The sequence below is a fragment of the Pinus tabuliformis genome, chromosome J (assembly GCF_031772625.1).
Source record: "Pinus tabuliformis cultivar Carrire ecotype Pingquan chromosome J, CPIR1, whole genome shotgun sequence".
In the NCBI taxonomy this organism is placed as follows: domain Eukaryota; kingdom Viridiplantae; phylum Streptophyta; class Pinopsida; order Pinales; family Pinaceae; genus Pinus; species Pinus tabuliformis.
The window spans coordinates 763,339,556-763,411,644 of record NC_142295.1 but is presented as its reverse complement, the minus strand read 5'-3'; the positions used below and the strand labels follow the sequence as shown (position 1 = coordinate 763,411,644).

At 37.4% G+C, this 72,089-nt stretch overlaps 2 protein-coding genes and 1 pseudogene across 5 annotated transcripts; 2 read left to right on the top strand and 1 right to left on the bottom strand.

Moving 5' to 3' along the window:
- Nucleotides 1-47,676: 47,676 nt before the first annotated feature.
- LOC149228959 (putative nucleoredoxin 1) lies at nt 47,677-49,228 on the top strand. 3 transcript variants are annotated; one of them, XM_089378431.1, is made up of 5 exons: nt 47,677-47,824; nt 47,910-48,389; nt 48,666-48,722; nt 48,869-48,914; nt 49,000-49,228. In XM_089378431.1, exons 1-4 carry the CDS (start codon nt 47,732-47,734, stop codon nt 48,884-48,886), a joined length of 648 nt encoding a protein of 215 aa, XP_089234557.1. In that variant the 5' UTR covers nt 47,677-47,731; the 3' UTR covers nt 48,887-48,914; nt 49,000-49,228. The 3 variants fall into 3 exon arrangements, 1 of the variants encoding a protein (XP_089234557.1); XR_016247911.1 differs by having other exon boundaries at nt 48,663-48,914; nt 49,000-49,186; XR_016247912.1 differs by lacking the exon at nt 49,000-49,228 and having other exon boundaries at nt 48,663-48,722.
- Nucleotides 49,229-49,340: 112 nt separating this feature from the next.
- On the top strand, nt 49,341-55,868 carry LOC149228958 (NADP-dependent malic enzyme-like). Of its 2 annotated transcripts, none has more exons than XM_089378434.1 (8): nt 49,341-49,479; nt 51,736-51,856; nt 52,067-52,141; nt 53,153-53,236; nt 53,338-53,382; nt 54,173-54,226; nt 55,277-55,422; nt 55,529-55,868. In XM_089378434.1, the coding sequence occupies exons 1-7, from the start codon at nt 49,442-49,444 to the stop codon at nt 55,328-55,330; spliced, it is 471 nt and encodes a 156-aa protein (XP_089234560.1). In that variant the 5' UTR covers nt 49,341-49,441; the 3' UTR covers nt 55,331-55,422; nt 55,529-55,868. The 2 variants fall into 2 exon arrangements, with proteins under 2 accessions (XP_089234560.1, XP_089234559.1); XM_089378433.1 differs by having other exon boundaries at nt 53,338-53,436; nt 54,128-54,226; nt 55,529-55,866.
- A 1,601-nt stretch (nt 55,869-57,469) lies between these two features.
- LOC149228957 (putative sugar phosphate/phosphate translocator At2g25520 pseudogene) lies at nt 57,470-59,214 on the bottom strand (annotated as a pseudogene).
- Between the last annotated feature and the right edge of the window lie 12,875 nt (nt 59,215-72,089).

The window sequence follows — 72,089 nt, the reverse complement described above, 5'->3', positions numbered from 1 at the left end:
AAGGACGATGAATTTGCTCTCTGGCTTAGCAAATGCAACAGCTTCTACCTTTTTTTCGATGGAGCTTCAAGATCAAATCCTGGCATAGCAGGCGCAGGGGGTCACATATGCAATGCTAATGGAGAATCCATCTTGCATTACGAATGGGGGCTGGGTGAACTTTCTAACAACAGGGCTGAGGGACTGGCCTTGTTCCAAGGTCTCACCCAGCTGATCAAGCTGGGAATTAAGAAGGCGATTGTCTTGGGCGACTCTGCAATCATAATTCGGCTCATGGTGCAAAGGCAGAGATCACCAAATATCCTACTGCAACAAATCAACAGCAGAAACCAGGCACTAAATGACATGTTGGAGGAAGCCCGTTATTATCATATCCTACGGGGACTCAACAAAGATGCAGATAAATATGCCAACAAGGCCTGTGATCTGCCCAAAGGCCAACTCAGCTGCAATGGTAACTTGACCACCCAACCATTACCATGAGAAATGCGCAAATAGTCACCACTTGGGGCACTGTATCCAATAAAATCTGCAACAGCAGGCAAACCAGTAGAGCACAGGACGGAATAGACAAGGTCGAAAGGAATAGCATCAGAAATCCGAGCAGTCAATCCGATCAAAGCACGGGAATCAGGATTTACAAAGATGTAAATCGTCCTCGCCATCAAGCACAAGATTTTGGTCAGGATATGTCTTGGAAAGCGCAGAAAAACAGTGGGACGCGTTGTCTCCTCTCCCATCACTACATTCAGAAAAATTCTTTATATATTCCGGGTATACAGCCTCAACATTTCACAGTTGGAGCTTATTGTCGAAGACTCCAGAGCGGAATCCCAGCCGAGCTTCATCAAGTTTTCTGTGTTACTCTCTGTTATTTCGAGAATATACACCCTATCTCTCTTAGCTCCCCTGAGAACGGTGCTGCGCTCACTGACAGCAAGACAAATCCGCAGAGACGCGGAGATCAGCAAAGGCGTAGTCCCAACAATCACTCAAAGGGCACAATGGAAGAGCAATGTTTTCATTGCAGGGATCTGCAAGCCGAATTTGAAGAAGTTCGGGCTCAACAGAGAGCGTTGGAGGATCAAGTGCGCAGCTTAGAAACCAGGCTTGAAGACCAGTGTAAAATCCTCCACGACAAATACAGAGCGGAGATGGCACTCTTCCTACACAGGGTACACTCACTTCATGAACAGTTCAATGACTTGAGCAACAGATGTAGTCATGCAGAAGAAAGAATCTCCATTCTCAAATACATGATGGAAAAGAAAGATGTGACATCTTCCTCCAGCGCAAAGCCGATAGCAACTGATCAGGATCCAGAAGGATCAACAACGAGGAAAATAAGCCATATTGAAATTGATTAGTAATGTGTAGCAGATGTAAATTTTGGTGCCATCAGTTTATAAAAGTCTATAGTAGTATAAGTAGCACTAGGAGCAGTCAAACTAGAGTCAGAATCAAGGAAGGAACCTGTTTTGTGACTGCTTGGATTCAAAATGCTCTTGAAGCATCTAATGTATGGCAGTCTGCCTTCTTTTTTCAGAGTTAATATATAGCACCCGATCTTTGTCTAAAAAAAACTATTAAATATACACATCAAATATTATTCATAATACTATTATGAAATTTTATATACCTAAAGAAATTATTCAATATCTACGTTGCATGAGTTTCTGGAACGTGGGAAAGTTGGGAACTTGGGTACAGGTTTTGGGAAAGTTGGGAACTTGGGTACAGGTTTTGGGAACGGCTAGAGGTTTCCACAAAATTTACAAGAAATGACAAATAAGGAATGGTGATATTATATAATAAAAAAATTAAAAATATAAAGATAAAAAATATTTTTTTAATTATATAATTTATATAATAATCAAAATTAATATTGAATCAAAATATTCAAATATTAAAATCAATTTAAATATATAAATAATAAATATATATTCTCTCTTATATATAAATATATTTTTTGGGTGTCTCTCTCCCCGAGTCTCTCCCTTATATATATATATAAAATATTAAAATGTCAAGTTCATTATGACACATATATTTTTTGGGTGTCTCTCTCCCTGAGTCTCTCCCTTATATATATATATAAAATATTAAAATGTCAAGTTCATTATGACACATGACAAGTCTTCAAAACAATCCGGCTTAAAAATACAAAGGAACAGTGTTACATGTCTCTAGTTATTCTTGAGAGAAAAAGTAAAGCAACTCTAATTTTTAAGCATTGACTGCCACATACAATATGCACACACAATCTTCTGCAATAAATATACATAAACAACAAAAGAAATACTCATCAGCATGACATCCCAGATATCCCCTTACATCAAGGTGCCACACACTTCCTTAACCCATCAAGAGATTGCTCTAGTTTCTCAATTAAAGATATCGGTGTTAAGGATGTCTTTGACCTTTCATCCTGTGAAGGTTTCAACATAAGCTCATGTTTTGTGGGTAGTTCAGCATATTTCTCTACAGGTTTTGTATTCCCCAACCCCAAGAAACCCGAGAACTCCAAAAAAAACAGTCTTCAAAACTCCCAAAACTTTCCCAAACTCCCATTATAGCTCCTGCTGAAAAATGAACATTCTTATATAATTCCAAAACTCCCGGGAGTGCGGGAACCATTGGAACGGGTTTACCCACTCTTGAAATCAGTTGCCGTGTAAACGTGTTCAATATCTCATGGATGGTGACTAACTTTGTTTCAATAAAATATGTGCTGCCATAAATCTGAGAAATACCTTACACGAGTCCATTAAGAGATAGCTTTATTTAACCGGTTAGTTTTAACGTTGTTGTTTAATGGAACGAATGACTTGGGTTAATAACTAAAATTGTTCCTCGACTGCAGCCACTAGTGGTCAATTGATGTAGTTACACGTAGCCTCAATGATATCATCTTATGTGTCCGTTTGACTTGCGGGCATTTAGGTTACAACATCCCAGTTTATGGGTAATTGATTTTTTTGTTTTATTTTTAAGGACATGTGCCTCATCTCACAAGTGGTAAGTTGACTCCAATGTTAATTTGGCCACTTCAATCTTTCCAAACATGGTCATTCTTTCTCCACGGTAGTGTTAGTATTATGCTCAGTGAACTCATTATAATTAAGTTGGATTTTTATGCACCTGGCAAAGAATGGAAGAAGTCAGTTCCCAATTGAATCTATATCGATTATATTCTGACAGATAGGTATTGTTGCTCGAACGAGGAATTTTTGGACTACTATAGTAATTATATATCATTTGTAATTATAATTTTTTTTTGGCAAGAATACATTATGACATACATTATTTTAGGTATACTCTATGAGAACAATGATACCTACGATGTTACTGGCTATCAGAACAATTGTAGTGGATTTACCTTTGCGGAGCATAGTGGGAATCGATCAATTCTTGTTACAACTACAGGTGACTGTCAGTGAAAATTCAGTAAAATGTAACAAGTACCACAACATTCTCTAGCAGGCCTAGTTGACAAAAATAATCAGGTAATAGACTAGTAGTACCGCTTATATGATTTGCGTCATAGTTGTTTAGATTTATTTCCGACTCAAATCAAAATAAAAACAGAGTTATTCAACTCTATTAATTATATATATATATATATATATATATATATATATATATAACCCATCCCAAGAATAAGATTTGTTTCAATATATTATCTTTATAAGACTTCAGCCACACAAATTGTTTCATAACAATTTTTCCCAATTATCTTGGCTGTATTGAAAATAATATGGGAGTATAAAAATAACAATATGGATTTAAGTAATCAAGGCAGCCATGTAGGGCTGCTGTATCAGTACCTTTGGCCAAGTTGGAGTAGTACAACACAAGCAACAATTGAAGCATTGTTGCAGCAAGGCGTGAATTCGATGTTGCAGCAAGGTGCGAACTCGGCATTGCAACTACTGAAACTGTATTACAAGATTGAGGATTGCATGTGGACTTTGACACTTTCTTGTTGAGTTGATTATTATGAGGCCACATGGTGATTGGTGATTGGGTTCCTCCATCAACGGTTTATTGGTATTATGTTGTGTTGCAACACAGTCTAGTGTAGCAGCAACAGTGCTATGTTGTAGCAACCGTCATTGTAACAATAACAATGTGTTGCAACAATAGAAGGGGTGTTGCATCAACTTGGGAACTTGAGACTGAACAAGAAAGACGCTAAAATAATGTGAAAAAAGCATCAGAGAGATAAAATTTTATTTATATATACTATTACTATTTTTAGGATGGAGATTTTTCTTGTCGGAAAATCTCCATCATTGGCTCATCAGTTATGGATATTCATTAAAAATGCATTTTTGGATAGTTGTTTCTTGTATAGTAAGAGTTTGCGCCAATTATAAGATAATGGAGTTTTGGATTCATCCATGTTTGTAGTTTTATGGTATCATTGCTATATATATAGTATTAATTTCATAGACGCATAGCCATTTCTTACAAAATTTCTCTTTGAAGTCTTTGAATTTGAATCAAACAACAAAGTCCAATCCCCAACAAAGAATTGTTTATTATTTATGAACTTGTCATGCCATCTTGCTTTTTGTTGTTGAATGACATTTGTACAGTGCAAGGTGGCTTGACGAAGTTCATCAAAATCACTGATTTGGTGGATTCATTGGATTTGTGCTTCATTTAAGTTCATACCCAATTGTAGTGTAGTTATTAGTCCCTATATGCAAGATAGCTTGCATTCTATAGGAAAACTCATATGGAGTGCATCCTATAGTGTTTCACCTAACTGGGCATTTATCTGCCCAATCCATGAGATGTAGCCAAGGAAAATTTTAAGGATGGAAAAATTTCTTGAAGTTTTAAAACATTGGCGAAACTCACTAATCCCTAATATGCAAATTATAAAATGTTTATTGATATATTTGTAAAATTATTCAAATTTATAATGATTTTATATATAGTCTCTATATAATGTTGGCAATTTTTAAGGTAAGATAATTTTATATTCTAAAATTTGGGCAAATCGACTTTTACAAAATTGGAAATTGGCAAATCTTTTTTGTGGAAAAATCATGGAAAAGTAGCCCACTGGGCAAACAATAGCCCCTAAAATTTTCCATGGATGAAGCTAAACATTCTTTGTTAAGATGGTCTGAAGTATTTCATTCATCCCTTCCACTTGTCCATTGGTTTGTGGGTTATATGGCATAGTTATCATGTACTTCGTTTGGTAGAACTTTGTAATGGTTTTTATTTGTTTGGAATTGAATTGAGTCCCCCTATCCATGACAATTTCATTGGGCATTTCTAATATAAGAAAGATTTCTCTATGGAGAAATTGTATGATTACCTATTCTATAGCTATTGAGAGTGCTTTTGCTTCCATCTAATTTGTAACATAGTTTGTGCAAACTAGGATGTAGGAGTTCAATTGATATGGATGGTTTATAGGCCCTAGGAAATCAAGGTCCCACTTCTCAAAGGGATCCACCACTAGCCAAGTTTGTAAAGGAATTTCATTTAACTAAATCAGGCATCTCATCCTTTGGCAACTATCACATCTCTTTACATACTCTTTGGCATCTCAAAATATAGTGGGCCAATAGTACCCTTGGTGAAATATTTTATATTTTGTCTTTTTCTCTAAAAAATGTTCTCCACAGGGTCCATCATGACATGCCTTTAATATGTCATAAATCTAAACTTCCCTCACACATCATTGGACTATGTGGTTCCATCTTGTGTAGAAAAGGCATCCTTCAATCTAGGAATATCTACCACCATCCAAGATGATTCTCTTGTGCTCCTTTGGACATAGATATGATGGGACTTTTTTGCAACCAAGTAGTTATCAACATCTACAAACCACGATGTGTTAGTTGATACTACAAAAAAATACTCATCAAGAAAGGAATCCTCAACTCATGGTGCATTCCCATCATTGAATAGCAAAAAAGGAACACAACAATGATGTTCTACTTCCCGTGTGTATCCTTGATGGAAAAATATCAAATTCTCGTAACAACAATAACTACGTGGTTAGTTTTATTCATCAAATATTTCATGGAAATATGATCATTGTAATAATTATAAAATACCAAGTTATATAGTGTCAAAAATTGTTTACAACATGAACAACATCAATGAACTCTTTTTCCATGATGGTGTAATTTAGCTTAGCAGGTGTAAGATTCATATTCATAAAGTTTATTGAATATGGATTAGGTTGTCCTTCTTGTCCGAGCACAACTCCAATGGTGGCGTTTGATGCATCCATGGATATACGGAAGGGTATGGACCAATTTGGTCCCTTTAGGACATGTGCAATTCTCATATTTTTCTTTTAATGATTTGGACTCGATCAATCCAATTGAATTTAGCATCCTTAATAAGTAACAAGAATAGTGGACATGCAATCTTTGTAAAGTCTTCAATAAAGCATTTCTAATAACCAACCTTTCCTAAAAATCTTCTTACCTCTTTCTTTGCTTTTGGAGGAGGAAGTTTGAGTATTACCTTTATTTTTTATGGATCAACCTATCTCTCTTCAAGAGAGATATTATGTCCCAAGACAATTCCTTCTACTAGCATCATGGTTCACTTTTCATTGTTGAGAGAAACATTATCCTCTATGCATATTCTGAGCACTTTCTCCGAGTGAGTGAGAGCTTGTGTGAAAGTGTCATCATATTTTGTGAGTTCATTCGTATATACTTCCACACAATTGTGGATGATATCAAATAATATTCCAAGACCTTCTCTTTGGAAGGTAGTTGAAGCATTGTAGAGTCAAAATTTAAGTATTTGGTATTCAAATGTTCCCCATGGGCAGGTGAAGGTAGTCTTCATTTAGGAGTGAAATGGATTTTGTTTTACCCACTAAATCAATCAAGGAAAGAGAATTACATATTCCTTTATAATTTTTCCATTATTTCATTGATAAAAGGTAGGAGAAGATGATCCTTATGGAAACTTTGTTTAATTCCTTGTAGTAAAAAAAGATTCTTCATTTTCCATTAGTTTTTTGCATAATGACAAAAGGAGAGACCCATTTGTTGTCATAGCTAGGATATATAAAATTTGTAGAAAGTAACTTTTGGAGTTCTTCCTTAAGTATATCTTTAGTTTCATATTCATTCTCAATTGTGACTGGTGAATGGATCTAAACTCTTCCTTGATGTATGTATGGTGTGTACAAAATCTGGGTGAATTCCCTTCATGTTTATGTAGTTCCAAGTAAGAGCATCATTGTTCCTCCTTAGATTACCTCAATAATTTTCTTCTTTTGTTACTTGGAAAAGGTTGCAATTGATGTTTAAATTTTTTCTTGGGATAATCTCTACAAGTTTAGTGAGGGAATGAATACATTCTACAATGAGTGTCTACTATGATGTTTATGGTACATCCATAATGGTGAGGTTTTCTTGAACATGTATACTCAATATATGTTTAAGGCATTGTTGGGAAGATGTTAAGGTAGAGGCTATGAAGTCATTGATTTTCTCATCTTCCATCTTTTTTACGATGACAAGATATTGGTCTAGAAAAAATATTTTTGGGAAACTTTTTTATCATCACTCTCCCCATCCCCTATCTAAATAGGTTTTTCCCACTCTATTCTAGGCTTGGATAGATGGTACAAAGTGAGTTGCTTGAGTTTCCATTAGAAATGGTCATGTTCTTTAATATGTAACTAATGTAGTCATCGACAACTATTAGCCATGGTCATCCTAGAATTAAGGGGTATCCTCCCAAAGATGATTTGGACTATAGGTTCATGCAATTAGCTAGTATTCCCAAGAATATATGGAGATTACCATGTCCACCAAGATTCCTTCTAGTTTTGTCGTGGAACGATTCATAAGTTGTAACATTATAGGAGTTTATTTAATGTCTATCATTGTGAATGTTTCCATGGTTTCTCGAGTCATGATGTTGATGCCAGCCCGTAAGTTAATTGATGTGTTGGGAATAATAGTTCCACTAATTTTAACATTGACAATGGGGCTTCTTCGGTTTGAGTACTTTGAAGTGGAAATCCCATCAAGAATTAAGTGTGCTAGTTGTCCTATCACATGCACTGTTTGGGGATGTTTTTTATTTCTACCCGGTCATAAGCATAGTTCCTTAATAGCATTTGAGTATATTGAAATATCTTTGATGGCTTGGAAAAAAGGTGTTGGAACACATACATTTTTAACTTTCCCTAGAAAATTAAATTTTGGTTGAGTAGGAGATTTTATTATGTGTAATATTTTTGGGATAAGTGGACCTTTTCCATCATTCTTATTTTGATCTTGCTTCAAAGGAGAAGCAGGGTGTTGTTCTATTTAAGGACCTTCAATTGAAGCTTCTTCATGATAGTCTTCTACGATTATTAGATATGATTTTTGGCTTATGGTCTTCCCATATCTTAAGTGTATATCTTGGAATCCAATGCAGAGATAGAGTAGGTAGGATAAAATGGGATCGAAGCAACATATGCTTGTTGGTTCTTTATTACCAAGGTTAGAAATTGGTTTTGTAGGGAGTTGAGGTTGAGGAGGAGTGGCATTTTTATTGGAGTTTCATTTGTGGTTATGTTGTTGTAGGCTATTGGGGTAATGAATATTGAGGTCCTCCAAAAGGTAGTTTCCTCCATCCCCATTGCCATGGATTTGTTGGAAGTAATGGAGGCATCCATTGTGGATTACAAGGATTGGGTTGATACTATTCTTGAAGAGGGAACTAAATATAAATGTTAGCATAAAAAGGATTAAAATATTAAGATTGGTTGGGAGACATACCTTCATGTAGGGGTTTCCATAGCTTCTTTTGTGGGATAAGGCACAACTAATCAATTTCTCCATTTTCTTTTTGATAGATTTCTTTTAAGACAAAAAAGAGGGACACTGACCAATGTAGTGTTTTTCTTCATAGATCCCATAGACTTCCATCTTATTAAGAGGGCACTCCTTTAATGGGTGCCTCTTTCTTAATTTTGGGTATACAATGGCTATAGCTAATTCTGGCTCCTCCCATTTCTATTTCAATTTCATTTTATCCAATTGGTAGCTTAGGGAACTAAGTATATCTATGTTGAAATCCTCTAGTAAATTCATGACTTCAACTTGAGTGATTCCTCCACTAGATATCTTATTAGTTCTTGAAAATATATTTCTTATCCCTTTTCCTTGCCATGAAATTCCTCTAGAAATATATCTGGTACAAGCTACAAATGACATCATATTCATGTAGGTATATATCTCCTCAACTCATCATAGTAATAATGTTAATGCAAAATTTATGATTCCTCACAACAATAAAATTTGTAAAGCGTCTCCTCCCAGCTAGCCCTATCATGACCTCTATACATTGTACTTGAAGTGCTCTACATAATCTTCCAAACTCTCATCTTCTTTTTCCACCATCTTGAAGATTTCATCTTTCTATTCTTTATCTTTCGAGTAGTCTTTGTACTTTGAGAAGAATTATCCTTTCATTTGAGCCCATGTGGTGATACAATTCCCACCAAGCCCGATAAACCATCAAAGAGAAACATGTTATAAAGTGGTAGGAAAGAGATTTAATTTATGGGCGTCAGAGACATAATCACATCTCCTATAGAGGTGTCAAATTCAAACAAAAATGTGTTTGAATCCTTGGTAGCTAATCCATGAAATTTTGGTAGAGTGAAATGCATAATATTATTCATTTGAGTAACCCTATTTGTCTCCCTAATTTTTAAATCCATAAGTGACAAATTCCTCTTTCACCTCAATAATAACTCCCTTTTCCATTTCTTCTTTACTCTATAGGTTGTTTTCCTCTTGTTGTCCAAAGCAATAGAAGCATAATTTCTTGGTGGTTCGTTCACCTATGAATCCCTAAGAAACAATATGTCTTCCTACATTAAGGATTCAACTCTTGTGGGTTTGAATGAATGGTTTGATTTTTCAAAAGGGTGTTCTAGATTTGTTTTGGCTAGAGAGTTTGCTCTTGCTGTCTGATAACTAGGGTGCCTGGATCATTCTCCTTGTGCTAATTTCCCTACAACATTTGTTTATGGGGGTATTTTCCCAGAGATTTTAAATTAAACTTTTGGGTCTTCGTTCCTTTTCATGAGATTTAAAAAATAATCCTAACTAAAAAAAATATAAAAAGAAAATAAAAATACCAACTAAACATAAACAAAGAAAACCATTTTAAAATATATTACCAAAGACAAGAAAGAGTAAATTGTTTTCCTTATTGATAGTTCCCTCGAAATTATGCCAAAAATGATAAACCGTCTATTTATATTTTAATTATTCAAAAAATAACTTTGATTCGTTCATTTATTGTCAAGCAATGGATTTGTATGGTACTTGTGAACTTTCATGCAGTATTTATGCCTGAAAAATATTGTTTGTCTATTTTTTATCTATGAAGTTACAATAAACACACACACATAAAGGTCAAGGATCTCAATATATCTTGTAAAAATACACCAATGCTAAAGAAAATTGAAGATAAATTTTCTACAAACAAGGTAAGCTACTCTAATTGGGCATGGAAGTAGAGAATTTGTGACCCCCATCTGAACCAGAAGAATAAAAACTAATCCTATCTATGTTCAACAAAACTAGAAGAAGATAAGTTGTGACCCAAGTTGACGAGGACAAAAAACAATGACTAACTAACCTAGCTTCAACTATCTTGGAAGAAAATATGTTGTGACCCCAATTGACAAAAAACATAACTTAATTGAAATTCAATTCAATTGTGATGCAGTAAAGAAATTCTAATTAGTGATTGTATCAAATAATATCCCTTCCACACTTAATATTGCATTGAACAAATGGAGATCTTATATCTCATTCAACACGCCTATAATAAACCAAATCATATGAGAAACAAAACATATATGTATTATTTAGTAGAGTTTTAGTGTTGCAATAATAAAGGAAACAATAATCAAACGCATAAGAGTTGGACTGAAATAGAGTGTTAGATCTATATTGTAGGAATAAAGAATCAAGAAATTAACAAATTGAATTAGAAACCAAACTTAAATTGATATGCCACAATACTCACCTAAGGAGAGTCCCTAGCTCGCTATATGGAGTACTAGGATATAACTTTAAATAAAGAGTTGAAATCAAACCTTCATTTATGTAAGCAAAGTGTCATAGGAAAGAAAACAATGTATTTTTACAATGTTGTTGTTTGACTAATCTTTAAACAAATTGAATCTCCACTAATCGAGTTGAGTACTAGTATTTATACAAAATAAATCATTTATTCTAAGAAATTAAGAGTTTGGGATGACCATGAGGATCTAACATTCTCACATTTTTCCTCATTGTTTTCCTAATAGATGGACTAAGATGGGAAGGAGTATAAATCCACCCTTTGGCATTTACTCAAATTCATCTTCATGCAGATAGTGGTAGTTATCAGTAGATGAGCTATATCATTGCATTATTATCTTATCATGTTTTCCACTATACCACTTGATTTGTATTTTTGGTGCATTCATCAGTGTTCAAGCTAGTGTAAGGCCTCAAAATGGCCATAAAAAATTTTTAACCCCAATTTTCCATGGGACCACTCATAAATTAAACGTGCAAGTTGATTCCTAGATTTTGTTATCACTATGAGCGCATCGAGATAGATGAAAATAATATGATTATCCAATTCATATAATACCCTCTATTCTAGGAATATTTTCATTCCAAAAATGTTTACTCAATGAGGTTAGGAAAATTTTCCTCTACCTTATCCTTGGGGTACCATTTATCCTTGCTTTGAAGTTTTCCTTTCAACCCAATCTACCAATGGTGATGTTTCCCCTATCTTGTAGTTTTGGACCACTTATGAAAAACTATATCATATATCAACTTTGTTTGAGCCTATTTTTAAGCCCTCAATGCAAAATGGGACATGCTCCTCTTCTTGATCTAACATGGAAGGGTCATAGAGTTTGATATTTCCCACATTCACGATTGAGTAAATGTGATTGTATTAGGGTATATTGAGTCTATGGGAATTATTGCCCACCTTTTTAGGTATCTCAAAAGGACCATATCATAGAGCCTTCACTTTATCACTAGAACCATATACCATCCCCTTGTTCAAGTGTAGTCATACTTTTCCTCCCACTCTAAATGACTTATTTGTTCTATGTTGATAATCCTAGTCTTGTGTTTTCATGCAACTTATTTAACATTTGCTATACTTACAAATTGATCTTCTAAGTAATATCAATTTTTTTTTTGCTCTTAATGCATTCCCTGTGAGACCCACCTAATTTCTATCTATAGTAAGTTCAGGACCAAAAAAGGTTGTTATTTAAGGCCTCAAATGACTCTAGAATTTTTTCACCCCTAGTTTTCCATAATGGTACCACTGGTAAAATTGACCCCGCATGTTAATTCCTCTAATTTTTTTACTCTAAGAGCATCAACATAGATGAAAAATAATGTAATGATCCAATCCATATCATACCTCCAATTTTAGGAGGATTTTGGTCCCCAAAAACTTCACTAACCGAGGTGAGGAAAATTTTCCTCTACCTTCTCCATGGACTTCCATCTATCCTTGCCAAAAATCTATCCTTTCGACCAAATATGCCAATGGTCATGTTGCCCCTATCTTGTGGTTCTAGACCTATTTTGCAAAATTGTATCCTTTGTTAACTATACCTAAGCATATGGTTTTAAGTCCTTGATAGAATGTAGGACTTGCTCCTGTTTTTTATCCAATATGGAAGGATCATATAGTTTGATATTTTCCACATTCACCACTAATTAAATTTTCACATATGTGGGTACAATGAGTCTGTAGGAATTATATCCTACCTTTTATAGTATCTTTAAAGGATTGTATCATAGAGCCTTGATTTTATTATTAGGAAAATATAGCCTCTCCTTTTTAAATAATAACCATACTTTGTCTCCCAATTTGAATGACTTCTACTTTTGTTTTTTATCATGCACAACTTCTTTTTTGTAGTGACTTCTTCCACATCTTCTGAAATCGCTAATGGATCTACCTAATATTCTCAACATTTTTTTATACTTTTAATGCATCCCTTGTGAGATCCTTCTTCACTCCTCATTTTTGACCATATTAATTCTAATATGAAAAAAAATTGTCATTTAATGCCTCAAATGGATTTATAACTTTTTCACCACCAATTTTCCAAATTGGGTGAATTGATAGAATTGAACTTGCAATTTGATTCCTCCAATTTTTTTCACTATGAGAGCATTAATATATATTAAAAACAATATAATGATCCTATCCAAATAACATCTCCCCACTTTGGTAGGATTTTGATCCCCAAATTATTTATCAAGTGATATGAGGAATTTTCTCCACCTTCTCCCTATAGTACTATTTAGTCTTGCCTAGAAGTTGTCCCTTCAACCCAATTTTTCAAAGGTCTCGTTGCCCATATCTTGTAGTTTTGGACCTCTTATGAAAATTTGTAGCCTCTATCAACACTTCTTGAACAAGTGGTGCCATGTCCTTTATGAAAGGTAGGATCTATTCCTCTTCCTAATCCAAAATGGAGGGCTCATAGAGTTTCATGTTTCTTACATTCACTACTGAGTAAACATGCATGTATGGGGGTAAAATGAGTTTGTAGGCATCATCTCCCATATTTTCTATTTTCTTGAAAGGAACACATCATAGAGCCTTTATTTTCTTACCAAGACCCTGTAGCATCTCCTTTTTCAATTTTAATTGTACACTATCTCCCACTCTAAATGAATTATGTGTTCTATGTTGATCATGCCTAGCCTTGTGTTTTCCTATGATTTCTTCAATATATCCTTTACTTGAAAATGGATTTTCATAATTTTCTCAACAACTTTTCTATTCTCATTTCATCCCTAGAAAATCATCCCTCACTTCTCCTTGTTATCCATAGTAACTTTAGGACCATAAAAAAAATGTTTTTTAAGGCCTCAAAAAGGCTCTAGAGTTGTTAAAATTGGCGTTGCATGCGTATTCCTTCATTTTTTCACTTTGAGTGCATGGAGATAAATTAAAAATAATATAATGACCCAATATAGGTCATATATCCCTATTTTGGGAGACATTTGGTCCGCGAAATATTTACTAAATGAGGTGAGGAAACTTTTCTTCTACCTTCTCATTTTCCTTTCAACCCAATCTTCCAAATATCATATTTCCCCTATCTTGTACATTTGTAACTCTTTTGCAAGGATGTATCCTTTGTCAACTATACATGAGAATATAGTGCTAAGTCCTCTATGGACTTTCTCCTCTTCTTGATTCAATATAGTAGGGTCATAGAGTTTGATATTTTCCACATTCACCACTAAGTAAATGTGCATGTATGGGGGTATCCTGAGTTTATAGGAATTAACTCCCACCCTTTATAGTATCTTAAAAGGACCATATCAAAGAGCCTTCATTTTCTTACCAACTCCATGTAGTATTTCCTTGTTCAACTGGAACCATGCTTTGTGTCTCACTCTTAATGAATTCTCTATTCTACATTGATCATGCCTAGTGTTTTCCTATGACTCCTTTGACATCCCCTTTAAGTGTAAATGAATCCATCTAACTTTCTCAAAAAAAACGTTTTTATTTCATCCCTTGTGATAGTTTTGTTCACTTCCTCTTGTTTCCTCTTATTGTCCATAGTAAGTCTGGGACTACAAAAAATTGCCATTTAAGCCTCAAATTTACTCTATAATTTTTTCACCCACAATTTATCAAATTGGAACCACCGGTAAAATTGACCCTACAAGTTGATTCCTTCAATTTTTTCATTCTCATAGCATCAATATGGAGGAAAAATAATATAATGATCCAACATATATCATACCTATCAATTTTGGTAGGGTTTTGGTCCCAAAAATCTATTGTAAATGACGAGATTCAATGTTTCCTCTACCTCTCCTTGGAGCATATTTATCTGATGCCTAGAATTTGTGCTTTCAAACCAATTTTCCAAACGTTATGTTTCCCCTATTGTAAAATTGTATCCTTTGTCATCTCTTCCTAAGTATCTGGTGCTAAGTCTTGTATGGATGGTAGGACCTACTCCTCTTCCTAATCCAAAATGGGAGGCTCATAGAGTTTAACATTTTCCACATTCACTATAGAGTAAATGTGAGTTTATGCAGTTACACTAAGTCTATATGAAAGGACCATATCATAGTGCCTTATTTTTATTATCAAAAACTTTTAGCCTCTCATTGTTCAACTTCAACCATACTCTATCTCCCACTTTCAATATTTGTTTGTTTTGTGTAGATCATGACTAGTTGTGTGTTTTCCTATGACTTCTTAAACATCTCCTATACTTGTAAATGGATCTACTAAATCTTCTCAACTAATTTTCCCTGTGCAATCCGCCCTCACTCTTCCTTCCTATCCATAGTAATTTTGAGATAGAGTATTGTTGTAGTTGAATAAGGAGAGGCTACAAGGTCCTAGTAAGAAAATCAAGGCTATGTGATATGGTCCTTTCAAGACACTAAAAAAGGTGGGAGATAATGCCTACAAACTTAGTACACCCCCATAGGTGCACATCTACTCAATGATGAAATGTAAATAATATCAAACATGAGCCTTCCATATCATATCAAGAAGACAAGTTGGTCCTACCTTCAATAGAGAACTTAACAACATATTATTTGGCAATGTTGATAGAGGATATAATTGTGTACACAAGGTCTAGAAATAGAAGATAGGGAGAACATGATCTTTGGATAATTGGGTTGAAAGGACAACTTCTAAGATAGGATAAGCGATACTTTAGGGAGAAGGTAGAGGAAAAATGTTTTCAGCTCATTTAGTAAATATTTTATAGATAAAAAGCTTCCCAAAAAGGGGAGGTATGATCTTGGTTGAATCATTATATTATTTTTCATCTATTCAACAAAGATCATACCTCCCCTTTTTGGGAGGCTTTTTATCTATATAAAAAGCCTCCCTTACTCCTCCTTAATATCCGTGGTAAGTATAGGACCAAAAACAGTTGTCATTTAAGGCCTCAAAATAGCTCTAGAAGGTTTTCACCCTTAATTTTACAAATTCAGACTGCCGGAAAAATTGACCCGACAAGATGATTCCTCTAATTTTTTTTTTTAATACAATTGCATCAAGATAGACAAAAATTAATGTAATGGTATAATATGGATCACAAATCCCCATTTTTTTAGGCTTTTGGTCCCAAAAATATTTACTAGATGAGGTGAAAAATATTTTCCTCTATTTTCTACATAGAGTACCATTTAGGTTTGCCTAGAAGTTGTCCTTTTAACCCAATCTAAAAAAAAAAATTGTTTTTCCCTTATCTAGTAGTTTTAGACATCTTCTTCAAAATTGTTTCCTTCGTCAAATCTACCTCAACATATGGTCCCAAGACATATATGGTAGGTAGGACCTTTCCCTCTTCCTGATCCAACAACGAAGGCTCATAGAGTTTGATATGTTTCATATTCAACACTTAGTAAATTTACATATATGGGCATAGACCAAGTTTGTAGGTAGTATCTACAAACTTTTCTAGTACCTTGAAAGGACCATATCATAGTACTTGATTTTCTTAACAAGACCCTATAGCATCTCCTTTATTAAATTAATCATAACTTTCCTCCCACTCTAAATGACTTCTTTGTCCCGTGTTGATCATGCCTAACCTTTTGTTTCCTTGTAACCTCTTTAGCATATCGTATACTTGCAAATTAATTTCCCTAATCATCTCAACCAAATTTTATACTCTTAATGCATCCCGTAATAGATCCTTCCTCACTCGTACTTGTTATCCATAGTAATTTTAGGAACACAAAAGGTTGTCATCTAAGGCCTCAAAATCATTGTATAAGTTTTTCACCACCAATCTTCCAACTTGGGACCATTACTAAAATTGACCCTACAAGTTGATTCCTCTAATTATTTCACTCTAAGAGCGTTGAGATAGATGAAAAATTATATAATGATCCGATTTGGATCATACCTCCCCATTTTGGGAGGCGTTTGGTCCCTAGGATATTTACTAAATGAGGCAGCGAGACTTTTTCTCTACCTTATCTGTGGAGAACCATCTAGCCTTGTTAGAAAGTTGTCCTTTCAACCCAATCTTCCGAAGGTCATGTTTCCCATATCCACTGTCATTCTAGACATCTTCTAGAAAATTATATCCTCTATCAATTCTATATAAGCATCTAGTGTTAAGTCCTTGATATAAGGTACGGCATGCTCCTCTCCTTGATCTAACATTGAAGGCTCATAGTGTTTGATATTTTCCACATTCATCATTGAGTAAATGTGCATTTATGCAAGTAGACTAGGTTTGTAGACATTATCTCACACCTTTCTAGTATCTCAAAAGGACCATATTGTGGAGCCTTAATTTTATTACCATGATTCTATAACCTCTCCTTGTTCAAATAAAACCATGCTCTATCTTCCACTCTGAATGAGTTCTTTATTATGTGTTAACCATGTTTGGATTTGTGTTTTCTTGTGACTTGTTTAGAATCTCCTAAAATTCCTAATGGATCTGCATAATCTTCTTAATTATTTCTTCTTATTGTAATGCATCCATTTCAATCCTCCTTACTATCCATAGTAATTATGGGACCATTTTTTTTTTCATTTAAGGCCTCAAATGGCTTTAGACTTTTTCAACCCAAATTTTCTAAATTAGGTCCATTAGAAAAATTGACCCTACTAGTTGATTCCTCCAATTTTTCACTCCAAGAGAATCAAGATAGATGAAAATTATTATGATCCAATATGGATCATATATCCCTATTTTTGCACTCTTTTTCTCTCCAGAACCTTTACAAAATTAGGTGAGGAAATTTGTCCTCTACCTTCTCCTTGGAGTAATATTTAGCCTTGCCTAGAAGTTCTCCTTTCAACTCAATCTGCCAAAGGTAATGTTTCCCTTATCTTGTAAATTTAGACCTCTTTTACAAAACGGTATCCTCTTCCAACTCTACCTAAGTATCTGGTGCTATGTCCTTTATGCAAGGTGGGATCTAATATAGAAGGCTCATAAAGTTTGAGTAAATGTGCATGCGGGGTAGACTAAGTCTGTAGGAAGTATCCCACACCTTTTGTAATATTTCAAAAGGTGTAGAAAATTTGTTGTAGGTTAACCCGATAATGCAATATAAATCAAAGTAGAATACTATAACCTACTTCTTCTATCAATTTGTGGAAGCTTAAAGATCGAGCTGAACAATATAACCAGAAGAAGAAGAATCAATGCACAATACACATGAAAATACTTTGTGGAAAGCCTCAACTAAAAACCCCACTATCCGTATTATCATACAAGGTGGAAATACATAGGAATTATACAAAGCCTTAGCTCTCACAGCTATCCAGCTCTCAGTACAATCCTCACAGATGCTCACAGGAAATCCTGGCTTCTCTCAAGCCTTCCTCTCTGTCCTCCAAGCTCTTGTTTTCTTGCGTTGTTCCTCTGGGATGATCTCCTTCAACTAAGTGGAAAAACTCGATTTACCAAGTGGATGATCTCTTGATCTCACACATTGTCAGAACTGCACAATCCTCAAGGAATGATTCCTTATGGCATGCATGACTTTTCTTTATAAGAAAACACATGCAATTGATAGTACACTATCCTTGACTTAAATCTCAACTGGGTCTTTCTCAGAATAGACATGCATGAGTTTCTGATGAGGGAATCTTCAGTTAACTGGAGTACACTAGTTGAGTGCATGCATGCATCAACTGACTGTTAACTCACCATTAGTTCCTCAAATAGTTTGGAAATAATTTAACTGGACTTAACTCAGTAAACCGAGTTAACTAATTACAACTCAAATATAACTCAATATTATCTCCTTAATTTAAGGGATAACTCTTGCATGACTTCAGAAATACTTCTAACTTGAATTTCTCCAACTAATTAAGTCAAAATAACTTAATTAATCATTTCCAAGTAGCTATTAAGACTAAATTCAATTTTAATTCACAATTTAATTCAAGGATAAACTAAATTGGAATATTCTTGTTGCCACATTTCAATACTCCCTCTCAACAAGAAAGGGATGACATGCCACCCCGATGTCTCTATGGAAATCAAATTTACACTTTGACAATGTCTTTGTCAAAATGTCAACATTTTGCTTCTCTGTTGAAATATACTGCAGCAACATGATCCTCCCATCATCAGCAACTTTCTTTACCTTATAAAGCCAATGTGAACTCACAACTGACTCATTCTTTGGCCTCATAACCACGTCCCAAACACTGTTACGAACTATGGAGTCATACTCCTCCACCATAGCATCAAACCAAATTGGCTGCCGCACTGCTTCCTCAAAGGAATATGGCTCGGTCTCAACACATTCCCCAGCAAGGGCCATGTGTCCAGTGTACCTCTCAGGTGACCTCCTCTATCTACGCTAAGAAGATGGTGCTCCCACATTCTCTCTCGCATCCTCCAACATCCTGTCAGATTCTCTTGTGTGCTTCCATCCATCTTTGGAAGACTCTACTTGAGTGGATTTCTCCACTCCTAGAACCTCTGCATGCAGCTGCTCCACATCAGTCTGAGGCTCCTCCTCCTCAGGAACCAATAGTTCCTCCACAGCCTGTAGTTGGAGCTCCCTCTCAAGGAAAACTCACATGGCCTTTTGCTCATCAAACTTGAGATCTCTGTGAACCATTGTCCTCCAACTGGTAGGTAAGTACACCTGATAATTGTGAGGTGTATTAGTGTACCCCACAAGTATCCCTAACTCTGTTGTTAGCTCAAGCTTCTTCCATACATCCTTTTTCACGTGGCAGTATACCGATGAGCCAAAGATCTTGAAGTGACCCACATCTGGTCTCTTACCGGAGAAAGCTTCCTCTAGTGTCTTCATCCCAATTATTCAATGCGAACTTCTATTCTCTAAATAGACCACTGTGTTGCATGCCTCAGCCCACAAGTGAAGTGGTAGGCCTTGGTCATGCAACATTTCCCATGCTACCCCTATAATATTTCTATTCTTCCTTTCAGCCACCCCATTCTGATGTGGGTTATGAGGTGCTGTCAACTCTCATTTAATTCCTTCCACTACACAGAAGTCCTTAAACTCTTGAGAGACATATTCTCCACCATTGTCACTTCTCAAGGCCTTGATCTTCTTCCCTGACTCTTTCTCAACCAAAACTTTGAACTCACAAAACTTTGTGAAGGTATGATCCTTCTTCTACATGAAATAAATCCAGCATTTACGAGAATAATCATCAATGAAAATCACATAATACCTTTTCTTCATTGTGGATGCTGTCAAGAATGGTCCACACACATCAGTATGAAGTCGCTCTAAGATAGCCTTTGCTCGGCTATCCCGATCATGAACTTGGTGTACGTCCCCAAGTTACAACCTTTGCATGTGTCAACTTGCTCAAGTTTACCTTTGGGAAGTCTTGTAGATATTTGTTGCATTATCTTCAAAGCCCCATGATGCAAATGGCCCAACCACCTATGCCATAACTCACCAATGTCTTGGCTTTGCACCAATTTTGCTTTCGTACTCAATGCTACACAATCATCTACCTCTAGTTTATAGAGATTCTTCACCCGAATCCCTACACTCTTTATCTGACCCATGGCTATCTATCTTAGGAATGCCTTTCCTTTACTGAAGAAAACATCGTAGCCTTTCTCCTCCAACATCGCAACCGATACCAAATTTTTCTTCAGTCTAGGCACATACTTCACATCTGTCAAGGTGAGAGGAGCTCCATGCTCCCTCTGAAAAGCAACTGTGCCCACTCCTGAAACACTACATCTCTATGCGCATCTTGAGGTATTTCTCCTCCAAGGCACTAAATAAACTTTTATCACCAGTCATGTGGAATGAGACTCCACTGTCAAGATACCAAACACAACCCATCATCGATGACACCATGCATGAGATGAGGTTAAAGTCCATTTCGAATTGAGAGGCTAATGCCTCACCTTTCGATCCTTCCAAGGATCCCTTCTTGGACTTCTTCGATGGGAAATTAGTCGCATAATGTCCCATCTCATGACAATTAAAGCATCTCACTTTAGACTTGTCACCCTTCTTCCCTCCATGAGAAGAATTCGATTTGGAATGGGAAGCCTTCCGCTTCCCTTTCCTTGCCTTACTTGCAAGGGCCAGATTTTCTTCATCATCATCCTTGGATGAAGAACCATCTTTTGTTCTCCTCCTGATCTCCTCCTGCATGAGATCCGACCACAGTCGTTCCCAATCTGGTGATTTCTCCCGTCCATTCACAGAGTCCTGGTAGTTATTCCAACTCTTTAGAAGGCTAAGGAGAGCGAGGCTCACCATATCATCATGGGAAGTAGTTATTCCCACACTACTAATCTCATCTCTGCAGGTGGTGAGCTTGTTCAGATATGTGGAAATAGTATCTCCCTTCTCCATCTTGATTCCTTGAAGCTTATCCTTGAGCACCAATTTCCTCTGGTCGTTATTGTTCTGGTAGAGGTCCTCCAATGTCTTCCACATTGAATATGGAGTATCCTTCCCATGGAGACTCGAGACAATATGGTCTCAAACTCCCTCAAGGATGATTTGTCACGCCTTCGCCACACACTTCTTCCACTCAGCCAACTCTTGTGCATTAGTTGAAGCTGGCTTTTGGATTTCTTGATTAATGAATTCCTTCAAGCCATTTTCTTTTAATACAACCTCCATTCTATCTTTCCATGCTACGTAATTCGAGCTACCTTCCAAGGCATACTCGAGTCTCAAGCCAATGAACGCCATTGGCCAACTTTGAAGTACGATATGAATTTGATTTGCACCTGCAACCTCGAACTTCAAACTTCGAATTCTCTTCTGAGAATACTATTCACAACTCTAATATTCTGTAGAAAAATTCTACAAACCTGGCTCTGATACCATGTAGAAAATTTGTTGTAGGTTAACCTGATGATGCATTATAAATCAAAGCAGAATACTATAACCTACTTCTACTATCAATTTGCGGAAGCTTAAAGATTTAGCTGAACAATATAACCAGAAGAAGAAGAATCAATGCACAATACACATGAAAATACTTTGGGGAAAGCCTCAACTAAAAACCCCACTATATGTATTATCGTACAAGGTGGAAATACATAATAATTATACAAAGCCTTAGCTCTCACAGCTATCCAACTCTCAGTACAATCCTCACAGATGCTCACAGGAAATCCTGGCTTCTCTCAAACCTTCCTATCTACCCTCCAAGCTCCTATTTCCTTGCGTTGTTCCTCTGGGATGATCTCCTTCAACCAAGTGGAAAAACTCGATTTACCAAGTGGATGATCTCCTGATCTCACACGCTATCAGAACTGCGCAATCCTCGAGTAATGATTCCATACTTCATGCATGAGCTTTCTTTATAAGAAAACACATGCAACTGATAGTACATTGTCCTTGACTTTAATCTCAATTAGGTCATTCTCAAAATATACATGCATGAGTTTCTGATGAGGGAATCTTCAGTTAACTGGAGTACACTAGTTGAGTGCATGAATGCATCAACTGACTGTTAACTCACCATTAGTTCCTCAAACAGTTTGGAACTAATTTAACTGGACTTAACTAAGTAAACTGAGTTAACTAATTACAACTTAAATATAACTCAATAGTATCTCCTTAATTTAACGCTTATCTCCTTAATTTAAGGGATAACTCTTGCATGACTTCAGAAAGACTTCTAACTTGAATTTCTCCAACTAATTAAGTCAAAATAACTTAATTAATTATTTCCAAGTAGCTGTTAAGACTAAATTCGATTTTAATTCACAATTTAATTCAAGGACAAATTAAATTGGAATATTCTTTTTGTCACATTTCAAAAAAAGGACCATATCATAGTTCCTTTATTCTGTTACCAAGACCTTGTGGCCTCCCCGTATTCAATTACAACCATACAATATCTCACCCTCTAAATGAATTATTTGTTCTATGTTCGTCATTCCTAGACTTTTGTTTTCATGTGACTTTTTTAACATCTTATGTACCTACAAATGGATCTACCTAATCTTCTTAAAAAAAAATTCTCTTAATGCATCCACTATGAGATCCTCCCTCACTCCTTCTTGTCCATAATTAGTATGGGACCACAAAACGTTTTCATTTAAGGACTTAAAACGGCTCTAGAAGTTTTTCACCCATAATTTTCCCAATTGGGACCAAAATTAAAATTGACCCTACAAGTTGATTCCTCTAATCTCTTCACTCTGAAAGCATTAAGATAGATGAAAAATAATATAATGATCCAATATCGATCATACATCCCCATTTTGGGAGGTGTTTTCTCCCCAAAATATTTATTGAATGAGGTGTGTAAATTTTTACTTTACCTTCTGCTTGGAGTAAGACTTAGCATTTCTCGGAAGTTTTCCTTTCAAACCAATACACCATAGGTCATGTTACCACTATCTTGTAGTTCTATAGCACTTTTGAAAAATTGTATCCTCTATTAACTCTACATGAGCATCTGGTGCTAATTCTTCAATGGAATATAAGACCCACTGATTTTCCATATGTGACATCAAAGGCTCATAGGCATTACCTCCAACCCTTTCTTGTATCTGAAAAGAACCATATCATACAGCCTTGATTTTCTTACAAGGGGATTGTAGCCTTTCCTTGTTCAACTACAACCATACTTTGTCTCCCATTTTAAATGACTTCTCCATTATATGTTGGTCATACCTAGCCTTGTGTTTTCCTATGAGTTGTTCAATGTCTCTTGTACTTGCAAATGGATCCACCTAATGTTCTCAACTATTTTTCTACTCTTAATTCACTCCTTGCAAGATCCTCACTCACTTCTCGTTTTTTTCCATGGTAAGTTTGGGACAACAAAATTTGTCATTTAAGGCCTCAAATTGGTTGTAGATTTTTCCCCACAATTTTCCAAATTGTGACCACTAGTAAAATTGACCCTACAAGCTAATTCCTACCATGTTTTTCACTCAAAGACACCATGCTAGATGAAAAATAATATAATGATCTAATCAATATCATACCTCCCTACTTTTGGAGGATTTTGGTCGGAAAGAGCTTTAAAGACTGCAGTGAGGACACTTTTCCTCTACCTTCTCCTTGATGCACCATTTATCATTTCCTAGAAGTTGTGATTTCAACCCAATCTACATGTTGCCATGCATACAACAACCCCCCATTTGTTTCTAAAATAAATGGGGACCCTATTAAATTTTTTTATTTTTTCCTTGTTTATTTTCCTCTGAAAAGTGTTTATAGCTTAGATTTTAAGTTTTTGTTATGAAAAAAAAAAACTTTGATTTTTTGAAGTTTCATGTTAAATTTTTGAAAATTTAAATTCCTTCCTTGATACTCTACTAATCCAGCATCTACCTTTTTCCTCTGCATGGTGTTCCTTTACTTCCCTCGATGTATAGAAATGTGGATTACCTTTATCATATCGTAGATGAATCAAACTTGCTACCAGTTTGTGTTATACTATATTTTATTTGGATTTTGTTTTGTGTAGATTCCCATCTAGGCTAGTGTTAAGCTTATAATGCTTTACCTACTCTACTCCCTAGATTCCTAGATATATACCCATCTAGGCTTGTCCAGAATGACCGCAAATTTTGTTTAAACTCTAATCATGATTAAGTAACGAGTAATGAAGATCCACCCATCCACTCTCTTATTTTAGTAAGAACAATTTGCATGCCTCACTACCCAGATGACTGAATTTGTTTAAAACTACTTAATCATCATATTAGGCTAATTAGGAAAGAAAATACAATTAATCATGATTTGATATTTTCCCTAATGCTGGAAAAGTAACTTGTTGCATCTTCTAGACCTTGGATGCTTGGATCATATCATTAAAATGTGATTAAAGTTATACAAGGTTAGAAAGTAATTTTAACTGAGACTAAACCCTGATTTTGATCTAAACAACCAAATATGACATCTAGACCAAAGAAACAAATTCAATTAAAATACCTCTCCGGACCCTAGATAGCTGAATTAATGAATTGGTGACCATTTGATGGATGATTTGACATATATTTACCTTTCAAGTAACTTCACAAACTCTTAGCCTAAGTAGCCTCACTAACGATATTTTCATCTTCACTTAACTGTGATATCTTTGCAAGTTGTTATCAATTTTAAAATAAGGTTTTCTCTAGTTTTAAGTTGCTTTGGTCAATATGATAAACATATTTCTTATTTCAAGTAATTTCTTAATATCTTGAGTTCTTACAATTGTTAAATCTGGCTGTGCAAGTAAATGTGAAAAGGGACCAAGCCTAACGTTATAACCCTATTTTCCACTCCATTATAGTGAGAGAAACCCAATATAAACTTACCTCAGTTGTTTGGCTAAAATGCATCCAATTTCACCTTTTCTTTTACTTATGTGACGTGCAGGTAAATGGGAAAAGGGAGCAAGCCTAATGTCATAACCCTATTTTCCACTCCATTATAGTGAGGGAAACCCAATATAAACTTACCTTAGTTGTTTGGCTAAAATGCATCCAGTTTCACCTTTTCTTTTACTTATGTGAGATTTATACCATGATAAAAGGGTGAAATTACATGATTGAGAAATTTTTCATGATTAATTTACCAAAATATTATAATTATTAGATAATAATTATTTCATAATTGAGACAATTGAGAAAAATATCATAATTGTGAAAAAGGTTTCAAGCATTTTCCATTCCCAAGGAGATCAATTTGACCAATTTGTGTATGAGTTGGATAGGGGTCAATTATTGTGGAAGTTCCTAAATTCTCAAGGCCCTATGTATCTAGATACATTCTCCTAGATGATAGAATGAGCTTATATAATCTCACTAAGAGGAAAGGGTTTAAGATCAAGTATCCACACAATAGCGTGAGAGATTTCCTGGGAGAGGAGACCATAATACAAGCTTGAGGAGAGGATCTCCTTTGCGGGAAGGTATATTGATGTAATTTCACTTATATAGTTAATATAAATCTATGTTCCTTCCCCTTATATAATTTTTGTAGTAATTTATATGTGTGACTTCTAGATGTTTTGAGTTCAAGATCTTCTGTAGAAGATCACTTGTCGTCTATGTTTGGTTGTGCTTCTGTGCAGGATTTGGATCAAGAGTGGATGGAAGAGATCACTTTATTGGAGTGCAAGGATTTTGTATCAGGCCCAAAAACCTTCACCAACTTGTGGGGAGGTAAGGTACTTGCTCATACTTTGTAGGAATAAAATTGCATCAAAACTGCATGCATGGAAATTATTGTCTTAGCCATTCTCTTTTATTGCCTGATGATCTCAATTGGGAATGAGATCAAGGAGAAATAAATCCCTGTATAATTCATTGCAACAAAATTGGTTCTTTCAATGAGAGAATTTTTTTTTTGTGTCCACTTTGGCTCTGGTTTCTGTTGATTTCTCTCCTATCCTGGTTTGCTGAGTTTTCTCCAGTTTTTCTTACTCTTTTTGGCTATTGTTAGGAATTATTTTCTAAATATTTTCCTTTTTTCTCAACTTGTGTGTAGGTTTTTTTAGAATTCTTAGTTCATTCCCTAGTTTCTCCCACAAGGAGTCATTCGTGCGACTAGAGAATCCCGGTCACTTGCTTGCAATTAGGAATAGAGTGACAGACCAAATTTAGCCTATCTTGTGCATGCGACCGGGTTTCTAGCCTTGAAAAATCAATTTTTATCCTCATACATTTATGTTTTTATCATTGATCTATCTAAGCTCCTTTCTTATTGGCCAGGTATGGTCCAAATCTATTTTCTTTTGTTTGATTTACTTAGATTTTCTTTCCTTTCTTGGGAGAAGGATTTTATCGTGTCCTAGGCATTGATCTTCTTGTTTTTTTTTTCTGATCTATTGGAGATCTGTAATATCTATTTGTTTTTGTTGTTATTTTTTTATCTTTGTCAGATTTGAGCCATTTATTATTCATTGGTTTTGATATTCCATTGTTTGTGTTCTTCCAGGTTCCCTTGAAGGATTCTTTGTGTGCTTTGGTTGAGGACTAGTTTTCTCATTTCTAGATCTCAATTTCAGATCTGTTTGGTTGCTTTTGGTGACTGCTTGGATCTACTTCATATCTCATTTTCAGATCTTTATGTCATTTGTTCTCTTTTTTTACTTATCTTTGAGTGATCTTTTTCTTGTTTTGGTTATTTTTGTCACAAATGGTGGTGTTGTGATTGGTTGTGTATTCGTCATCTAGGAAAGTTCAGTTGGGTGTGTTTTAATTGTCTTATATTGCTCTCATTTGATCTTGTCTAGGCCTTCTTGCCTCTAGGGTTTGGTGTTGACCTTTGTAGAACATTGGCCTTACTTGAACCATTGTGATATAGCCCTAGCCTATCGGCATTGCCTTCCTTATTCCACTTTTGGCTTTCAGTTTTGATCGCTTTGAGTGTGTTTGTTTTCTTGGCTTTGTTTTCCTAGATTGAACACTTTTGGAGTTCTTTTTGTTCTTTCTTGGGAACTTTTATTTGGTCTCTTCTTGGTTACTTGGTAACAAAAAACAAAAAACAAACAAAAAACAAAAACAAACAAACAAAAACAAAAAACAAAACAAAACAAAACAAAAACAAAAAAAAAAAAAAAAACAAACAAAAACAAACGAACAAACAAACAAAAACAAAAAAAACAAAAACAAAAACAAAAACAAAAAACAAAAACACAAAACACAAAACACAAAAAAAAAACAACAACAACAACAACAAAAAACAAAAAAAAAACAAAATTGGGATGATTATCATATTAGAATTTTGTGAGAGGTGCATCAATAGGCATCAGTGTGTTGTGTGGAAAAAATCTTACCCACTTGTAGTTAGAATTCATCGAACTAAAAGAATAATTTGTGTATAGATGCATCAGGGTTAGTAACAAGAGTCACTCACACCATTAAATTTTCACATTGCAACCCAACTGTGTAAACAACAACCAATTACAATTAATGTTATAATAAAATTAAATAGACTTGTCCCTTTTATTTTATTGGTAGTACACCAACAATAGCTTAGGGTAGGGTTCTTGGAGATAGGTGTGTGAGTTAACTGCTCCAACACTACAAATGACACTTAGAAACTTGCGGTAGGGTGTTAAATCATCTATAGTAGTGCGGTCTGGGAATCCCTTCTAACAAGAGGGTTAAGCACGAAGTTACACTTAGGCTAGGTGAGGTGACATGGCCCATTTCTCTTAGTTTCAGGTGGCGTGATATAGCGAAATTTTCATGCATACAAATGGTGTTATTAGCATTTATTGTAGGACTTGTGGACCACTTGGGAAGAAACTCTCAAGGTGATTTCGATCTTGGCTCTCTGAGTTAAGTGTCTTGCCCTTGCATGTTGATTTGTCCTGCGACTTCCCCCGGGTCGTGTTATTGTCGGCGGTGACCATAGTGCCCTATATTTTAGGGCTCATACATAGGTGTAGGGTTGGGGTCATATTCTCTATACCTCGGGTAGATATTATTTGTACTCTCTCAGTCCTCTCGAAGGGTGCCCACCGCTAATAGGGTCACTTGCACCAAGTTTTCAGCTAAATGGGTTGGGAAGCAAGTCGCTAGTATAATTGTTCCACCGTCAACTTCTTTGTATTATGGTTTGTGTGATCTGAGTCAATAGTTTTGGTCTTAGGGTGTTTGCACTAACATAATTGTGTTAAATTATACTTTTTCACCCTAGATAAATTTATTCTCCACTAGTCACGACGTCTACATAGTTTGCCTCCTGAATGAGGTAGACTTATCACTCTTGCACAGAGAGTGCCTATCGGTGCTCAATACTTAGATCAATGCATAGTTTTGGAGTCTATACTTGTTCCTTCTGGTACTGATTTGATCTCTATTGAGAATTTGGTAGACGATATTATTTCTCCTACCAATCCACCCTTAGATGATCCACTATGACCTGATTTGTTGTGGTTGAACCATGAAGGTTCTACACTTGATTATACTTTCGTACATTTGTCATTTGTCTACCCTATCATGGATTCTGAGACATCGTTACCTTCTCCATTAGTAGTGTCAACTGCCATGTCATAATTTCCTCCTCTTATTGGAGCCATACCTACTCCATCTACACTTCTCACATCTTCTTAGGGAATTCCACCTGTTTCCTCTATAAATCCTATGAATTTCCCTCATGTGTATATGCCTACTCCATCTTCTACGTCAACCATTGGTGTTAATCCTGGTCATTGTTCCACAATATTTTTCACACCTCCCGCACTTCCTTATGACATACACGGAAGTGCCCGAAACATCACCATCATGCAATGTACTCATCCAGACATGCAGCTCAGATCTTCCCTAAAACACTGATGGAAAAATGCCTTAAAGCTTCCCCTAAAGAAAGAGCTCTAAAACCCTAATTTTAGCATCATCACTCCCCTAACATTGGGAACCCATGCTGGTCGCTAGTTGCACTATACTAGCCTTATGATGTCAACGTGCGTTTGGCTTTGATACCTGCAATGATCCCTAAAATGAAATTTTCCCAAAGAGGACAAGAAGCTTCGTGATCTAGAGGCTTCTAAAATCACGAGGTGGAGCTTGTTCAACATGGATGAGGTCGAGTTCTCTCAAATTGGCCCTTTGTTCTTATCCCTATGAGCTACCTCCTTGAGATGAGGGCCTTCTCCTATCTTTGGAGAGATCCTAAATCCCTTTCCTTGCCTATATATTCATATTCTCCCATTCCCAAATGGTTGGTCTTTGGCTATTTGCACCCTTATGCTAAGATTGTGCCTACATGCTACTCATTTGGCTTGGAGAAGGAGTGCTTGGAGAGCTTGAGCTTGGACTTGGACATTCACTCAAGGAGAGTTTATTGACATTAAGGCTTGGTTGTATGCTTCCTCATTTATTCTATTAATATATACAACTGTTGGTTCATTTTCCATAAATGTGTATGTTCATGCATCATTTATCTTAATGCTCCTTGATCTCTTAAGTAGGTTACTTTCAATTATGTTATTTGTACTTGTATGCTTTGTTGTGTCTTGATCTCTTGTGTAGGCATTTAAACATTGTGACAAGTAGGAATGAGCCCGTGGTGCAACCGATTCAAGGTCTTCAATAAGGGAGGGCAGTATAGCATCAAAACGAGGTAGCCCATTGTCCTCTTCTCCTATTTAGATTGTAACTTAGGAAAGTGTATATTAGATTTTCACGTAGGTTGCTAGTACCACTCATTGGGCTAGAGGGATTGTCTCTGTCTACAGAGAGGATTGCCTAGACAACAAAATGTTGACTCCACTGGGGAAGCTATAACCCTTTCCATCATTCCTTCAATCAGATTATCTGATGAGTTTGACCAACCATCAGTTTCTTGGCTTGTTTGCTTCTCTGTAGCTACTTACACTCACTGGTTATTTCTTGAGGACACCCAGTCCGTTATGGTCTTAAATAATTTTTGTTTTTCCATATTTTCTCACCCATCATGTGTTATGATTCAATAGTTGCACTGTCATTTCTGATTTTTTAATTATAGTCGTGCTGATTACCCTTGCATTTCCCTTTTGCCTATAATAGGCGTGCTGATCCCAAAGGATAAAGAAAAATTAGAGTTTCTTCTTGTTTTCAGTGTTTTTGGCTTCTGTCATTGATTTTTCATTGTGTCTATAGTGTATTTGACTTGGTTGTTATGCTTGTATGACTGCAATTGTCTCTATACCTTGTTTATGTGTGTTTGAAGCTTCATTGCCTCCTAACATTTCTAGGGCTTCTAGGTCACCCTCAACTCATTGTTTGGTCTGCTTCTCTGAGATTGATTTCTCCCATTCAAGAGTCTTCATGCAATCATGGCATCTTTGTCAAGTTGCTTTTGGTTCATTGATGTGAAGTTGTTTTCATTAGTTTCAAGTTATATTGATACTTTGAGGATTGCTTTAGTTCCATTGTCAAGCATAGATTACAAATTGTTTGCTTTGTTTGGACTGAAAGAGAGTACTTGTTTTCATCCTTATGTTTCAAAAAGAAAAAGTGAAACGTCTCTTCATTTAAGTATGTTTGAAACATTTTTTCATTAAAAATCATAAAGTGAAAGGAAATTTTCATTGAGTTGAGTTGATTGCACTTTTCTCTTTCTCGTTGCATTAAGTTTTATTTAGGATAGTGAAAAGTGAAAATATTTTTTACTTTTGGCATTGCGTTTGGAAGACAAAAGTGAAAGTTAGTGGAAGGAATTTTGCATGATGCATTTTGTTTGATGCATTATTTATTGAAATTTCTTCCCTTGATTAGTCTAACTTTGATTGAAATGAAAAGTTTTCCTTTTCTCATATAGTTGCATCATAGGTGTTCAAGTGACATCGTTTTGAGCCTTGAAACCAAAACTGAATTGAAGATAAACTTAAAATTTAACTCAATTAACCTAAGGAGCATTTGTCACTTAACACAAATATCTAGAGGTCTAGGCTAGAGACGTGTTTTGACATCTTTAAACATAGTAGTTGCACTAACTTCCTGCAGTGTATCCCGGGGGTGAAATCTGTCCCAGTATGGAAGTATATAGAAGGTTCTCCAGTGCTTTCGGTTATATCGGAGGCACTTCAGTATGATAAGTATATAGGTATGCTCTCATCGAATGGTTCTACATTAGACAACATTATCACGACCTTTTGTTCCCCATACCGTCACATATATATTGGGAGACCCCACTAGGTTTCCATCCTTTAGCCACAAGTAACTGGGTCAGTCGCCTTGTAAACGTGATACACCTAACAAAACATTCGGGGAGATTGGTCATCGTACGTTAAGTCCTTGGTTTTGACTAAGGTGTATATAATGGTTCACAGATACTTGGTAAACCCTTTTGCCTAGATTACCCCTTTTTTATTTATTTTTGTTAAAGTTCTAAAATCATTTAATTAACTACAGAAAACATCCTTCCTATGGGAATAATCCTTAGTAGATCTTGGGTTGATACGAATGGAAACATTTCCTGAGTCTACTAGTCAAGGAAAACCCTCTGACGGGAATCCTAGTCCTTTTCCTTCTTTTGGAAATACTAGTGCTCCTTATATGGCAATGTTGTCCCTTCCTGCATTGACCATTGGTCTACCAATTTGGTTATTTTCAGCCTCGGTGATTCTGAGTGTCCAAACTACTTTTCAACCGAGTTCTCCCCAACCTAAACAACATCAACCTCATGTTGATCCTAAATTTGACCCCTTTCATTCTTTGCCTATTTCTTGACCCCTTTCTTCCTCTTCACCTAGTGAAAGTCTGGATTCTAGTAACCAGGAAGCTAAGGAGAAGAAGAAGAGGACAAAGAAGAAGAAGAAAAATAAGCAAGGGGGCAACCAAACAACTATCATTACTGATGCAAATAATGTAGAAAAATCTTCCAACCAGCCCGAGAAAGTAAAATTCCCTTGCATGTTATGTAAGGGTGAGCACCTTCTTCGAAATTTTCCTGGTATTCCAAAGGTCTTAGAAGTGTGTTCCATAGGTTCACATCGACCTTCGTCATCATCCTATGGCGAACATGCTAGTGGTAAACCTTCAGCTAGTGATAATAAAGCCTATGGGAAAAAGGAAACAGTCAAATTTTCCTGTAAGGTGTGTGAAGGTAATCATCCCATTCACCTTTGTCCTCTTATGGATGAAGCTTCGAAATAGTTTGAAAACCTTACAGCTTCTCAACCTTGTCTTCCGTTTGGGTATCAAAAGTTTTCCCCTGATCCTTCACTAGTTGATCAAGTGATTGATCAAAATTCATCTTTCTTCAACCCCGCTTTCTCTGAAGGTGAGTCTCGTGAGTCCATTCTCGATCAACCATTGGTTGAGAAAATGGTAGACATGGATCCACCTTCAGTTAACCGTACCTTTCTGGTAGAGAGTGAACCTCATACTCCTCAGGTTCTTCTAGTTTCTTCAGTTTCAAATGAACTTGAGGTAAATCCTCCTATTCTCGAGGTCCATGAGAGAATTTTTCCTGTTCCCATCAAGAAAGAGGGAAGCTCTCATGTTCCTATGACACCCCCTTTGAGTAGTTTAGTCACTTCTTTTGATTGGAGTCGACTGGCAAGATATCGTCTTTTGTCTTATGTGCCTTTCTAGATTACAATACAGGCTTACCATATGGCCATACCTAGCACAGTCATAGATGAGGGCGAATCTATTAGTATCTTGTCCTTAACTACTTGGAAAGCTTTAGGTTCTCCTCAGCTTGTTCCCATCACCCAAAATCTATTATCTTTTAACAGAGGAACCAGTCAACCGTTAGGGATATTTCCTAAGTTTCCTATTACTTTGGGAGGAAATACTGTCTATATAGATGTGTTGGTTTTCCAAGGCCCTTTAGATTTTAATCTACTCCTTGGCCATGACTATATTTATGTCACGGGAGCTCTTGTCTCTTACCTCTTTCGAGTGATGTGTTTCCCACATGAAGGAAGCATTTTCATCATTGATTAACTTACATTCATTGGTCGTGAATCAACTCCCACTCAACCATCATCCCTAAATGGTTCTCAAGTGCAAGCCATCTCACCCTCGCCATAGGTTAATTATGTGGCCACCTGTTCCATGCCCACATCTACTGATGATCTAGTAGGTGATGTAGTATACCATGTACTGGGGGCATTGGAGCCCGATTTTTCCATTGGATCTCTTAACATGTATCCCTTCCAGAGTTTTGTTCTCCGATTTAATGAGAACATCTTGGAATCCATGGGCTATTTTGGGTTGTGATAAAGGGTTTGGAGCATAATTCCTTGTCTTGTGTCAAGCTCATTAACAAATGAAAGAAGGGCCTTAAGGATAGTTCTTTTACTATGTAAACCTCATTAAAAAATGAATTAGGTATCCATGAGAAAAGTTCTTTTACTTGTTTCATGTTCGTTAAAAAATGAAACAAGGTGTCATGAGCATGGTTATTTTCCTGTGTCAAACTCGTTAAAAAATGAAACAAATCCCCTTCCAATTTGATTCTTTGATTAGATCTCGTAAAATCCCAGTCAAGTCTTTCACTTGATCTCGTCAGTGAACCTTCATTCTATCCCCATGTTAGTAACCAATAGTATACTTAGGTGAATGATATGAAGCTTGGGAAAAATGTACCTCGTATTGATTCATTATGCTTGGCGCATGAAAACTTATTTTAGGCATAGTTTATCTTTGTTTCAAGCTTGTGTCAAAATGAAACCAAATCCAAGCATAGTTTTTTCCCATGTTTCAAGCTTGTGAAAAAATGAAACCATCTTCAAGTATACTCAAGCATAGTTTCTCATGTTTCAAGCTTGTGTAAAAATGAAACTATTCCCACTTTACATCTCGTGATTTCCATTTTTATTAGACGATTTTTTCTAGATGAGCCTTGGTTTTTTCATTCCATCGTCACCATCTATTTGGCCGATCATATGCTTTCACTTGGCTATTTTACCCTTGCCTGAGGAACACCTATAATGAGTGGTCTTATTAGCTAGCCTCTTGACCTTTACATGTTTTGAGGAGTTCAATCACGACCAGAACCAATTGTTATCCTTTTATACCTCTTGTTCTTCTAGGTGGAGTCATCTTTAAGCTCTTTTCTGACTCTCAAAAAATGAAAAGATCGTCGAGTACTTGTCATTTAAAACTCGTAAAAGTAAATGAGTTGACATCATCTCAGTAAAATTTTACCCCTTTTTCGGATTGGGATCGACTGTTTATGAAAAAGAAACACCTTGGTCAACATGGTCAAGAGGTTCTCTCGAATATTATTTTCTACCTTTTCGGGTTTGAGGGAAAAATTACAAAAAGGGACATGACAGAGTTTTCTTTTTCGTCTCTTTTTCAACCTCTCTAAATATGAAAAATATACCAAGTTATCCTTCCATAAAACTCGTTAAAAATATTTATGATGAAAGAATTGTCACCATGACGAGATCGAGTTTCTCCTTCATAGGACTCATAAAACTCACTAGGATGGATTCATTCGAAGAATTAACTTAGATGACAAGCATATGATATCCCCTTCAAGCTTGTCATTAAAAATAATTGGGGTAATCTCTAGAAATAGTGGGGGAAAATGAAAGTGAAACATCCCTTGTATAGGGAGCATGTCTCTCTTGAAAATGACACTCATCTGTTTCTCATGTCGGTTTTGGATATCCTCGCTCAGTCAATTGTCCTTCCTGGTTTGGGTGATCCATTTTGCCTCTCATCTGACTATTCAATTTCATCATCATGACCCTTGGTCTTAAGTTGAGTCAAATGCTTCCACACTCTGGAGTCATGTCATCGACGTTCAAGAGAATTCCTATCTGCAGTCTATTACCTATACATTGTTTGAATCTTTACTACAATCCTGGATCCTATTCATTACATTCCACTTTATTCCTTGTTTCATGTCTGTTGGGAACGGGTTCCCCTAAGAGCCATTTTTGGGCTAAAAGCCTAAGTTTTGGGGCAAAAAGCCCAAAGTCTTGTATAAAAAATGTAAAGTCTTTGCATTTTGAGGTCGCAGAGCATGAAGATGTAAAGATTCACTAAGGGTTTTCTGCCCTTCTTTTGTAAAATTCATGCCGATTGTAGAGATCTACCCATGGTCCGCGGACCATGGGATTGTATAAAAAGAAGTGTTAGAAGATTATTTTTAGTAGTTCAAGGAAGAATGGAAGTGAAGTAAGTTGATTCATTGATGAGTCTATGAAGAGATAAGAGCGAGAGTCTTAGCGTAGGAAGAGGCTCTACAACTGAGTGCGTAGAGGCCTAGGGTAGAAGTCCACAACTGAGTGCACAGACCCCTGCAGCTGTGTGCGCAAGGCAATTAGAGTCTGTACTAAGAGTATGAATCATCAATAAAGATAAGTATTCTGAAGTTACAGTGTATTTTACTTCTGTTTATTGCATGTGATTATGTTATGTTAAACTCTGTATTTATGTTGTAATGCTAATTTGATGCGTGAATATATATTATTTCCATATGTTACATTTACACAAGTAAGGATATATCTTTACATGGAGATAATATTAATTGCATGGTAAATTTGGAAAACACTTAAGATAATTCGAGAAATTATAAATTAACATTGTTACAGAAGCACATAAGTTCCTGAATCACTGTTTAGGGTTACACAAAGGACGATTGGATACCTTCACGAAGGTTCTAAAAGACGAGTAAGAAAGTACATCGATAAGCCCTAAGGACAACCATCTCAGGGTGCAGAAACTTGGTTTCCACATTCCCCCATATTGCTTTGGGTGATACTTCAGTCCGTGTTCCATGGATTGATGCCGAAAGGGCAAATAGTGTAGGGATTGGCTTGGCTGAATAACACTGAACCTGGGTCAAGGCCCATCAAGCCAAAAAGTGGTTCCATTGTCGGGACCGAGATTTGCATGAGAGATGTGTGATGTCACATCACTGGAATCCAACTAAGAAAGAGATTGAAGACTGGTTGGATAGAAAGATCCATGAATTCATGGTGCAGGCAAATAGGAACCTGCAATTGATGAAAGAGTGGTGGTTGAATAGATACCTATATATAGAGATACACGATATCTTCTTCTGTTCCTTCCCAATTGAATTATACAAGTCGATCATGTAGTTAGCAGACATCCAAGGAAGGTGGAGGCTTGATGGCCCAATTTTCTAGACCCGAGAGTTAGTGCAGAGATTGGAAGCCTCTAAAGATAAGATCACACACATTGTCGATCATTGGCTCGATCGTATCATAGGAGGGTTTGTAACCGAGTTCAAGGTTGATACTTCAATCTATTACAACGAAAGAGCGACACTTCTTCAAAGGGCCGCGAGGTAAGTATCTAAAGTCTTTAAATACCTGGATTAAGATTTTATTGTGTGAAAAGAGGGTTATGTAGTTACCTTGATGTTTGGGGCTACATGAAGTGGAACTTACAGGAACGTAGGGGGAAAGGGCCCTGAATATATCTACTGATTGAACCTCCTCTCAGTGACGACGACGAAGTATCACAGGCTTCTCCACGAAGCGTTATTCAATTGATAAGACAGGGGTTCCCGTGAATACCACATCCACCCACACCACCTCCATCTTCACCTCCATCACTTACAACCTCGTCCACACCACCGCCACCTCCACCAAAGTTCAATATGGTGAATTCAATAAAGTTGCCTCTATTCAAAGCCTTGGGAAATGAGGATCTGGACCAATTTTGGTTCGTCGGTAAGGCTGTATGGGAAGCTCAAGGTGTTACAGATGATCATATGAAGAAGGCAACACTAGTTAGTGCTTTGCAGGAATGCGGGCTAACATGGTACATTAAGTACTGTAATGATAACCCAACAGTTGCGTTGGCAGAGATCTAGACTGTGCTGAACAAAGAATTCAGTAGATCTAAGTCTGAAGTGCAGTTGATAGTGGGGTTCAAATAAATCACGATGAAACCAGGTGAGACACCCTGGGAATTGGATCAATGAGTGAAGTATAAAATCCATGAAGCTAATATGAACTTGACAGTTGGACAACACTGTGAATGGTTCGTGGCTTTTCTCCTGCCTCACCTAAGGGTTGTGTTATCACAACAGAAGATTGGAACCCAAGCAGAAGCCTTAGAGATTGTGATGAGACTGCATGAGACCATGATGCAAGATTTGAATTTGGGGGTTCAACAGATTCATGTGCAGTTGAAAAAACTCTTCTTAGAACTACGGATTCTGAAGAATGATAAGGTTGTTCGTCCAGAGGTGCGCGAAGAGGTTTGGTGCCTGAAATGCAAAGGTCAGGGGAATGACAAGGATTACTGCCCGGTCTTCACGAATTATGTTGCAGTAGGAGGACCGATGCCTCTGAGGCTGGAAGCTCAAGCCGAGCCAAGTGCAGGACCTATGCTATGGTGTGCTATATGTCAGGTAGCAGGGAAACATGTGACTGATAATTTCCATTTACTGCAGAAATTTGTACAAACAACATGACATCTATTCTGCATCTTCTGTCAATCGGTGGGCCATGATGAGTGCAATTTCCGTAGTTACGAGTTGATGATGGAGAGAACACCCACCTATAGAGTTTAGACAGAAACACGACCTCCTAATCATGGCACTAGGATAGCGCAAATAGGCTTTCAAGGGCACGAACAAGGCCAAGGCAGAGGAGGACCTGGCAGAGGTCGGGGACAGGTGATCTGTTATAATTGTCAGGCGGTATAAATGCAAGATTTACACCAGAATTTAATTTTTCAATCCGAGTAAATAAAATTAGAGGCGTAGCACAATAAATTATTGAATATGACCTCAAGGATCTGTTAAATAAAAACCAATCTCTTGCAATAAATTCAAAAGAATCATCATTCAGGAAAAATAAATAAGACTTTTCGAAATAAAGTAAACACACTTTGGGAATCTACTTCTGGCTCCTCTTCTAGGTTGAGTTAACTCCTATAGTAAGCCTTCCTCAGTTGTCTAAGGGACAAGGGAATGTAGCCATTCAAAAGAAAGTGATTTAAGAAATAAAGAATGCAAAACCTCCTAAACAATTACTGCTATGTTGCAAGCATGAAACTAGAAATCACATGACAACTTCATTCCAACTAATCTAAGGAAAGAATCAAGATATAATGCACTGCTTCTCTTAAACACAATTCAGTACTTTATTTGTAAGAGAAATATACAATAAGAACCAATATGTAATTCATGTTGTTTACCCTGTCTTATTAAATACTTCCTTATAATATATGCAACATTTAATTATAATGAAGAATTATGTGAGCATTTTGTCAACAAGTTTCACAATCTTTCCTTATGCTGATCTGGGCATCTGCTTGCAAAAGTGTAGGAATAAGTGTTTTTCTACAAAATTGCAGGAATCCGTCTCATATAATATTCAAAGGAAATCATGAATACATGTTATGTTAAGTTAACCAGAATTCTTGCTCAATAATTATTTCACCATTGCGTTATGGAAATAAACTTTATTATGTAACAATGAGATCAAGGTAAATCTTTGTAATAATAAATAAGAGAGGCAGTTAAAACATTCACCATTTACTTTAGTTCAGCCTTTATGAAAATACATCCAAAAGTATTGATATTAAACTTAAATAACTAGAGCAGTAAAATAAAGCTTGTGGAATGAAATTGAAAATTAAATGACTGAAAAAGAAAAGGAGCTATGAAATGAAATTGCGAAATTATCTAAGATCACACTCACACCAAGAAAACTAAAATGCAGTAAAAGAAAATTAAGAGGTTTGGGGCAATGGACTGGCTGGTGGGCCCAACCACCCAGCTCGTTGCCCTTGCAACGATTTAAATCACAGGCTTTAAAACATTTAGGAGAAACAAAACTCAAAAGTGATTGCCAAGTAAACTCATTTTAGAGTAGAAACCAGAATTCGAAGTTAAATGTTGAAGAAGTTCATTGCAAAAGTCCTGTTACAAATTCATAAAACAATGCTACACTAGTTCTAGTGATCCCCTCGAGGTATCATCCCACTAGTGCGCAACTCCTCCCTTCCTGCATAGCAATATCGATTCCCTGCTCCTGAAAACAAATATGATTTACATAATACAATCTGCCATATACAAAAACTAGCCTTCACACCTATGTGACTCCTTCCTTTTATAATGTTCTTTCATCAAAATTTTGGCTCTATTCCTTAGCAAATAACATGGGGATTGAATATCAACTGATATTCATCAATAGAATATTATTATAACCATTTACCCATTGAAGGAATGAAGATATGGCATGAATTTCCCAAATCTGGCCGTTTTCTACAATTCTGGAAAAATCAGTTTTTTTAACAAAATACCTCCAAAGAAGTCTGCGTATCTCCTTAACCATTACAAATTTTGGAAAACAGTTTGGAGGTAGTCTAGCTTGTTATATTTTCAACAATAACCTCTCTCATATTTTTCTGTTTTAGATCCATTTCCTTGGAAATCGTGCCTGAAAATGACTGTTTGAAATTTGAGATGCTAAAATTCTAGAAAAATAGTCTATTTTTAGAAAATGGCCTCAAAGACCATTATGTAACTTTTATACCATTACGAATTTGATAAATTGTTTTGAGGCTTTGTCAATTTTCTATACTGGGACCAAAACCCATGTTCCATAATTTCTCTATTCGCCTTCACCTGTACAGAAAATGAGGCAGAAGTTGGCATTCTGGAAATTATTACAAATTTGGGTTTGAGGCATTAATTATTGCCTAAACATAAATCCGTATGACCTAGGTGTATCTTAGCTTATGTGGAAGTGTTAAAACACGATTTTGAACAAAAACCTCTTTCATATTTGCCTAGAAATATATCAATGTATGAAAGCCCCAAATTAGTGCAGGTATGTTGGTGCAGGCAAAGCTGGTGCAGGCACAACTGGTATAGGAACTGCTACTACAGTAATGTTAGCACTGGCCACAAAAGAGCCTGACATTAATGACATTTTTACATTAAATTAACAAAACAAGAATAGTTCATAGATCAAAAATTGTCATCTCTAAATGCCTCTAAACGATAACTTAATAATGCGTAAAACAAATAATAATGATTATAGACACTTAGTACCGGCATAAAATTATTTAGGTAAATCATGAAAATTTGGACAAAATGGAGGCTCAACAATAATTTTGGAGGCCAAGACACTATGCATGAGAATGCACTAACCCGACGCGTTTGTCATGCTGATATTGTACTCAGTTCGATCACAAGATTGAAGATTGTCCTATATTGGTAGCAAGGATATGTGAGAAGGGGGCGCAGCCTCCGCAACCGACTTGGAACCTATAGATGATGAGGGTTGAACCTCGCGAAGAGGACCCGAATGTGAATATAGTACTACGAAGCAAAGCTGCAATGGGTGAAGATAAAGGGAAACAACCTGAAGAGAGTACGTGGGTCTGAAAATCTCCATAGAAGGAGGTTGAATTTGATCTGGAGCGTGCGCGCGAAACTTTTATGGAAGCAAAGAAAAGCTTCATTGAGGCCTCTATCTCATGAAGCCAGGATAAGCCCGTTGAAGAAATAGATTCTTCTATGCTTACAACCTTCTTAGAGACCTGCATGAAGTTGTTGTGTGATAGCAAGGTTGGAAATACAAATTTATAACTTTAACAAAACCTTTTTAAATATAATACAAATTTAGATTTTCAACCTATCAGAAAATAGCTACAGTGTAATTAATGTCTCGTGGATACCTGTTAATAAATTTGGACGGCAATACAGATGATGTATTGATCTATCATAGACATCAGATTAACTTATTATAATAAAGGCAGCGTCTCGAAAGCTTAGATTCGTATCCATCATTCAAAGCCTTGCCAGCGCATTATGTTCAGTGTTTGACTGATTGCTAACTCTTATTATTCAATTTATACTGCAAAGCAATTGCAGGTTTAAGACGCATAGCTGTACTGCAATGTAATATATGTAGCGATATCTACTCTTAAATCAAAATTTGAACTTTGAAAAAAAAATATTTAGTGTATTTAGTTGTTGCTGTTAATATTGATTACATAAAACTTGATTACATTGAACCTTTTATTATGGAGTATATGGTATTTTTTTTCCAATTAGTTATCCACTCAAAATAATTTTTAATATATAAATATATACTATTTGACTTTACCAAATAGAATACTGAACTCAAACTAACACTCTTTGATTTTACCACATATAATACTAAACTCAAACTAAGTTACAACGGACTTAATTAACTTAAACTTAGATTCTCCAAATATAATACTAAACTCAAACTAACTTACAACTGACTTAATTAACTTAAACTTAGATTCTCCAGTAATTACAATTTCCAACAATTCCATCAATTAATGCAAGAGACTAATTCCTGTCGATTTTATTAGTTGGCGCAGGTGTTCTTAACTACGAATGGAAAGATATGGAAACCACAATGGAAATATGGCAGCTAAACACAGATTAGAATATGCCTAGGCTTATTTGGTTTGGTTGTATATGGTAATAATGATTTATAGTGGTTTAAATTTAACTATTAAGTATACATGGTTCGATTGTATTATTCAAGACCTGCATGAAGCTGTTGTGTGATAGCTATACAAATTCATCTCCTTCTACACTAAGGTATAGACAATCTTCCTGTCCATGTTAGAGCTACTTTAACTCAAATTCATGTCCTTCTACACTAAGGTATAGACAATCTTCTTGTCCATGTTAGAGCTACTTTCCACTTTATTTCTTGAATCTATGGTGATAGTATTATTTTTGTTCCCATTATTCTTCTCATGCTTCAAGTCCAACTATTGATTCAATTTCCAACACTTATTTATGTGGCTATTAATGTTCTAGTGATTAAAATGACTACTAGGATCCTTGAACTAATATACAATGGTTATTGTCTTCTTATGCTTTTCCCCTTTCCACTTCTTCTTCCATTCCTTGGAAGCTTCTTGGTGCTCTTTTTGTTTCAAACCACTTAATTTCCATTTCTTTTAGCATATGGTGCACATACATAAGCCTCATCCATTGTTCTTGGCTTGAAAAAATCACCTACTTTCAAATATGGCTATATATAACCCCTAGATACTTAACGAGTACATCTTGGCTCTTAGGAGACACACCCAACATGTTGGTCATCTTGCTAAACTCAATACCATACTCATGTATACCCTACCCATACCTTTAATTGAACTAGTGCCATCATATCCATTGGTCCTCTACATACCTGATAAGATAGAGTTGGGAATTTATGGTGGTTTTAAATTCCTTGCACTTAGTTACTAGGGGATCACTCTCTGGCCTAAATGTCTTTGTTTAAATTTCCCACCAAGTTAAGGCATGACAAATTGGCGCGTTTATACCTTTAAAATTCGCGCTCACCCGAGAATTGGCGCATTGGCGCACTTAAATAATACATTTCTGCGCTAATTCTGTTTGTTGGCGCGACTGCATTTGAATTACCCGCGCCAATCCCAAAACAAAAAATAAAAATAATAGTCCTGTCGATTGACCGCACCACGTTGTACACCAGAGAATGGAATACGCACATATATCCGTTTTTTAAATGTATATCCGCGCCGGTTTCAAAAAATATACATCCACGCTGTTTTTTCAATACACATCCACGCTATTTATATCACCGTGTTTTATATCACTGTTTGAATATATATTCACGCTGTTTTAAAAAACAAAACATACCCACGCTGTTTTGATAATATATCAACACCGTTTTAGATATGAATCAACGTCGTTTTTTTAACATACATCCATTTCCACGTATGCAAACATTGAAACACCGTTCACAAAGCAGCAATGATCCACATCATTAACATCCACTCAGCATTAACACGCAGCATATTCAGCGCTCCACGTATGATGCAAAAGACTCCACGCAGATTGAAAAAATACGCCCAGCAAAAAACCAAACAATACGCACCAGATGATAGATTTACCTCCACGCAGGGTGATTGACTGCCGATTCACCACCAGCACCGTTGTGTTCCACCTCTAGTACGCAAGTCCAACTTGCCTCGGTTCTTCGGCCTCCAGCAATCAGTTGATCCACGCAGCACAGCACACTCAGCACCACGCCTCCAACATGCTCTGATACCACTTGTTGGAGATCAGATGCACAACAATCATAGAAACATATACACAGCAATTAAAAATCATGCACAGGAACACAGCTTTTTAACGTGGTTCACCCAACCAATCTGGGCTACATCCACACAACTAAGGTATCGACAATATTTTATTATTCAAACAGGAGATTACATAAACTCTCACATTCTCTCACCCAGCTATCCGTATGACCACCTATTTTATAGCAGAGAGAATCTAACTGCCTCTCACATCAAATTTAGGATGCATTAATTTGCTCCCAACAACGTGGAGCTAATCCAGCAACAGATATCTATTGTTGTCACACACTGGGATTTTGCCTATTTTGTCTAAAACAGAAAAAATCTCAACAACTCCCTGCGGGTTTGAACCAGTATCTTATTAAACATATTTTCAGATTTATTGTCTTTAACAAAATTTTGAACCAGTGTCTTATTATATCACTCCTTATTGTCTTTAACAAAATTTTGAACCAGTATCTTATTAAACATATTTTCGGATTTATTGTCTTTAACAAAATTTTGAACCAGTGTCTTATTATATCACTCCCTTCGGGTTTGAACCAGTGTCTTATTAGTCCCTGCCATCTGGCAATGGCCAGGGACTATAGTAATCGATCTGCGATGCTATAGCATTAATTCAGGGCGAATTTGAGCGGATTATGGCAGGGTGACCAAAGTTTTCGAATGCCGCTGTGTTTACCATTGTCAGGATAACCAAAGTTTCTGAGAGTGACCGTGTTTGCCTTCTTATTTGGCCTCTTCCCGAGGCGGAAGAGGCTGGACCTTAGGGTTAACCCTACCTTTACCGTGTTTATTATTTGTGGCGGTCGATGTATTCATATTAATGTTACAGGTATGTTAGCATTAGTTCGCTAACATTTGTTTGCAGGTTTGTTTGCATGCTCATCTCTCAGGAATATGCTGGTATATATGAACATATATGCTACACCTGGCTACCCACATGGCGATTTCACCACAAATCTACTGCATGTGAGTGTTGCTGCTTCTACTGCTTCATCTGTAGCCTATGCTGCCATCTGCGTGAATGGCTCTGCACGGGGAGCCAGAGCCAGCTCCTTCATTGGCATCTGCTAGTTCTTTTGTTGGCTGCTTGGCTTTCGCTGTTGCTGGTTCAAAATGTATTTCCAAGCTCCAGCTCCTTCATTGGCATCTGCTAGTTCTTTTGTTGGCTGCTTGGCTTCGCTGTTGCTAGTTCAAAATGTATTTCAGGCAGGGCTAATATAGAACCAGAACAAGCTAAGCTTACAGAACCAGAGCAGAGCAAGCTAAGCTAACGAAATTCAGAACAAGTCAAGCTAACGAACATGGGTAAGATCGATACATACCTGAGCACCTCCTAGTTCTTTTGTTGGCTGCGTGACTTTCGCTGTTGCTGGTTCAAAATGTATTTTAGGCAGGGCTAATATAGAACCAGAACAAGCTAAGCACAGGTTGGGGCTCCACAGCCTGTATAGAAATGTCCAGATTTTCTGAAACAGCGGGCTCAGAAGAGACTAAACAACTTGCCATGGGTGGTGAGGGAAGTGAGGTCGGTCCTGAGCACAGTGCTGAAATCCAAATCAAATACTGTCAAGGGTAAAGCAGCCCACGCATTGAAGACCAAGGTTGCTGTTCTTGGCCTCATCAAGAACAAAAAGATATTCAGTGCAATTTCTCACAAAATGAATTCTCTGTTTGGACTTGAAGAGAGCCGAGGGCAATATTCCAGCGACAACAATACGGCATTGACGATGTATTATGCTTTGGCTCCGGTCGATGAGATTCCTTGTGAATATCTTCAGGAGCGCGAGCAGGAATTGGAGCATCTATCCCACGCAATTCTTCAGTCAGAGTCGCCCTCTGATAACCCTAGAAATTCTGTTTCAGCTATTGAGAGCTCGCGAATGTATAATCTGGATATCAATCACGAACATCTCGCCAATGAATTCTCTGTTTGGACTTGAAGAGAGCCGAGGGCAATATTCCAGCGACAACAATACGACATTGACAATGTATTATGCTTTGGCTCCCGTCGATGAGATTCCTTGTGAAGATCTTCAGGAGCGCGAGCAGGAATTGGAGCATCTATCCCACGCAATTCTTCAGTCAGAGTCGCCCTCTGATAACCCTAGAAATTCTGTTTCAGCTATTGAGAGCTCGCGAATGTCTACGTGCTCTGTGGCCACTGAGGACTCAATTGTGGTATTGTTCTTCTGTATCTTAATACGACGTGATCCATTGGACCCAGTATGTAAGGCCCTTGAGTCTCGGGCAGGCATGCACGATGGGCGGGCGCCCCGTGCACGACGACGGGCGCTCCTTGGCACGACGACGGGCAGTGCGACGAGCGGATGGGCGAACCTCCGACACTTGGATGGGCGACCCATGGGCGACCCGCGCAGCGGGCGACCCATGGGCGACCCACACCCGACAGACGAACAACCCGAGCGATGAACAACACGGTGGACAGCACGGTTGTATGGACGCGGGCATGGTTCGATAGGCGGGTGTGTTACAGCATAGGCGGGCGCGTGTGGACGGGGTTCATAACCAGCGGACGACCGAACAGTAATGCGACGTTATGAGGACGCGGTTCTGCGGTGAGCCGGTTATGGTGCGACATACGTGCGACAAAACTATGCGACAAAGGCATATGCGACGAAGGGAAAACGCTTGAATAAACTAAGCGTTGAACCTATATTCATATGCGATGCTTTATGGAGTGGGCCGACGTGTATTTACATATGTTATGGGCGTATGTAAAATAATATGGAGGCTTGTACACACATATAGAAATAATTAAAATATAATATAATATATACATGTATGGGCTTATATGTAAAATGGCGTGGTCGGCCATGAAACATATGGAGAGAGCATGTATATCGATGGTGAATGGATAAAGTGAAGCCGACGTGTTAAGTATGCATTCGTGGGCATGTATGGTGAGATAAAGGGGTCGGCCTTAAGGCTAGACACCCTTTCATAATCCTACGTTGGAGGCATATAAATAACACATGATGAGACTTCATTTAGGCCATCGAAGATTCGCTCTAAGATCTTCGCATAAGAGGAATAAGTGCGCAGCAAAGGGTAGAGTTAATGCGCATTTCTCATGCGCATTTAACTCAAGGAGTGCGCATTTCGGTCTCGGTTGAAGATTGGCATAAGTGCTGTGAACGAGTGAATAACGAAGAGCAGATTTGTACACGGTCTTGGTGCAGAATTGTGTGAACGTCTTGGTGACCCGGGTGGGTGCCCGTTCACGAACAAAGGTGCATAAATTGTGTATGTAAAAGGCAGATTGCCTTGATTGTAATATTTCTAAGTGTTGGCCGAGGACTTTTCCCGGCACACTTGTGTATTGATGTATTATTGAAGGTTCATAATATATTGATTATTGGGCGGACTCGTTCGGGAGTTGCCCCTCCCATTCTACACGGTTGTTTGCAATTGTTGTTCGGTTTAATTGCATATGAATTGTTAAAGAATGGTTTATGATGAATTATGAAGATTAATGCTCTCACATGGTTATAAGATAACAGTTAAAGCATGGTTATCTCGGTTACGGCGTAGTCCATATGTACAAGTATTAACGAAAAAAACGTACACGGTGGTGCCGCACCTTGCCGGGCACGGAAAAAAAGTTACCGTAGGGTTGGGGCCGTGACACAGTATGCCCATTACGATCCATCTTTCTACTCGCTGGATTGTTGGAGTTTAGGTGTATGTAAACAACCACTATTCTGCGAAAAGATGAAAAAAACAGGGCTTAATGTGTTCTGCTCATTTGGGAGTGTTGGCAGCTGGACCAGACAAATCTAGAAGGCCATGAAATTGAAACTGATGCATGTGCAGTGAACAGTTGGATTATCCATCTGCCTCGTGTATTGACATATGACCATGATACAATGTTAAGTGGCATGGTTTAGTCCCTCCATGCTATCCCACGGAGAAGGAGGTGAGCCATGTGACCCTGCTATCCCACGGATCGGGCCCACATGGACGTGTTATAATTTTTAGTTTTCCAAGAGCTTCGTTTCCTTTTAATGTTAAATTACATCACTAATATACCCTCTTTGGTCATTTCAGGTTATACTTCTTTTACTCGTGTACAACTACCTGGTCTCTGTCTCATTTGTTTAAACTAATCTTCACTTGTCTGTTCTCTTGTGTCTATAAATTCTCTTTCTTAGCCCTCAGATATTGCAGTTGCAGTGGAAGAAAGTTGGCTCGGAACCGAGAGAGAGATTGTGTTAGCTTGCTATGGCTGTGCAAAAGGAAACAACCAATGACAGTTTGAGCTCTTTGCTTTGCAACGGGGAACGTGATTTCCTGATCAGAAATAATGGAGACAAGGTACGATTGCTATACTTATAGTCTCTGTTATCATTTATTTTGCTGCAACATTGCATTTTTGTATTGAATCCAATGTAATCTACAGGTGAAAGTTGGAGAACTGGAAGGGAAACAAGTGGGTCTGTACTTTTCTGCCCATTGGTGTCCTCCATGCAAGGCTTTCACCCCCGTTTTGTCTGAAATCTATAAAAAGTTATTGGAGAAGGGGGACTTCGAGATTCTCTTCGTTTCTGCGGATTTTGATGAGAAGTCATTCGAGGAATACCACCACACGATGCCATGGCTTGCCTTGCCATTCTCAGATGGTAATACAAGGAAGAAGCTTAATGAGGCCTTCCAGGTTGATGGCATTCCGTGCCTTGTTTTTCTGGACAGAGAGGGCAGAGTTATAACGACTGAAGGTGTGGAGATCATTGAAGAATATGGGGTTGAGGGATATCCATTCACCGCAGAGAGATTTGATGAGCTGAGGGCGAAAGAGGAAGCCTTAAGGGCTGCACAGACTGTAGAGTCTCTTCTGGTGTCTGATGAACGAGATTTTGTCCTTGCCCATGGAGGAAGAAAGGTGGGTGTTTTCCCTTTTTGGCTTGTGTTTTTCTCTGTAAGCAAGTCTGGATTTGGGTTCTTTATGAGAATGTAGGTATGATTCATGAAAGCATGTATTGAATTGGGCTATTGAACTTGAAAATCTAGAAATAAATTATGTATTCATTAAGTCTATTGAATACATGTATTGAATTGGGCGATTGAGTTTCATTGGCTCCTGTAAGGGTTTAGGAAAAATAGATGCACAGATTTTATTTCATGATGGCCTTATTGTCAATTTGGTGCTTTCCAGTAGGTTCCAGTAGCAGAGCTTGTGGGGAAAACTGTGTGTTTGTATTCTACATCTCTCAGGGTATGAATTTGGGTTGTTTTCACGGTGGATTCTTGTTATTAACTATTAAACCACAAGTAGACATGGACTCTAGTAAAAACTCGGTACTCTTGTGGGTGATGCTAATCATTTTTTCATGTTTTGATTCTTGAAACGGGTCCCGATAGCTGAGCCGGGGAACGTGATTTCCTGATCAGAAATAATGGAGACAAGGTACGATTGCTATACTTATAGTCTCTGTTATCATTTATTTTGCTGCAACATTGCATTTTTGTATTGAATCCAATGTAATCTACAGGTGAAAGTTGGAGAACTGGAAGGGAAACAAGTGGGTCTGTACTTTTCTGCCCATTGGTGTCCTCCATGCAAGGCTTTCACCCCCGTTTTGTCTGAAATCTATAAAAAGTTATTGGAGAAGGGGGACTTCGAGATTCTCTTCGTTTCTGCGGATTTTGATGAGAAGTCATTCGAGGAATACCACCACACCATGCCATGGCTTGCCCTGCCATTCTCAGATGGTAATACAAGGAAGAAGCTTAATGAGGCCTTCCAGGTTGATGGCATTCCGTGCCTTGTTTTTCTGGACAGAGAGGGCAGAGTTATAACGACTGAAGGTGTGGAGATCATTGAAGAATATGGGGTTGAGGGATATCCATTCACCGCAGAGAGATTTGATGAGCTGAGGGCGAAAGAGGAATCCTTAAGGGCTGCACAGACTGTAGAGTCTCTTCTGGTGTCTGATGAACGAGATTTTGTCCTTGCCCATGGAGGAAGAAAGGTGGGTGTTTTCCCTTTTTGGCTTGTGTTTTTCTCTGCCAGCAAGTCTGGATTTGGGTTCTTTATGAGAATGTAGGTATGATTCATGAAAGCATGTATTGAATTGGGCTATTGAACTTGAAAATCTAGAAATAAATTATGTATTCATTAAGTCTATTGAATACATGTATTGAATTGGGCGATTGAGTTTCATTGGCTCCTGTAAGGGTTTAGGAAAAATAGATGCACAGATTTTATTTCATGATGGCCTTATTGTCAATTTGGTGTTTTCCAGTAGGTTCCAGTAGCAGAGCTTGTGGGGAAAACTGTGTGTTTGTATTCTACATCTCTCAGGGTATGAATTTGGGTTGTTTTCACGGTGGATTCTTGTTATTAACTATTAAACCACAAGTAGACATGGACTCTAGTAAAAACTCGGTGCTCTTGTGGGTGATGCTAATCATTTTTTCATGTTTTGATTCTTGAAACGGGTCCCGATAGCTGAGCTTGTGGAGAAGACAATTGCTTTGTATTTCTCTGCCCATTGGTGCCCACCTTGCGAAGCCTTCACACCAAAGCTTGTAAAGGTATACAACGAACTCAAGTTTGATCACTACCTAATACCGATTGCTGGTTGACCAAGGGGAATAGAAGCAATATGATGTACAGGTTGTAGCTCAAACGACATAGGTAATAAATAGTGATATGTAACCAGTGCTACTCTCCTGATTACACATATCATAGTTTCCACCTGCTATACCTTAACCACTCAGTCCAAGCCATCTAATCTGTATTGTCACAATTGCCGTGGCCTTGACTACACAGTTTTTGGAGACCTGAAAACTCTAGATGTGAAATGGAGGTCTACGTAATAGCCTGAAAGTAATAATCCTGTCATCAACAACACATACATGTTAAATAAATAAAGTTACATGGATTAAAATGCCTCCAATGGCTATCCCCATCACAATGGCATTTCATTAAGCCTGCAGACAATTAAAGTTGCATAAAATTTCACATGATTCAGACAACAATATTATTCATAACAATTACTCACAAAGTGTTTGACATCATAGCATTCTAGTTCTAGCTCTAAAACTGAGAGAAACATACAACCTATAGAAAGTGTTCAATATTTCAATGTTCCAATATTCTCAGCCGTTTCTAATATGAGTAACTAGTAATCACAAAGCTCTGTGTAAGCTATTATGGATATTACGATATCTGTATAAACCAGTGGTTACAGATTGATTCATATGCAATTCGGGACCCTATTGGGGCTTATCTTACTCGTCATATAGGGCTTCAGACTATGTGATAAGACTATTGAATGCACTCTATTTACCTATGTTATGACAAGCTAACTAGTAGTGATTACGATACTCTGCTCATGAACTGATTCTTCAATAATAGCAGGTCCGACTTGAAACAATTTTTTTTAGTTCTATTTAATGATGGTTTGATCTGAATGACTATGCTGACTGCTTTTTATCAAATACTATACAGATTTGGCGCACTAGCATAGCATTCAATGATTAGGTATATTTTTCAAAGCGGGTCTGAAGCCTCCAGCCTATCAATGTCTTGAACAATAATGCTGCTTATGCTTGGAATCATACACTTCTATTTAATCAGAATAAACCTAAAAATCTTTTGGGGTCTTGAGTGGTTGGTGATATTCCCTAAACCCCCACCAGGGTTCAATTTGCACAGGAGTGTAGTATGCTTATTTTGTGAAATAGGAGGTTGTCATGGCAGCTAAGTCGGGCTAGGCATGGCATTAGCCATTTAATGTGACATCTCATCCTTTTGATAGGTGGTGGATGCTCACAATTAAGTTGGGAGGAAGCATCTTGCCAATTGCAGGGGCGTTCCTAAAACTTGATTATTTCCCCCATCTTATTGTTTAGAAATATTGGCTCATTGATTGTTGTCAATGATCAAATGAAGATTTTTTCTTTTTGGTTCAGCAGTTAAAAAGTGATCCAGAATGATAATAAAACTATATTTCCCGCATCTAATTGCTTAGAAAATTTGACTCATTGAACACAGTTTATGATCAAATGAAGAGTTTTTTTCTTTTTGGTTCAACAGAACACAGTTAATCATCAAATGAAGAGTTTTTTCTTTTTGTTTCAACAGTTGAAGATTGTTCCTGATTGTTGGGACACTTTTGGGTTTGTTTCTCTGCCGTTGAATTTGATGATCTTAATGTCGTATAAATAATCCTTGAAACGACGACCACCCTGACTTGATTGTTTTTTGGTTCTTGGAACAGTGGGTGCACCTTATTGCGAGATCCCCACTTTAACAAAGGATTAGCATTGACTGAGAAGGAGAGAGACACTCACTACCTTAGGGGCCTTCTACCGCCTGCTTGTCTGTCACAAGAACTTCAAGTAATTTCCTCTCCGATTTGCATAGATTTGGATATTTGCAATGAATGCTCTTTAGTTTTTATGGTTCCCTTTACTGTGATTTAGATGTTTTATCTCTTTGCAAAGTACAGGAAGTGAAAGAACACTCTTTTCTTTTCCTTTTTCTTTTGTGACTATCTCGTATGTGAGATTTATCTATTGGTTGCTAAACCTATTGTTACATTTCTACAGGAAAAAAGGCTTCTGAATAACATTCCCCAATATCAAACTTCATTGCAGAAATACATGGCACTGATGGACCTCGAGGTATTTCTATTGAAATATCCAAACTTTTATCGAAACCCGAGTATGGTCTGAGCATTTTTCTATTTCTCCTTTAAATGGTTTGAGCATTTTTCTGTTCTCCCTCCAATATCATCAATAGTTTTGGTGTCAGTCCCTTGTGGGCCATCTTTGGCATGTGGTTATTATCTATGTTAATATGAAAACTATCTGTCTACTGCAGTAGCATATATATTTATTATTACCAGCTTCTTAGCTGGTTGATACTACTGGAAGGAAATTGCATAAAATATGTTTGACAGTATAGTTTACTGGGTTACACAATTTCTCTTGGCAGGAGCGGAATGAAAGGTTATAAACTCCAATTCTTTTTTGTTAGGTTCATCCTTTAAATTTGTTTCACTGCGTTAAAACTTGCGAGGGTATGGTTTTTGCAGAGGTAAGATCCTAGAAATTTTGAAGAACTGGAGTGAAAGGAGTGTTAATGTTATAGTTGTCACTGATGGTGAACGCATTCTGGGACTTGGGGATCTTGGATGTCAGGTAAATTTCACAATTACAGGTTAGTTGCTAAACACTTGTTTCTTTTGTCAAGATAATTGATTTTCATATCATTTTGCATGAACATATTTACTTTGTATGCTAGCTACCTTAGCATTTTGTTGGTACTTTGATAAGATATGCCTGGGAGCTGGAAAGCTCATGATAGTTATTGAAACCATGCAAGAAGATTATAAATGAACAAATACTTTAGGAATTGATTTTCATATCATTTTTGCATGAACATATTTACTTTGTATGGTAGTTACCTTTAGCATTTTGTTGGGACTTTGATAAGATATGTCTCGGAGCTGGAAAATTCTTGCTAGTTATTGAAACCATGCAAGAAGATTATAAATGAACAAATATTTTAGGATTTTCAATTTAATAAGCCTGTTTGTTTTTGCACTCTATTTGCAATAGACCAAGCAAACCTCTATAAAGAAAAACATGCACAATTGATTGATTAAATGACATTTTACGTCCTCATGACAGTTTGAAGACTTTGCCAATCACAATGCCTTTGAGTTGCTGGCAAAATATCGGAAAACCCATATCGTGTTCAATGATGACATTCAGGTTTGCCTACAATGACTGATCATTTTGGTTATTTTACAATGCAACCTATGTAACAAACCAGGTTTTCAATGAAGAATCAGGATGCATCTTTGGTATTTCAGGGGACAGCTGCAGTGGTTCTAGCAGGGTTGGTTGCATCATTAAAGGTGACTGGTGGAACATTGGCTGATCATACCTTCCTCTTCCTAGGAGCTGGAGAGGTAAATCCAGCTCTATGTGTGAACCATGCAAATGAGACAGACAAGTTACTTTACACTAATTGAAAATAATGGTGACCTTATCTTCCAAGCTTGTATACAGAATTCCTAGGCCGGACACCAATCTCTATTACCTGCAGACATAGGTTTATGAGAATTTCTTTTGCCTTTCTGCTATGAAATCCAAAAGTTCTGCTTTTGTTGTCCCCAACCAATGCAGTATTATATCTTTCCAACCTACACAATATTATAATAGAGTTTCTGAGCCAAATTGCTTTCAAGATTATGACTCTTTCTAAAGTGATTAGTCCAAGTTGTGGCCAGTCTTTACTTCCAATTTCTTATCTAGATTGGAGGAAGATTTATTGTACTGGTTGCCGAGCTCCATTTCTACTTTATAATCCTGCCTAAACTAGTCTTCTTCTGACTTTTTTGAAGTTTGTCTGTGTTCCATATCTCTTTATTTTCAGGAGCACATCCGTGCTTCCCATGCTTTTCAACTAAAGTTATTTGCTGCTTCTTCCTACAAACCCTACTTCCTCAACGCTAGTACAATTCAGTTAAATGAATTAAATCTGAAGAACTTGTATAGATTTTTATTATTTCATGTCTTTGTTCTACTTGTTATAGTTTGTTTAAGCCTGGCAATCCTATGTGGATTCTTGTGTTGCATGATGCATCTTTTGTATTTCAGGGGACAGCTGCAGTGGTTCTGGCAGGGTTGGTTGCATCATTAAAGGCAACTGGTGGAACATTGGCTGATCATACCTTCCTCTTCCTAGGAGCCGGAGAGGTAAATCCAGCTTTTTGTGTGAACCATGCAAATGAGACAGACAAATTACTCTACACTGACTGAAAATAATGGTGATCTTATCTTCCAGGCTTGTATACAGAATTTCTAGGCCGGACACCAATCTCTATTACCTGCAGACATAGGTTTATGAGAATTTCTTTTGCCTTTCTGCTATGAAATCCAAAAGTTCTGCTTATGTTGTCCCCAACCAATGCAGTATTATATCTTTCCAACCTACACAATATTATAATAGAGTTTCTGAGCCAAATTGCTTTCAAGATTATGACTCTTTCTAAAGTGATTAGTCCAAGTTGTGGCCGCTCTTGAGTCTTTACTTCCAATTTCTTATCTAGATTGGAGGAAGATTTATTGTACTGGTTGCCGAGCTCTATTTCTACTTTCTAATCCTGCCTAAACTAGTCTTCTTCTGACTTTTTTGAAGTTTGTCTGTGTTCCATATCTCTTTATTTTCAGGAGCACATCCGTGCTTCCCATGCTTTTCAACTAAAGTTATTTGCTGCTTCTTCCTACAAACCCTACTTCCTCAACGCTAGTATAATTCAGTTAAATGAATTAAATCTGAAGAACTTGTATAGATTTTTATTATTTCATGTCTTTGTTCTACTTGTTATAGTTTGTTTAAGCCTGGCAATCCTATGTGGATTCTTGTGTTGCATGATGCATCCTTGAGCATTGTCAACTTTGTAGCAGAGACGACACAACTTTCTCTTGTGCCAACTGCCAAAGACAAGACCCACTTGGCACTCACTCTCTGATTGTGATGGATTGAGAGATGCTTTATACCTGTGGGAGATGGAGAAATGTCTTAGAGTTAGAGTTAGAGTCAAATGAGGGAGATATTTATTAAGTATTTCATGTTAGTAATTGCTTTGAGAATATGAGCTGAAACTTGCATCCCATGACTGTATTAAAGCTTAGATGCGTTAGCTTCAGCACTGCAGTTATAAAATGGGTGTAATTCAATGGTTTAATAGCACACAAATTGACTTGTTGCATGATGCTATATGACTGGTTTTCTTGAGCTGGCAGGGGAGCTTGGGAGCTTGTAAGCTGGGGCGCTGGATGGGGAGCCGATCGTGCTGAACAGCTAAAAGAGTTGGTAGCAACGGAGTGCTCATTTATCTGGAAAAGAATTTGAGAGAGATCGATACTATTTAGTAACTGCATGACTGCTTGTGAGTAATCTTCGCAAACAGAGTTGAAACATTTTTCATTAGTTCTACTTAATGATGGTTTGACCTGAATGACTATGCTGACTGCTTTTTATCAAATACTATACAGATTAACCGGGGGTTTGCTGATTGCTGGCTGGTTTTCTTGAGCTGGCTGGGGAGCTTGGGAGCTTGTAAGCTGGGGCGCTGGATGGGGAGCTGATCGTGCTGAACAGCTAAAAGAGTTGGTAGAACAGCTAAAAGAGTTGGTAGCAACGGAGTGCTCATTTATCTGGAAAAGAATTTGAGTACTTAGATTTTTAACTTGATGCAGGGACTTGCTGCATCGCAGCTTCCCTTGTTAAACATATTTTCAGATTTATTGTCTTTAACAAAATTTTGAACCAGTCTCTTATTATATCACTCCCTTCGGTTTACGGTAATGTGCAAATACTCTTTAATAATCCTTACTCAGGTTTAATTTGAATGGAAATCCAAGGGAAAAGCGAAATAGTAGTCGTATATACTTTAGAGAGGAGTAGAAGGTAAAATGTAGTGCTAATTGAATCACTATATTTATGGTCATATATATTTAAGAAATAAGTGAAAGTAAAATGCATCACTTATTGAATCATCGTATTCTTATATATGCGTTTGTTTTTAAAAAAATATTTTATATCATAAGTGAATACTCACTTTTCTGGTTCTGGTATACCACGTAAAAATATACCATGTAATATATAAGTTTTATATTATAGTTAAAAGTTTTATATTATATTTTAATTTTTGTTAAAGAAGTTAGAGAATATATAATGAATAATAAAATTTATTAGGGTTAAATGTAAAAGTACCCAAAAAAAAAGGGTTAAATTTAATATAAAGAGGTATGGTGTACACTGTATTATTTATTAAAAGGTAATTAAAATATTTTTTATTAAAAAAATTATAAAAGAAATTAAATCATTTATAAACATAATTATTAAATTTAAATTAGTTATTAAAGTAAATATAATAATTAAATTATTTATTTAAAAAAACAAAAAAATTATTTTTTATTTTAAACAAATTTATATAAATAATTATCAATTCTAAATTAGTTACTAACATAATTATAATAGTTAAACATGTTCATATTAGTAGGATTAAACCATCTATCATTAAAGTGAAAAAAAATCATTAAAAAAATAAATTTATAGTTATTAACTGTAAATTAGTTATTAACATTATTATAATAATTAAACATAATTAAATCATTTATTAAAAAACAAATTGATATAATAATTATCAATTATAAATTAACTATTACCATAATTATAATAGTTAAACATATTCATTCATTCTATAGTAATTTTTACTAATTTTTTATACTATATAATTCATATAAGAAGTATTAGAGATAGCTTATATCACATATATGATTGATTTATAGAATTTTATGGAAAAAACTTTTTCTAAATTATGAATTTTAGGAAAAACTTTTTATATTAATTATGATTTTTTTTTCATTTTTTTAATTCTATTTTTTTTTTTCAAATTTTAAACTTAATAATTGTTTATTTAAAATAAAATTTATTTTTTCATCAATAAAATATATAAAAGCAAATTAATATAATATAAAAATTGATATATTTTGGTATGAAAATATTTTTATATTTTATATACAAAATATATATATTCTCATTTTTAAAAATTATTCATTTTCCATAATAAAACTCACAACTATTACATCAAAACTTATCATTTTCTGATACTCCAGTAATTCTTTCTGACCATCTAAATAAATTCAATTAATTTCACAAAAAAAAAATCTATAAACATCTAATATTTTATATTAACAAATAAATATTTTTTTTATTATCATACATAACTAAGTAAATTGCACAGTAAATTATTATAATCTTACTTTCTGACCATCTAAATAAATTCAATTAATTTCACAAAAAAAAAAATCTATAAACATCTAATATTTTATATTAACAAATAAATATTTTTTTTATTATCATACATAACTAAGTAAATTGCACAGTAAATTATTATAATCCTCATCTTACACATGTTGACCTTCTGGAATAACTAATGAGACAGCCAAAATAATTGAGGAAACGAGGTGTATGGATCAGAGCGTAGGTTCAAGATCATGGCATTCGGCGATGAAATTTTGTATGGCAAATGATAATATATCTAATGGCACCTTAGTCGGCACAAACAGGGAACATTTTACTTGACAGATAAAAGAAGTGACAGGGTTAGAGCAGTCAAATTGTAACCCATGCTTCTTGACAAATCAATGAACAGATGCCCACTTGAGATTTACGTTGGTACCATCCTGTCCATCATTATACACTAATCTTGTCAGACTCTTTTTCACTGTGAATAACTGGCCTGTTCCCTGCAAATAGATCTCGAATAACAAGACAATATAATGATCTAAATACTTGATACTCAAGCTTGAGTTTGATTTTTCTCTACTAGTTCCGAATCTCTGTTTGACAATCTCCCATTCTTCGTTATCAAACCTTCTTCTTCGTCATCAGCTTCAGCTGCAGGTCTGAGATGCTTCGGCTGGCTGTCTTTGGCCTTGAGAGCTTGAAGCTTCAAATGACTATAGTAACAGACAGCCAGAAAGGCCAGTCCATATCCAATCAAATTTATGACTGTAACCTCGTCCTTTATTATAGACCAAGAAAATGCAATGAGCAGCCAGTCCTTGACAACACCAGCAACATTCATCGTCAAGGCCGAGGTCTTTCCTATCAGAAGAAACACAGCAAGATTAAGAGCAAAAGCACAAGCAGAACTCATGCCAAATGTCATGTAATCCAATTCAAAGGAAGAGACCCTGTTCATCAGAAATGGGTATTCTACAAAAGCCCAGGGAATGCTGAGGAAAACCAGGCAACAAGGAGCAACATAGTACAAAGATGTGATGGGATTCAACTTAATCCCTTTTGAGGTCAGAAGAATTTGAATGAGAACCAAGCGGGTAGCCTCACATGCAACTGCACCCAACTGGAGAATCACACCCCATGTATTCATCTTGGCCTCCCCATATGCTGCAATAGCAACTCCAACAGATATGGCCAACATATTGGCCATGGTCTCACCTTTATAAGCTTCTTTCTTTAGGGAAACTCCAATAGAATACACAGCAACGGGCATAAGAGCTTTCAGCATTTGAATAAACGATACTGAGAGGAAAACATAAGCAGAATTCGAAAACCAGAGACTCAAAGAATACAGAGCTCCTATAGGTATTATAGATGAAATATACGTTTCTCTGGTCATTTCTATGGGTTCAACCAGCTTGAAGACCCTTACAATGGCAACAGCCAGTGCTGAGCAGAAGCCCATGTGAATCATGGTGAGACTGATAGGGAATGGCCAATTGTACATACTCTTGTCCAGAATGTATTTGTTAAATACAATGACAGTGAAGCTGAGGAAGATCCAGATGGCCACATAGGAGTAGCTTACAACAATTTTTTTGAATAATTTCATACTATCTGATAATTCTTTTGCCATCTTCACAGAATAACAAGATCCAAAATCTGAAAATCTATGCAGCCTTCTCACTCCCCTCTCTTAAACTTTCAAATTATTATTCCCATGAATAAACTCAAACCCCACCTATTATTGAAACTCAAACCCTAGCTGTTATTGCTGGAGAGCAAACTCCAGAATGCAATTGGACTGGTAGCTTCTCCATAAACGAAAAGCTGATACTACACAAAATTTATGGAGAACTGTACTGTATCCCTGTTTCTGATTCCCTCTGTCTAGCCAAGAATGGTAAAATACAGAGCGATAATGGAGGCGGTCTTGGGGCAGGGGCCGAGATTGCGTGCAGTGGAAGGTTTATATTTATATATAAATTATTTATGAGACTCATTTTCTTCGGGCACAAATCTCCAGCCCTAATTTGATTTTACTCTTTAGGATCGCAATTAGTTCACAGAATGGTCGATCATGATTTGGGTAAAAGCCTACGACAGCCTAATGACGACATGCCTTGCAAGCTACGGGAACCGAAAATGGTAATTTCCGCAATCATGGTTCCACTAATTGTGTTGCAGGGCAATAAAATAAAGCAGTTGTTTATAACGCAATTTTTTGAAAGTTTTTTGGCGGGTTTTTCCAGTCGAAATCCGGCAAGAATTTATTGGAATCACAAGTTTGATAGCTAGTTTCTGCACAATGAAAACGTCCCAGGGGTTTTCCAGGGTGCTGAATCCAAATATGCAGTTAAAAAACCATTTTAACTGCAACAAATCAAGATTTAACCTCAATTTCTTCCACCGCCGGAATCTCCAAAAAATCGCATTATAGACAACTCCATAAAATAAATGTTTTTGAGACGCCTTGATTTATATAATTATTATTTTTGTGAATTAATTGTACACTTACAATGTAGGCCTTATATTATATTTATTTTATGCACATGGCTATGCAGTAATTGCCTTCGATTTTTAACTCCATGGTCGATTTTTTTAATTTGCATACCCTTATTGGTGCCCGTGTTGGCCTAGAGTAATGTAATTTTCAATTATTCTAATTCATATTTATATTGGAAACCACGTCGCTAATCATCGTGCCCTGTTCCTTCATTGATTTTAAACGTAACTTTATTACTAAGATGCCACGACGTTGGAAGTTGGACTTGCATCATGTGGTTGGAGGCTTATGATACTAGATTAAGATCCTAGCCCCTCGAAATCATAATCTTCCATTATCATACAGATCATACAGTATAAATTATTATAATTTATAAAATGTTATAATTATTCCAATTATCTTACTTATCATTCATTTTCACATAAAATCATACAGTTTCTATGTTTATACAAACTCAAAGTTTATAAAACATATATAGCAAAGCCTATTAATTCCATCAAACTAGTGCAGGGTTATTGGGGGATTCATACATTCTTCTAACAAAAAGGTAACACACTTCTAATTCTCTCATATATACATTGTGTATATATATTTATTGTGTATATATATTTATTTATATAATTTTTAAAGTATATACAAAGTAAAATAGGATAGTGTTTACTATATTAAATAAAAAAAGTTTTTAGCATACATATTTCTAATAAAATTTAGATTTAATTGTGATTATTTCGGTTAGTTAAGTGGAATATGAAAGTATTTATAAAAAAAAATGTGATATTTATTATATTAATTAATTTCCTCATTTAAAATAAGAAAGTATTTATTAGGTTAAATAAATAAATTATATCTCTATATATATTATTAAATTTTAATTGTGGTTATTTTGGGTAGTTAAGTGGAATATGGAAATATGTATAAAAGAAAAGATGGTGATATTTATTATATTAATTAATTTCTCTGTTTTATTAGAATATGAACTTATTAGAATTTGAATAATCTCAAATCATTAGGAAATTGGTGGGTAGGAAGCCACGTGGCATGAATCTAATTTTTAAATTTATTAAAAGTCAGTGTAACCTAACAAATTCTGTAACACACTATTGGTAAGACAAGCATATGTTGAGCATATTCTCTTCAGAATCAATCTAGGTGGTCAATTAAAAAAACAAAAAAGAGTCAACACAAAATAGCAAGTCTTCAACAACTAGTATGACCACATTAAAAATATTAATGTGGCTGAGATAGCTTAAGGCTTCATAAATATAGCCCAAAAAATCTCAAATCCCTAGGAATTTGGTGGGTGGGGATTTTTTTAATTTATTAAAAGTAATGACCCATTTTGCTAAATAAAATTTTCCTATATTTCAATGAATGATATAATTAATAATGAGGAACTCATTAGAATTGGAATAATCTCAAATCCCTTGGAAATTGGTGGGTGGGGAGCCACCTAGTACAAATATAATTTTTAAATTTATAAAAGTCAATGCAACCTAACAAACTCTTTAATGCACTACAATCATTGATAAGCATGAAGGCTAAGCATATGTTGAGCATATTGCCTTGAGAATCAATATAGGCCCTCAATTTAAAAAAATAAAAAGGTCAACAGATCTTCATCCACCTTAAGTTAAAATAAAAAGCCTTTGAAAATTAATGTGGTTACTATAACCAAAAAATTCGTAATTAAAAAAAAAATCAACATAAATAATAAAAAAATTATTTAAATTACAATTATATTGATGATGATGGTGGTGGTGGTGGTGGTTAACATCCACTAAGACCAAACTTTGGTCTATCGGATCTAAAGAAACGAATTATTTAGTTTGATTTAAGATTTTATTCCTATGCTCAAAAAGCTTGGAGAGAAGCCTCCCGAGCTCATTGTAATTTTGACAACGTAAAAGGCTAGGAAGGTCAATATTGCAACAAGAGTATTGCAACAAAGATTTTGAAACTGGGATCTAATGTGGTTGTATGTGGGGCACTCTAAGAGGAAGTGATTTTCATCCTCGATGTTCGTATTCTTGCAGAGATGGCAGAACCTTTACATCCATGGTGTTTTAGGAACTGCCCAACGATCCATTTCACTATGGAGTTCATGAGTTCATTCTAATCTTGGCTATATTAATTTTCTTCTTTGAGCTAGTTAGAACAGAGAGATACTTTTGATCTTCTAGGGTGGGGTTGATGACCTCCTTATAATATCTTAATTTTCTTTTAGTTGCTAAATTTTTCTCACACCACATTTTTTCTTTGAACTTAGAAGTAATAATACTTTTAATGTTGAGATGTACACGAAGGATTTTCTTCCTCGAAAGGTTGAGCGCGGAAGCATGGTGGTCGCTCACAGGGTTTTCGATCAAATGCCCGAGCGTGATGTGTGTTCATGGACTGTGATGAATGGATCTTATGCAAAGAATGGCCCTCCCCAGGAGGCCCTGTATCTTTCCCACCAGATGATGGGAACAGGCGTCCAGCAGAATCACTTCACCTTCGCCAGTGTTCTTCCGGCATGTACTACCTTGCCATCTCTGCAAGATGGTATGGAGATCCATGGCCGAATCAGAAGGAGAGGATATAAGCTTCATGTTGTTGTGGCGAATGCCCTTCTGGATATGTATACAAAATGTGGGAGGGTAAAGATTGCACGTGAATTGTTTGACGAAATGCCTGAACGAGATATCATATCCTGGACGGTTATGCGGTTTGGATATGTGCAGAATGGGTTTATAGATGAAGCTCTGAAGCTCTTTAATGAAATGCCTGAGAAGGACGTGGTCTCGTGGAATGCAATGTTTACGGGGTTCATGCAGAATGGACACGTTAACGAGGCCCGGAAACCATTTGAGGAAATGCCCCAGAGGGACATAGCCTCATGGAATGCAATGATTGAGGGGTTTACACAGGCCGGGCTTGTTGACGAGGCTCTGAGACTTTTTTGGGAAATGCCGCAGCACGATGCATTCTCGTGGAATTCTATGACCGCGGGGTCTGCACAGAATGGGCTTGTGGACAAAGCCGTCGGTTTCTCTGAAAAAATGCCTCGCAGGGATGTGTTCTCATGGACTGCGATGATTGCAGGATTTGCACAGAATGGGCTTGTTGACAGAGCCTTGAAGCTGCTTAAGGAAATGCCTCGGCCGAATGTGGTCTCGTGGAATGCAATGATTTCAGGATTTGCACAGAATGGGCATGCCGAGGAGGCAATGAAGCTCTTTAACCAAATGTAGGCAGCTGGCGTGAAGCCAATCTCGAAGACATTCCCCAGTATTCTCCCAGCATGTGCCAACTTAGCAGCTACAGAGCAGGGAAATGCGACAACCCACTTTTCTGTGGAGAAGATATGCAGTGGAAAGCAGCAGTCTGATCACTCTGCCTCGTTCCAGATCTAGATCGTGCTCCTTTCTAGAAAAACTCTGCTACAATGGGTAAGATCTTCGGATCTAGTGCAGGACCTCAAGCAAATCCTGGAATTTAGGCTGAGGATTCCCTCTGCTTCTCAACGACTCCTCCATGAAGGTAAACAACTTGAGGATCTTTATCCCCTTTATTTTTACAGCATAAAGAGAAATGCCTCCATCATTTTTACCCTTCGTTTGAGAGGGGGAGCTGTTGGACAGTCATCTTCAGCTGTACCTTTTTCATACAAAGATGTTGTCCATGCTCAGAAGCCCAAGAAAATAGCTCCACCAGCTCAGGCTCCCAAACCTTTTTTGGTGGACAAACTGGAGGAAACCCCCTCCATTGAAATAATGCATCCTTCGCTGGATGAGCAAATACAAAGTATGCAGAGCATGCCGTTATTTGCAGGTTCAATGGGCTATGGCCTCGCATAGCAGATCTATACCAATGGATTCACTCTAACTGGACCAACAATTGCAAGGTTCTTCAATGCTCAACGGGTTTCTTCATTATAGTATTTGCTTTCAGTAAAGACTACCAAAAAGCATTAACAGAAGGCCCATGGTTTTGGGGCTCAGCAGGTTTATTCCTCACCCCTTGGTTCCCAGATTTCGATCCTTCTTCAGCAATCATCACCAAGCTCCCCATCTGGGTCAGACTTCCTAATCTTCTGGCACATCTATGGCACTTTGCTGTATTCCAAGGAATCGACGACACTCTAGGCCGCTTTCTAGCCATAGACACCTCTAGAGGGGAAAAAGGCATATACACCTTCGCCATAATTTGTGCAGAAATAGACATGAGAAAAGGTCTACCGGATCAGATTAATCTAAAAATTGGAGACTTCCATTGGACTCAGACCCTTGATTACGAGAACACAGCCTTTCGCTGCCGAAATTGCCATCACACAGGGTACCTTCAGAGCTCTTGTCCATCGATGCATGCCCGAAAGAAGAAATCCAATCCTAAGCCGAAATCCAAAAGCTGGAAACCTCATGATCCTCCTCCCATGGATGATTCTGATTCCAGCTCAGATGAAGAGGAAGGGGATGCGGAAGGAATGGAAACAAAGCCGGCACAGGATCCGCCTTCGACTGGTCCTGAGGAATCTCCTGTCCCACCAAACTCACAGAAAAGAACTCATGAGTCCTCTCCCTCGGATTCAGACAAGGAGACCTCTCCGTCAGCCCAGCTCAGTTTGCAAATCATGCCAGCTCAGTAGAGTCATCTTGATTGGGTCAAAGTTGGTAAAAAGAAAGGAAAAAAATGCCGAATAGTTGATTCTACCCATGTTGGGTAGAATCCTCTGCTCTGCTCTTGTTTCTCTGTTCTTCCGGTTACTTCTTGCTTAGCACTGCTCTCTTCTTGGTTTCTCTTAGGGGCCGAGGTGGATAGTCAATCCTTTCCGGCTACCCGTTTTCTTGCTTCTCTTGGTTGTAACTTCATATTGTACCATATTTCCTCTTAATAGAATTAGTTTTTACTGAGAAAAAAAAACAATACTTTTAATGTTATTAATGTTTTGCAATGCAACATTCTCGTTGATCTCCCAATGGTTTAACCAGGCCTTGGTGTCTTTATACCAACCTCGTTTGAGCCTTAGGTGGTTTTGGCTGGAATTTAAAGCTAGCTTAGGAAGTCTATGATCTCCTATGTTATTGAGTTTGTGCTTGTACAACAAAAGCCTAGTCATAGCTAGGCTCTCGATAGGGGAAAGACCCACTTCTATAAGGAGAATAGGATAGGGTGTGTTACTTTTAATTTTGATGTTATATGTTATAAAACGCTTATGGATTTTCTCAATCTTTCTCCAGGATTCTCTAGAGATGCTACAACCCCAAACCTCACATCCATATAAGATAACCAGAGTGACTAAAGTTTCAAAGAGGAACTTCTTTCTATCCCACATTACAAGGTTTGCCATTTTACAATTATTTTCAAGACCAAAATAAGATTTCCATCCCCCATTAATCCTTTTCTCAATGCTATAGTTCCAGTTGAGCTTGTGATGAATATCAATTCCTAGGTACTTGTAGGAAGACACTTCCTCCAAGTTACTATTGTCATACATAAAATTAACGTAAGTGTCCTTCCTGGATTTGATAATCATAACTTTTTTTTTTCAGTGTTAACAATCATACCGATGGTAGAGCATAAATCCTTAATAAGTATAAGTTTCTTATCAAGATCAGATTGGCACCTTGCTAGAAAAACAATATCGTTAGTGTAGAGAAGAAGGATGATGACTATCCCAGCTAAGATCCTGCCAGCACATCCTGCTTCCTTTAAACAACCTTCTAGCTTGTCGATGTAAATGCCAAATAGAGTAGGGGAGAGGGGGCAACCTTGTTTAACTCTGATATTACACTTAATATCTTTCGACCACCCCTCATTTCTCTTTAACTTGGCAATTACATTCTCGTATAACCTTATAGTGGCATCTCTCAACTCAAATGGAACCTTTAGTTCTTCTAATCTGTTCCAAAGGTTATTTCTAGGAACCGTATCGAAAGCCTTTCTAATGTCCACAAAGAAACAAAAGAGATTGGATTTATCATTGCAGAATTCCTCCATAATGATCCTAAGCATAACGAGGTGGCCTATTGTTGAGTGCTGCTTTCTAAAACCCACTTGGCCTTTAGCCCACTTACCTTCACTTTCAAGCCATATGCACAAAACAACTATACTATACATTAAAAAATAAATCATAATTGAAATGTTAATAGAAAAATAATAAAATTATCTCACTCAAAATAAAGTCCTATGGCAATCTACCATCATACAGAGTCACATAATGAGTACCACATCTATCTAAATTTATCATTGAAATTGATGAAAGGAATGAATAATGTTCTTTTTTTTTTACAAAAACGGATAGAGGATATATTAGATACTTGGCCTTAATGCCAAAAAGTGGATTACAAAAGGTGAGTCTAATTTCACAAGTCTCGCACAACCATGCAAGGCCATGGCATTTATGCTTAGCTCACATCTCTTTTTGACTGCTACTATGTAGTCTATTTCAGAGATTTTCCCAACTTTATGGATACATACAAACGGATTTAACAAAAGGCAAAAAAGCATGACAACGATATAAATTAAGGAATTGATTCCCATGATTCCTGTCCTCCTTTGAGTAAGGCTCCAGCCGTAAGGAGGGATGCTTTGTTGGCTTCGATGTCCGCCTCCTTATTATTAGCTCTCAACACATGATAGAAATTCAACTTCTGGAAAGAGTCTCTAAGATCTTTTACTCTGAAAATCAGCCTTAGATCCATTGGCTTAGAATGTGTCACCATGTTATGCTCTTAACCTGCAAAAAGATACCCAAACACAGAATATGCGAAGAAAGATAACCAAAACATAGAATAGTGAGAGACAATAACAAATATTTTATTATTCAGAAAGCAATGTTCACTGGCCTCTTCGAGGGGGCAACCATCAAATAGAGCAGAGCTCGATTCAAAAATAAGACACGATGCTCCTCGCAGGGAGTCTCTATCCTTTATATATGACTCATGCTTGCAATACCATGGATCAATACCATGGGTTTTATTAATACCATCTATCTAATACTACGGCCCATTTGCAACTAATTGTAGTCCCGTCATTAATTGCGGGTTAACCACTTACAATTATTAATATGGGCTTTATTGACTCTTGAATATGACTCGATCCCATTACATAAATAAGGGGGTTAGGGTGGGACTGTAACATGCCCTCCCCCTTAAGACTAGCCTTGTCCTCAAGGCTGAAGTTGCGGAAACTGCTGAAGAATAGTGGCTGGTTCCCAAGTTGCATCTTCCAGAGAGGTGCCTTTCCACTTGACAAGGACTTCCCTAATCATGCAGCCCCACAGGTGCCTGTCTTGTGTGTCAAGGACCTGTTCAGGTTTGAGCCAGATTGACCCTTCTTCGTCCAATTCAGGTAGACTGGTTTGAATTCTACAATTGTTGCCAATCACTTTCTTGAGGCATGAGACATGGAAAACTGGATGGATTTTTGCAGTAGGTGGCAAAGCCAACTTGTAAGCCACTTCTCCAATGCGCTGAAGTACTTGATATGGTCCGTAGAATTTTGGAGATAGTTTCTGACAACCCTTGTCTTTGAGTGATGTTTTCTTACATGGTTGCAGCCTCAAAAAGACCTGATCCCCTTCTTGAAATTGGCGCTCTTAGAGATGGTGGTCTACTTGTTGCTTCATGTGGTTTTGAGCTTGATGAAGATTCTCTCTAAGATGGGCGAGCATGGTTGTGCGGTGTTGTAGGAGTTGATCCACTGCTTTTACCTTTGAGCACCCCTTGATATAAGAAGTAGGGGAAGGAGGGAGTTGACCATATACTGCTTCATAGGGAGTCATTTTGGTGGTGGCATGATAGTTGGTGTTATACCACCATTCCGCTAGAGGTAACCACTGTACCCAAAGATGTTGCTTTTCTGAAGTGAAACATCGAAGGTAGGTTTCCAGACATTTGTTGATGGCTTCAGTTTGACCATCCGTTTGTGGATGATAGGAAGTACTGAGTTTTAGTTGAGTGCCTTGTAGCCTGAAGAGTTCCTGCCAAAAATTACTGGTGAAGATCGGGTCGCGATCGGACACAATAGAAGTGGGCATGCCATGAAATTTGAAGATCTGATCCATGAAAGATTGAGCGACCAAAGTCGGTGTAAACAGGTGGGGTAGGGTGCAGAAATGAGCATACTTCGAAAGTCTGTCCACAACCACCATGATGACTGACTTGTTTCTTGACTTTGGAAGACCTGTAATGAAATCCATAGAAACCTCCGTCCATATTGATGCTGGGATGGGCAATGGTTGTAATGTGACTGGTGTGTTGACGGTCTCCCCTTTGTGGCGATGATAGACATCGCATTCTGCTGCGAAATTAAGGATGTCCTTTTTCATGTCTGTCCAAAAAAATGATCTTCTGGTGCGAGCATACGTCTTCTGAAAGCCTGAATGTCCTGCAATGGGGGATGAGTGAAATTCTGCCAAAATGCGACTTTTGAGGATGGATGTTGGTGATATTACGACTCTGTCCCTGTAGCGAAGAATCTCATCCTACCACGAGTAGCCCTTGGTGGAATTTGGATCCGCCTACAATTGAGAAATGAGTTGGGAGAGCCCGGGATGTGAAAACCATTCCCTGCGAGCCTCTTCAATCCATTCTGGAATGGGGAGGGAAATTGCTAGTAGAGTACTTTCCTCCTCAAATTGGCAAGATAATGCATCTGCTACACTATTGTCTTGCCCTTTCTTGTAAATGATCTCATAATCATGTCCCAGCATTTTGGCGAGCCATTTATTTTGTTGTGGGGAGGATAGGCGTTGCTCCAAAAAATATTTAAGATTGTGATGGTCTGTGCGGATTTGGAAACGTCGCCCCAATAAGTAAGGTCGTCGGGTCTCTACTGCATGTAAGATGGCCATCATTTCCTTCTCGTAGGTAGATTGGCCTAGATTCTTCCCACTTAGTTGTTGGCTTGTGAAGGCCAAAGGTCGTCCTTCCTGCATTAAGACCGCCCCAATACCCGTACCCGAAGCATCACATTCAATGACAAAAGATTTGGTGAAATCAGGTAGTGCTAAGACTGGAGTGGAACACATGGCATTTTTGAGAGCTGTAAAGGCCTATTGTGCGTCCTCATTCCAGAAGAATGAATTTTTCTTCAACAGTTGAGTGAGGAGCTTCGCTATGCGACCATAGTTGCGGACAAATTTGCGATAATAGCCCGTGAGACCCAAAAATCCTCTCAGGCTCTTCAAGGTCCTAGGTTGAGGCCAATCTTGCATTGCATGGATCTTGTTGGGGTCCACCTTGACACCTTCATGCCCCCACAATGTGGCCCAAATACTCAACTTATTCCATGCCAAATGAACACTTGGACATCTTAACAAATAATTTATGCTTGCGGAGCAGTTGCAAGAGTAGATCTACATGTTGAAGATGTGTGGCCCAAGTGCAACTATAGATGAGGATGTCATCGAAGAAGACAAGGACAAATTTCCTGAGATATGGTTTGAGAAGGTGGTTCATAAGGCTATGAAAAGTAGATGGGGCATTACAAAGACCGAATGTCATGACCAGGAACTCATAATGGCCTTCATGACTTCGGAAAGCAGTCTTTGGAATGTCGACTTCCTTCATGCGAATTTGGTGGTACCCTGAGCGCAGATCCAGCTTAGTGAAGAATTGAGCCCCATTGAGTTCATCCAGCAAATCATCAACCACCGGGATGGGAAATGTATCTTTGACTGTCAACTTATTGAGGGCCCTGAAGTCTGGACACATTCGCCACTCCCCATATTTCTTGAGCACCATGACCACCGGTGATGAATAAGGACTAATGCTGGGACGAATGACACCTGCTTCCAAAAGTTCCTTAATTATTTTTTCAATTTCATTCTTTTGGGTTAACAGATATCTATATGGGCGCACATTTGGGGGTTGGGCCCGTGGAACCAAGGTGATGCTATGATCATGTTCCCCTCTTGAGGGTGGAAGCTCATGAGGCTTGTCAAAGACCGGCAGATGGTTATTTAAAATCTGTTTCATCTCAGGATGAATCGGTATAGACTTGGTTGCTACTGCCTGGATAGCATTAAATTGAGCTATAACTCCATGATGGCCCTTTTTTAGCAATTTTTCCATCCTATGCGAGCTGATGATAGAGGGAGCTCCCGCCTGGAGTCCACGGAGGGTATGTGTGGAGTTGTTCTGCTTAAAACTCATATATAACTCCTGGAAATCCATTGTGATTGGCCCAAGAGTGCGTAGCCATTCAGCGCCGAGGACAATGTCACACCCTCCCATGTGTATGGCAAACATGTGGATCTTCAACTGATAATCCTCCATCTGAAGTTTGACATTTTCACAGTGGCCTTCACATTTCATTACGCCCCCATCCGCAATTTGGACTTGGAAGTTAGAAACTGCTCGTACAAAACAATGCACTACTTCCTTGACTTTGTGATGGATGAAATTATGTGTACTGCCACTATTAATCAAGACTACTACTGGGGTGATGTTTAATAAAACCTCTGATTTTGAGAGTTTGAGGTGAAGAAATCCCTGCCAAAGCATGCAGTGAAATAACTGGTTCGTCAGGGACATTGTCCTTTTGGTTGTCCTCTTCTACCTCCTCATGTTCCTCAAGTGGTGGATCTTTCTCCGATGAGCTGTAGTCAGTGGCATCAATTTGAAAAAATTTGGGCTCCTTGCATTTATGACATGGGGAGTATTTTTCATCACAGTAGTAACATAATCCTTGCTTTCTTCTTTCGGCCATTTCTGCAGGTGACACCTTTTGGACCTTAAGTGTTTGAGTCGTGTTGTGAGCCTGTGGGGGGCGACCCTTAGTGGAGAAATTTGGGTGACTGTACTGGGCTGCTAATGCACGTTCCACGTTACGAGCTACCTTGCAAGCCTCCGTCCATGTGGGAGGGTGGTGTAGTAGGACTTGGGCTTTTATGGCTTCTTTAAGACCGCTGATAAAACATTCCGTGTAGAACACATCTGAGAGACCCCTAGTGCGGAAGGCTAATGCTTCAAAGGCTGTAATATAGTCATCCACTGTGCCAGTCTGTCGGAGCTTAGTGAGATGACCCAAAAAAGAAGATTCCTGGTCAAAGCGGTCTGTAAGAGATTTTTTGAAGTTGGTCCAAGCCAGAAAAGGTCCATTGCAACGTTGATGCCATTCCCACCATTGCCACCTTTCATTGTCCAAGTACATGCTCCCCACCATAAGCTGAGTCTCATTATCTAAGATGTTATTCAGATTGAAATACTGCTCCATTTATGCTATCCATGCTGCTAGGTGAGAACCGTCAAATTTATGCATATCCAACTTGGGAGGTCGCTGCCAGGACTGTTGGTGGGTGCCCCAGACGTGAGGAGAGTGGCTAGACTCACCCTCACTATGTCCATTGCCATTATACGCCTCCTGGTGGGCTTCCTCCTTGCCCTTCGAGATTAGGGTAGATAGTTTGTCAAGTTGACTTTGGATGGATTGCAAGGTTAGTTCAAGTTTGTCAATCCTCTCATTGGCCATAGCTTGAGCTCTAGTTTCTACCATGCACCGATTAGATGTTCTTGAGAATTGGGATGGTACCACCGTGCTCAGCTCGTCGTCCTGATTCTGATGGGTTAGATCACCAATAAGCGCCCCGGGAGATCTCTTTTTTTTTTTTTTTCTCTGAAAACTCCTAACAGAGTTTTACTCCTTCCTTATGAATACTGCAGTCGCCAAATCCTCAAAATGTCAATGCTGCCAAAAGTCCTGCGAAAATTCTGCCCCGGTATAGGAACCCCACACAACTACTAAGATCTGGTGGATCTGAGAGATCTGAATGGCGGCTCGGATAGCTCTGGGCGGCGGAACAGACTGCTGTTGCAGATCTGATGGATCTAATAGATTGGAATGGCTGGTCTGCTAACTCGGAACTGCAAGACTGATGTCTACTGCTTCTGCACCCCTTTGCACGAGCGGATCTGGCAGAGATGATGCGTGATCCCCAGATAGAAAAGGGAACTATGGTCTCGAGGAGTGTCCAGTGCTACAGATCGCAATATACATAAGGGTCTGACAGTAGTACTCGGCCCAATGTTTCAGGGCTCTAACTAAGGAGGATCAACCGTACCCTTAGCCGTACAACCCGACTACCCTATTGTATGGGCGAGTATTCTCTCCGAGTGCTGTTCTCGGTGTACTGTAGCAGCAAGACGGCCGACGATTTATCTATGGCGAGGTTGCGGAGGAGCTAAGGGGCTTCCGATATACCCAGAAGGTACTTGGAAGACATTTTGTACGCGGTTCTGTCTAATGTGCTATTACTCGAAGGGGTACCCATAGGGGTTACAAGGGAGTCCAACAAGCGTGACCACCTCTTGTAT

What these genes read in the sequence shown, in the direction of transcription:
- LOC149228959 (XM_089378431.1), top strand. Translation starts at nt 47,732, where the DNA reads ATGGCTGTGCAAAAGGAAACAACCAATGACAGTTTGAGCTCTTTGCTT. An exon ending in TCAGAAATAATGGAGACAAG is followed by an intron (nt 47,825 to 47,909) that starts GTACGATTGCTA and finishes TGTAATCTACAG; the next exon opens with GTGAAAGTTGGAGAACTGGA. An exon ending in TTGCCCATGGAGGAAGAAAG is followed by an intron (nt 48,390 to 48,665) that starts GTGGGTGTTTTC and finishes GCTTTCCAGTAG; the next exon opens with GTTCCAGTAGCAGAGCTTGT.
- LOC149228958 (XM_089378433.1), top strand. Translation starts at nt 49,442, where the DNA reads ATGAACGAGATTTTGTCCTTGCCCATGGAGGAAGAAAG. An exon ending in GTCTGTCACAAGAACTTCAA is followed by an intron (nt 51,857 to 52,066) that starts GTAATTTCCTCT and finishes ACATTTCTACAG; the next exon opens with GAAAAAAGGCTTCTGAATAA. An exon ending in TGTTCAATGATGACATTCAG is followed by an intron (nt 53,237 to 53,337) that starts GTTTGCCTACAA and finishes TTGGTATTTCAG; the next exon opens with GGGACAGCTGCAGTGGTTCT.